The sequence below is a fragment of the Haliotis rubra genome, unplaced genomic scaffold (assembly GCF_003918875.1).
Source record: "Haliotis rubra isolate DU_JTF1 unplaced genomic scaffold, ASM391887v1 Scf635, whole genome shotgun sequence".
NCBI classification, from domain to species: Eukaryota; Metazoa; Mollusca; class Gastropoda; order Lepetellida; family Haliotidae; genus Haliotis; species Haliotis rubra.
Window position 1 is genome coordinate 1,096 of NW_025767341.1, and position 72,089 is coordinate 73,184.

Consider the following 72,089-nt stretch of genomic DNA (forward strand, 5'->3'; position numbering starts at 1 on the left):
GTAGATTAATAATTTACCAGGAGTTGTTCGATCGTCCTTCGAATGTGCGCTTCTACCTTTATAACAAATGCAGGCATATGTACTGCCAGTAAGGTGGGAAGTTCGTGCTTTAATGTTCAGACGCAGAGAATTTAGAGACAAATACATACTATCATGTTTCTGTGTCATGCAAGCTATCTGATGTATTAGGCTTTTCTTCTGTTGTCACAAACCTATTAATGGATCTCCGATAGGATAAAGGATACAGATATTTCCCTCAATTTCTCATTTATGAAACACGTAAAACAAGTATGTTTATGTATGACTCTAACACCTTACTGGTTCATATCCATCTAAAGCGTCGGTGTATAATGTTGTAGAGATACATGTATAACACCGTATATTAACACGAATATTAAAGCGAACTAATGTTCAGTGTTTACAAGCTGCTACCTTCACAGAGCTCATAAGATCCAAAAACTTGTATTACAGAAAAAGACCCATGCAGCGGACGCCTCTGTACACATGGCAAGTGTGATAACAGCACGGGTTTCTGCCAGTGTCATGATGGATACTTCGTGGACAACACGAAACTAAGCTGTATAGGTAACGTCATAACACTACACATAAATATTACATTTAAAGGGGCTCCACAGTCCAGTACCTATTCATTATGCAGATCTAATAATATATTGTTTTTTCCATCGTCGAATTCCATGTCGGGTGCCGTTTGCTCAATGTCGGTGTGCTCATAGAGGTGCAACATTATAACTGAACAATGCGTTCTTATATGTCATTCTCAACTCCCTGGGGAGTAACCCATGGGGTTAACAGTCACATTATGAGCTCATCCGAAACCCATTGCTTGCCGCGTGAACTGAGGTATATTTCAACAGGGTTTTGCCGAAGTAACCTCTTATAGCATAAACCCCTGACGATATCTTCTAAAAGTGTGTATATTAATCACTATTACTGCATTTAAAGCCTATCGTGCAGACCCGTGAAGATCCGGGTTAGAATCGGTCTTAAGTAACCAGTGCTTGTCGTAAGAAGCAACTAACGCGATTGGGTGGTCAGGCTCGATGACTTGGTTGACATATGTTATCGTATTCCAATTGCGTAGATCGATGCTCATGATGTTCATCACTGGATTGTGTGGTCCAGACTCGATTTTTTACCCACCGCCGCCATATAGCTGGAATATTGCTAAGTGCGGCGTAAATCGAAAGTCACTCACTCACTCCTGTTTCAAACAGCCTGTCATGACGGAACCTGGGGCCCTAACTGTACGCATAGATGTACCTGTGGTCCCAAAGCTACTACAACTGTCTGTAACCACATCAGCGGAAACTGCACCTGTAGCCCCTACTGGACAGGACCAAACTGCACGACACACGAGAACGAGTGCGATAGGGGCGTTTGTGGTAACGGAACTTGCACTAACACTCCTGAGTCGTACAACTGTTCTTGCAGTGAAGGGTACAGCTTCAACCCTGACAAAGGGCAATGTGAAGGTATGCTTAAGAGTTTCGAGCATATAACGTACATCACAGGACTGCCTATATTATTTGTTCAGCCGTTATCATTTGCCGTTCATTGTCATCACAAACAAAATTTCAAAGGACTGTTTTTCCTTTTTTTAAAGTTGGTACGTAACAGTAAATGGAAGATATGTTAACATTAATAACTTCTTTGTTGTATTGACAACTCTATATTGCTTTAACCGTTACTTTTATTGTTGCATTATGTTCACTTTCCATTTAACTGAATATTTACTCAACAAAACAGTTAAGGACCACCCCAATATTCAATATGAAGTATCATATGGATCGTAATATGAACTATCAAATACTTTAATATTGAAAAATAGGGTGGTGTGTAACTACTTTTGTTGAGCATATGTAGGGCTAGCTGTCCGTATGCGAAAACGGTTGTATCATGGTCTAACGGGATACGTGTGCATATTTAGTACTAACAGTCTAACACCATGGAAAATTCAAAGTTCATGGCGTCAAAACGGCATCACTGTTTTATACAGTATCTAGATTTACTTAACAATACGTGTTTTTCTTTCTTAATGCCAAACATTGCCTCTTCTTTTAAAGCCTCGATAAATGATGCCAGCGGGAAAATGTCAGGTTCGATATGGTTAGATTTGCAAGTTTGTAAAACGTGCATGCATGTTGTACTTCTACATGTTGTTGTATTCACACGTGGGTTGTTCACGACAGTGCATGGGATGTTGTACTCCGATATGTATTATTCACAGAAGTGCTTCGACTGTTGTATTCTGCTGTACCTTCTTCAGTGCAGTACATATACTGAGAGAAACAAATAAAGGAACACATGAAAATTCAAGTGCTCCCGACCTTAAATATATTCCAGTTTTTATCACCAGCTTCGAATACCGCTATGGGGAGGAAATATGAAAATAAATAAAGGAACACTGCCATGAAGTGGTGTTCCCTTATTTGTTTCCCTCAGTATATATTTGCTTCTCAGACAGAGTCGTACAACTGTAATACTGCTGAATGCATCGTCAAACAAACACATACTCATGATGCAGTGTTAATTGTACAATCGACTTTGCTTTTAGTAGAGATTGCTTACAAAAGTGGAAAGGGTTTTGTCGTCTCTATTCGTGTATCTGTTGCACTTCAGACATAGATGAGTGTACAAGGATGCGTGACAAGATCTGCCTACAGAACAGTTCCTGTGACAACACCGACGGTGGCTACGTCTGTAAATGCCACAACGGCTTCCAATTACAGTCTGATAACGTCACCTGCGTCCCGAGTCAGTTTTTAAGTAGTTTAATTTATACTAAATGTTACATTGGAAAAATGATATCATGCATTTAACTTTTACAATATCATGCATTTAACTTTACAATATCATGCATTTAACTTTTACAATATCATGCATTTAACTTTTACAATATCATGCATTGAACTTTTACAATATCATGCACTTAACTTTTACAATGGCTGAGTCAATAACTATTTAACGACAGAGCTTCCTAAATCTATTCGACGATGGTGCCATGGGCGTATGGGATGCAGTGTTCATGGTGAAATGATGGATGCAGAGTTCATGACGTCCTGACATTATAGATGAATGTCTCTTAAGGATAAAAAGGGCGGTTGGGGTAGCCTAGTGGTTAAAGCGTTCGCTCGTCACCACAAAGACCCGGGTTCGATTCCCCATATGGGTACAATATGTGAAGCCGGTGTCCCCAGCGGTGTTATTGCGGGAATATTGTATAAAGCGGTGTAAAACCATATTCACTCACTCACTCACTAAATGGTAAATCAAGTCCTGAAGAGCTTTAAGGATGATCTGTACTAAACGCCCGACACGCATGATTCAATGTTGTTCTGTTTCTCTGTGACAACAGTCCCACTGAAGACCGATCCCACGACCACATCCATTAAGACAACCTCCACTGAACACCAAAGAAGTGCCACCAGCGCCAGCACCAGCACCAGCACCGGCACCAGCACCAGCACCAGCACCGGCACCAGCACCAGCACCAGCACCAGCACCAGCACCAGCACCAGCACCAGCACCAGCACCAGCACCAGCAACAGCTCCAGTTCCAGCAACAGCACCACGAAGAGCCAAGGTAGTAGGACTAACCAGGCATTTGGAATGAAATGGTTGATTTAGAATAATACTATCTAGTCGAAACATTTCTACTTCAACCCGCATAACGATGGAAAAAAATTACACTGTCAACACATCTGCAAGTATATACGCATACATACACACTTGCAGAAATCACATGCGCGTGTACGCGTGTACGCGCGCGTTCGCGGGTGTGTGTGTGTTATGCTATGTGTTGTGCTGTATTATTCTAAGCGCTGTGTCTGGAGCAACGGGTTTTTTTCATTTTTCCCACTACCCCGTTTTGGTGAAGTATGATTTGTTTTTACTACTGTTTGCATGTTCTTTGTCCACACCTTCATACTAGTAACACATATCCTAAATTGTGAACACCAATAATCATTTGGAAAGGTGTTTATTCTTCAATTGCCTTATGATCCTATTGCTGCTTTGGTATCAGGTAACTAATCTTTAAGCACTTTTCATAGAACACTCTATCGCCCTGGCTGTTGGGCTCGGCGTCGGTATCCCCTTGCTCATCATCTTCGTCGTTGTGGTGGGCGTCTGTCTCTACAGGAGACGTGGTTTCAAAGGAGACGCATTGGTCAACGAAAATGATCCGTAAGTTGTAACTGTATGTGCGCTAACGTCGTAGGTTGGTTGGTTTGGGCTCAGGGAACATAAACAAACGTCGAGGGTGCATCAACCCATGAGCCCCGAGGGACCAGTGAACAACGTATTTATCTTACCGAACACCTCAATGTTAATTTTGAACTGTTTCAAGCACACTGAGGGGGCAAAGAAACGTCCCCAAAGTAAAATTGTAAAAACATTTCTTCTGTTTTCGTTATGACGGAAATTTATTTAGGAACACATCTCCCGAACGCATCCCACGTCTCACAGAAAGGAAATCCACGTGGAGTTTTGTAAGCATGAAAATTGCTTTTATTCACGTTTTTTGCATGCTTCTGTGGAAACATACCCGTATGAAGTACAGTATAAAATTATGCTCGACTGTTCGAATTCATCACTTCAATACGTTGGACACAAAGAACATGCCTCGACTCACGGCAGAACAGAGAGAACGAGCTATTGGGATGTTGCAGCTGGGTGCTTCTCACAGTCACGTTGCAAGAATCATGGGTTGCAGCAAGAAAACCATCACCAGACTGATGACACGCTTCAGAACAACAGGTCGGACTGCAGACAGGCCTAGGACAGGGGAGACCACCCGTAACCACCCCTCAGGAAGACCGCCATTTACGGGTGCTTCACTTGCGCAACAGATTCCTGACTGTGACGTCATCAGCAACAACCAGCCTTACCCATCCAGTCAGTAGAAGGACCATATCAGACGACTCCGCCGATTCGGTATCAGAGCCTACAGACCATTCCGGGGCGTGACGTTAACGCGTGAACATCGACGTCGTCGATTGGCTTGGGCACGTAGAGTTCGGCAGTGGCAGCCGCGGAACTGGCGCCGGGTACTCTTCAGTGACGAGAGCCGCTTCCAGTTGAACAAAGCTGATGGTCGGGTACGAGTCTACAGACGTCGGAACGAACGCACAGCACGTTGTTGCGTTCAGGAAGTTGAGACGTTTGGCGGCGGTAGTGTGATGGTGTGGGGGAAATTTGTGGCGAGAGGAAGACTGACTTGTTGGTGATAGAGGGAAACCTGAATGCCCGTCGATACATTGATGTTGTTTTACGACCTGTCGTGTTACCCTTCCTCCAGCAGAATCGAGGCGTGTTGTTTCAGCAGGATAACGCTACTCCCCACACTGCTGTTGTTACCCGGAACTTCCTGAACAACAACAACGTAAACGTCATTCCTTGGCCAGCAAGATCCCCGATTTATCACCTATTGAGCACCTATGGGATCATCTCGGCCGTCAGGTTAAGCAACGTCAACATCCCCACAGACAAGAAACGCTTTGGCTCAAGCTCTACAGGAAGAATGGCGTCGCATCCCACATCACGTGATCAGACGTCTTGTGCACTCTGCACGACGTCGTGTGGCAGCATGTATCGCTGCAAGAGGTGGACACACTCGCTACTGAGGAGTTGGACACTCAAAGACACTCTGTCAGTACTGATGTGCATGTGTTGTCATGATCGAAAACCGGACATTTGAACCTCCTGTGAAAAACGTCACAAAAACTCTACTTACAGCAAATTGTTTCAATTGTTCTGTAATGACAGTCTGCATAATATGTTCAAAAATTATATCAAACATTTCAACATTGAATTGCACGTGTTTGTATCATTTTATGATACAAAATGATCGGGGACGTTTCTTTTGCCCCTCAGTTTATGGATTGTCTGGTCTTTACTCGATTATTTACAGACCGCCGCCATATAACTGCAATATTGCTGAATACGGCGTAAAACTAAACTCACTCACTCACTCATTCATTCATTATTGTCCACGTTGTATGGGAATCGAACTCTCGTGGTTGGCGTGATGGGTCTTGAACCACGATTTAACTCCATGACCCTGGACCCATACATTTAATCACACAAGACTTCAGGTAGCCCACTGAGATGAGTTGTTTATTATACTCGAATTCGAAAGTGTTGGAAGCTGTATAAAATGATGCTCGCAGAGGCCTCTTCTTCAAGATAAACATAATGCATTGACGCAGGACAAAAGACATTTCTGGGAAACGTACTTTTTGGTCTTTTACGACAAGCATGGGTTGCTGAAGGTCAATTCTAACCCGGATTTTCACGGGTAAACTTCATTTGGAACACAATGCGATTTTGAGACACTTTCGAACTGTCAGTTATTAGAAATTGTTCTGATGTTTGTGAGATATTTCCGGATATTTCTGAAGTGATATTTAATTGATTTTATCTCATTTTAGACCGCGGTCATATTTTAGATAGATAGATCGTCTTTAGTTCCTCCAAAAATTTAAATACATATGCATGATTTAGCAGATATTACATTATACAAAGTACAAGTGTGTGAAAGTTATACAATACAAAAACATTTGAAGATATGTATATATAGGGGGATGTGAATCTAGTAATATGTGTTGAAAAACCGTTTCCATTCATGAACAGTTTTACTTGTGATTTTCATACATGGAATCCACAGGTCAGTATCAAGAGCTCTAATATTATCATTTAGCACACCTCCAATTAGAAGACTAATCAATACATCATCATCATAATCATCATTCCACACGCTTACAAATGTGGTAACATCCAAAAGATCAGTAAGAGAGCTAAATAGTCACTCTCTGTTACATTCGGTTTGTGGACAAAACAGAAGTACATGTTTTAATATTATATCATATGTGCCACATAAGCATTCTTTAGATTGTATAGCGAAAGTGCTGACACGTATAAGGTAGGTATCAAAAGTGTTGGAAGCGGCGTAAAATGATGCTCAGTGATACCTTTTCTTCAAGATACACATATAAGAACGACCAAAAATGCCAAAGGTTAAGGAGGCTTACTATGTGTTTTCCGTTATTGCATTATGAGAGAAGTCTTTAATCCAAACTGTTTCTGTCGAGAAATAATCAAGAGCCCTGAGCTCCTAAAGTTCCTCCTGAAGTTTCAAAACGGACCCTTTTTAAATCAGGCATTGTTTATGATTGACAATGCTATAAGTTCACACTATTTGTGGAGGAGATGTGAAAAACGGTTGGTTCTAAGATACAGGCGACATTTCCGACAATTTTTTATAAATAATTCCGTATAATTGTCATTTCAACACCTTGAATTTTCAATCGTAAGAAAACCTGTTCGGGAAATTATCGAAATATTTAGACATAAGTGCAATCCAGTGGCAGGACGGTTTTTTATTTTATGCTGACGGATTTACATCGTTTTCCACTAGAAGATGTATGATATCTTTGAGAAAATACTCAATATACTGTAAAAGAAAAAAACAACAGTTGTAAATAGTTTAACAGCACGATTTGTAAGGTTTATCTTATGTATTTTTTGACAAATTGAAGAGGGTTAAACTCTGTGGGGTTTTTAATGCTATTTTGTTATTATAATTTTACAATTTTCTTTCTTCTTCTATTTAATTTAAATATTATTTATTTAAATGTTTCAATTTTATTGGGGATAGGGTGGGTGGGGTGGTGGGGGTTGGAGGTTGAGTTGTTTGGTGTGTACATATATTACAGAGATCGATTCAAGAACCTAATGCCCTAATGTGACGAATGCCTCTCAATTGCAGATACAATGTTAGACCAGCCTTCGGAAGTTTGACATCTGCGCTTGGAAGTCACGGTCGTCGACGCAACGATGACGTCATGCGCGGGATGTATAATAAATACTACAGTAACTGGGGCACCCCGGGCAACACATTTAAGGGGACAAAGCTAGGGGGCGCTTCCAGCCCTGAGTTCTACAGGCCCCCCAAGAAGAACAACCCCCTGGAGTTTATACCACACACACACCGAGCCGACGGCCGTATGTATTCAGTGACCCTCTGCTATTGTTAATGTTCATTGCTGAAAGTGAGTGAGTGAGTTGAACGCCGCTTTGAACAGTATTTCAGCTTCATCACAATATCCATTTTTACACTACAGCAAACTTTATTTCTTAGATATAGGACCGCCTGCGTGGCGTGGTGGATAGAGCGTCCGCCCGCAGAGCGGAAGGTCGCAGGTTCGATACCTGGCCGCGTCATACCAAAATACGTTAAAACATGGTACTTGTTGTTCACTGCCTGGCGCTCGGCATTTATGGGTAAAACAAGGACTGGTCGGCTCGGAGTCAGTATAATGTGTCTGAGTGGGGTATGGTATCTCAGTGAGCTTGCACAATGAAACCAGCTAGTGCAAGCAGCCACACACATACACACGCATGCACATCGTCATATGAGCGAAATATTCTCAAGTAGGACGTTAAATCTGAAATGTAGGTTAGTTAAGGCGATATAGTTTCCATACTGGTGGATGAGGAGCTATCACAGTTTGGTGTATGGGTGGAATGTTTGTGAATGCGACTTCAGCTTCGACTCAGTCTGTGTCTCCTCCATTTCATAGCGACGTCATCTTCGTCTGCGCAAGGGGACGACGACCACAACCCTGCTCGCGACTCCAACTTCTCCTGGGACTTCCTGTACAAGGCTCTGAAACCTGAGGAGGATGTGAGTCGAATATAACTGTACATTACTCCCAAGAAGTGTCTCCCTACAACATATCCGTGTCACCCTACAACATGTCATTGCCTCCATAACAATGTATATGTACACCAAGGCACTGGTTCATATGCTGTAGCTGCGTCTTCATACCCAGAGACTGCACATAGACATGTGTCCTCGCAGTGTCTCCGTACGCTTTATTAAGTTAGCCATGTCAATGTAATATTATCTCACACATATATACTACCCATCAAATGTTCAGACTCGCTAGTGTAAATGTAACCACTTACTTTAGTCAACTGTTCTAACCTAGATTTTGCAAAATATCCCATTCGGTTTAAAGGTACTGTTTACACATGAACTGATGTATTGTGAAACAAATTCGTAACGTTGAAAAGATTATTATCATTAGTTCAATAAATGATAAAAATCAGTGAAAATTGGCGAATTCTTAACAAAACATTACACCAAAACGAAGCTGTTCACATGAACGATATTTGCACATGCTTTTTAGCAAATTGATGCATAATCCTCGTACAATTCATCTCCATAAAGTTTGCAGTTGGTTCCCCTAAGCTAGTGGAGGAATTCATCTTCGATGTAACCATATATACTCATGCCAATAATGGTTGTCACCACCTTCAATTTTTAATTGGAGAGGGGTGGGAGTGTGAAGTGTGTGGGGGTTGGGGTGAGGGGGGGACAACCATTATTGGCATGAGTATATATATACATAACATATAATGAGTGCTTTAGGTGAGTCTAAACTTTTGATGGGAAGTATAATTTACATTACAAGCTGTATTTCGGTATCCGTGAACAAATTATTTATCGGTAGCCACTTGTTTACGCTATCAGATGAGTGTACACAGAGACAAGTACCTGTCTGTTTGTATGTTTCAGTTCCGACTACAGAGGCCCGTCGTGTCACCTGCTCAGCCCTCTGAGGTACTTCAACACTATTCCCTTCGAATATTTTATCTGTGCATGGCAGAAGCTTATGATCATATGTTCGAAAACCGGTTTGCCCCGGTTATGTTTCTTGGTTTGTCAACACCATGCCGTGGGTTTGACCAATCTTCCAAGATCACTTCCTTCATTCCTCCGCCATGAAGCTGACACACCGTGATGTAACTGGAAGATTGTTTAAAACTGCGTTAAACCAAACCTATTTACTATAGCCAGCACTGTTACAGACCTGTGAAAATCTGGGTTAGGATTGGTTTTCAGTAACCCATGCTTGTCGTAAGAGGCAACAAACCCATCGGGTGGTCAAACGCGCGGACTTGGTTGGCACATGTCATCGTGTCCCAGTAATGTACATCGATGCTCACGATGTTGATCATTTGATTGTCTGGTCCAAACTCGATTGTTTACATTAGGCCGTCATATAGCTGAAATATTGCTTATGTGGCGTTAAAGAACAACAATAAGCATACCGATCTTAAATCATTAGTCCCACTGAGTTCGTTATAAACGTACTTTACTAAGTACCGAAATGATTTGTTGTTACGTCGGTTTACAAGAACTCTGGTATACCGGGAAACCACTTTATCATCCAAAACTGTGTTCCACAGTAGATATCGCTTGTGTGAGATCAGACGATATCTCCTAGAGATATCGTTTTGACAGTAGATTTCGTACAATGCCCTGACAATACTATGACGTCATGAACTTGTTGACGTCACAATGTTATGAAATCGCTGCACTGAAAATCTAATGGCAGTACTGTGTTCAGAGATGTACATTTTTCATTGAAAACTAATGAAGAGTGATTTTTGATGATAAATAGAATCTCACCCTCGTGTCTTCTGATATCAAATATATCAAAACTCGTTGATAAAAGTAAAAATATCCTTGGCAAGCCTCGGATATTTGTTACTTTATCAACTCGTGGTGATATCAAAAGACACTCGGGTGAGATTCTCTATGTCTGACCCGTGTAGATGTCACCTAAACTAGCTCACCCAGGGCAAACATGTCGGAAACCTGCTTTGGATTATATGAGAGCAAATATTTGCAAAACAAATTGTTCATTGTATGGAACTGTTAGTTTATTGCACGGGCAATACAAAATTTCTCACTCGGTTCGTGTAAGTCGTATGACACACTTGCTCGTGTAATCATCTCGTAATAATATAGATAATTCAGTGATCAACAGCATGAGCATCCATCTACTCTATTGGGATACGATGACATGTGTCAACCAAGTCAGCGAGCCCGACCACCCGATCCCGTTAGTCGCCTTTTACGACAAGCATGGGTTACTGCAGATCAATTCTAACCTGAATATTCTTTTTTCCCGAAATCTTAATGTTTATTTTCATGAATTACAATCCTAATGGCACTTATGATTTTGTTTCACGTGAGGTGGTTTAAGGCGCCGTTCAGCATTTATTCGACAACCTGTTGTGATTCTCGCGTGACGCACCACTCATTTCCTTGTCGATAACAGTATGTAATCTGTGCCAAAGTGTACAAAGTGCGAAGCCCATTTCTAGCATTCGCAGCGGTAATATTGCTTAACTATTGTTCACAGCGATGTAAAAGCCTTATTCATTCACTTACTAGTCCTGGGCGGTAGCCTAGTGGTTAAGGCGTTCGCTCGTCACGCCGAAGACCCGGGTTCGATTCCCCACATGGGCACAATGTGTGAAGTCCATTTCTGGTGTCCCCCAACGTGATATTGCTGGAATATTGCTAAAAACGGTGTAAAACTGAATTCTCTCACTCGCTAGTCTACTCTTATTCATAATGTGTCACACTCGTATACTGGTTCTTGACGTTTAAGTACATGGAAAATTAAACATTATCAATAGATACTTAGTATGCATACACAATGTCATTTAGAAAGCGTTGAAATGAAACATACATGTATGTTATATTTGAGACTACACGTTCTCAGTAAAGTAAAAAGTCTAGGACTTACGCTGTTAGACAGGCATGTCCAAATAAATGTAATTAAAATTGTAAGTACGATGTTGGTTCCCGCGAAACGAACGGCCCTGTATGGTGTCTAATAGATGCTGAGAGGCCTTTGATCTATCTCAATACGTACATGTGATAATATGAGCCTTTTATTAGACGCTCATTCATGGGCCATAAACACATGTGTCCCTGTGACTGGATTTTCACCCAGCCGGCGGCGTGAAGACGAATGATTTAACCACTAGGCAACTCACCACTCCGGCTGAAATGAAAGATACGATAGCTTAAGCAATGATTATAGACCCCATGTGAATATTTACACCGAATCTGTTATCTAACACCACTTGCCTTTAGGCATATGAGTGTGTATATTAATGTTGAATTGATCGAATGAGAAGGTAGTGTACTGAAGTTATATAATGGAAAACAGAACGAAGTGCGTTAACCAAAATCATGACTTTTTTGTTGGATTTGAAGGGACATACCTAAATACTTCGAGTTATCCGACTTTCTCCGGGGCGGTGGGGTAGCCTAGTGGTTAAGGCTTCACTCGTCACGCCGAAGACCCGGGTTCGATTCCCCACATGGGTACCAGTTGTGAAGTCCTATTGCTCGCATTCCCAGCTGTGATATTGTTTGAATGTAGCGCCTTATTCATTCACTCGCTAGTCTGGGGGCGGTGGGGTAACCTAGTGGTTAAAGCGTCCGCTCACCACGCTGAAGACCCGGGTTCGATTCCCCACATGGGTACAATATGTGAAGCCCTATTGCTCGCATTCCCAGCTGTGATATTGCTTGAATGTAACGCCTTATTCATTCACTCGCTAGTCTGGGAGCGGTGGGGTAGCCTAGTGGTTAAGGCGTTCGCTCGTCACGCTGGAGGCCCGGGTTCGAATCCCCACATGGGTACAATTTGTGAAGCCCTATTGCTAGTGTGCCCCATGATATTGTTGGGATGTTGCTTAAAGCGGCGTTATACTAAACTTACTCTCTAGAAGTTGGACGAGCATGAATACATGACACCAAGGAATATCTCAGCCCCGATCACTAGAACCGGGGAGATTACTGTTTCGATATGCTATTAATGTGTAATTAGTAGATTCAATCCTCTTGCTTTGCATGTAACATTATACGTAAATGCCAAGGGTCAGAACTATGAAATTTTGTTCACCGTTTCTAAAAAAATAACGCCAGTTATTTACACTCGCATTTCAATGTAATCATAAAACAGCTGTTTTTGCATTAAGGCTATTCACATTACACATTGTGTTATTTTGGTCACGCTGAACTCGTATTTAGGAACTTAATTTTCCTTTGTTATACTTCGGGTCATGCAGTGTCTTGTTTCTGGGTCAGGATTTTATTATATCCTGAGTTAGGATTATATTCTAGAATTACGCACGGTGCTGCAGTCGACTAAGGTGGTGCGTGGTCCTGTGTGCATAGAGCTCAGGTCACAAATCAGTTGAGGTTAAGCAACGTTGGGCGCGGACAATCCTTGGATGGGTGACCGTGTTTGGCAGCTTGACTCCTGAGAGTGTCTAGGACTTTAGTCCTGCCTCAAAAAACGAAGCACATGTGGTCTCACCTTAGGCAAGAATGTTTTTTCAAACTTGCCTCTGTTCACCCAGCAGAAAATGGGTACCCGGTGGGATAAGTCTTGTGACAATAACCTTCTAGCGCCTCACGGGCAGCTTAGATTATACGGGGTAATAATATTCAGCTTGTAGCGCTTTGGGCGTGCCCGTCCGTGGTGTGGTATTCAACGCATTACAAATGCTCTTTTTATTACTATTATTCTGAATTCACTGTGCAATATTGCACCCATTGGACATGCCAGAAACTGTTGATCATGTGTTCGAATCCAGGTTACCACCGATGATGTTGTTACGGTTTGTCAACACCATCATCATGACAAGCATCAACTCAGGCCTTCCTTCCACACAATTCTGACACACCCGTGATCTAACTGGAACATTGTTGAGTGAGTGAGTTAATATTCGACGTCACATCGGCATTATCTCAGCCATATCGAGAAGAGGGAATATTGTTGAAAGCAGCATTAAACCCAATTCACTCGCTCACCCACACTTTAGCTTGACAAGATAATCCATCAACAATTTCTGAAACATGTAAAGCAGGTTGAACCAAATAGCACCACAAGCAGCTTAACCTACCAACCTTGACACCAGTGAACGATGCACCGAGAAAGGTATTTCATTTAAAGTATCGTACAAACGTCACTACGTGACTCGCCCAAGGTACCACCCTAGTATTATAATCTTAAGGATTCAGTTTAACCTGTCCCAAATTGATTTTATTTATTTTATCCTGGTGTCAAATTCTTCAGAATCAAGTTCAAACCTGTCCAGCAATGCACAAATTGTTTTTCAGGTTTGATCCTATTGTCAAACTCTTTTGCTTTAGGGCTCGTGAAGATCCGGGTTAGAACTGATCTTCAGTAACCCATGTTTGTAAGAGGCGACTAACGGGATCGGGTGGACAGGCTCGCTGACTTGGTTGACACATGTCATCATATCCCAATAGAGTAGATCGATGCTCATGCTGTTGATCACTGGATTATCTGGCGCATATTTTATTACGAGATGATTACACGAGCAAGTGAGAGAGAGAGAGAGGGAGAGAGAGAGAGAGAGGGGGAAGAGAGGGAGAGAGAGAGAGAGAGAATCATTTTGAAAGGTGTTTATTCTTCAATTGTCTTATACAATATGATCTTTCTGCTGCTTTGGTATCTGATAGCTGATCTATAAGGGCTTTTCATAGAAATCTCTATCCCCCTGGCTGTTGGGCTCGGCGTCGGTATCCCCTTACTCATCATCTTCGTTGTCATCATCGTTGTGATGGGCGTCTGTCTCTACAGCAGACGTGGCTTGTATATTTGTCAAACATTATCTGCAATCCATTCACAATATTGCAGTATTACGTCACATATTTAGATTTTAGCACTGTTTACTTTAAAGGTACTACGCCCCACCACACCACCCACCGACCCGTGAAGATCCGGGTTAAAACCCATGCTTGTCGTAAGAGGCAACTAACGAGATCGGATGGTCAGGCTCGCTGACTTGGTTGACATATCATCGTGTCACAATTGCGTAGATCTATGCTCATGATGTTGGATACTGGATTGCCTGGTCCAGGTTCGATCATTTCCTTCGATATAGACCGCCGACACATAGATGGAATATTGCTGTGGCGTTAAAGATCAGCCAACCAACCACCGCCCCACCATGTCCCACCACACCAAGTCCCACCACGCTCACCAGGATTAGAACCGTAAAACAATACATTGCTTTTGCAGAACATTCGCGGAATTACTGAAGAACCCGACAACAGCCTTGTATACTGCCTTGAAGTATACACAAGCAGTTAGCCATCAAGTGATTTTCTGTTACAGGTAGCAAGAGGGTTGTATTTAGCCTATATATCGTTCTACATTAGTCAGTAATCTATCTTTAAGACCTCTCCATTGTAGATACCGTCTGGAGAGATGCCGGCATCTAATGTGTGAGAGGAAGCAAGCCGAACCATCATACGTCATCAACTCGGATGCAGCAGGATCCGTGTCTCAGACAATCTAAACTCAGCGATACTTCATCAAGTCTTGAAGCTGTAGTTCTCCTTCAGTTTCGTTCATTTCCTTCAACTGAAGGAGGTGACATTTTCGACGTATCAAGCCAGAACTACAGGGAGACATTAAGACATGAAAGGAAACATATATTATACCTAATCCTGAAGCACATTTAACAGATACCCGTGGTGAATGTCACAAAGACATTTAGATATAAAGCACATATTTATACTTAACCTTGAACCACATGTAACATTTACTGAGTCAGGTCGGGTTATATTACGTAATAAGTCTTTCATATTTATTTTGTTAACCGGTTTACCGATTTCAGATTAATGTGAAATCTAATCTAATATCTACTAGGGTGCAATATTCATGTTATTACTCCGTCTACGTTCATTATGTCTTGCATGTATATCTCTGTGTGAAAAAGATGTTAGATCAGATCTTTGTTGGCAGTATTGCTTTTCGCATTCCTGTTAACACATAAGAAAAAAGTCAACACTAATATTTACCTGTCTCTTATAACTGATTAGTGAAAGTTGTCTGGGGGTGTCGTGATCACTTACATGAGAACTTTGGTATATGAACTTATAAAACTCACTGTTAGTGGCATTTGATTGGCTGCTCTGACAATTACTTTTGAGTTAAAGTTTTCAAACACCGAAAACAAACTATCCAATGCCCACTAATGCTCTCTGATTGGCTAATCTGACAATGGGCATTGTTGCAATGTTACGCAGATGTTGTGTTGTCTAAAATTGTTTGTCTGTTAATGTTTAAATAATCTGGGACGTTATTATTGTTAACAAAATAATTTATTTTACTTCGATGTCTTGTACGTTTATGGAATTTCGTACCTAGACTGTATGTACTCCTGTTTCCATGTTACACGTAACAAATGAAGTGAATGCATGTATATGCAATGTGTGCTATATATATATTTATGCTGAAAGGCTTTTCCATTTCCTTGTGATAACAGGAGTGATAATGTTTGCATATGCTAATTTACTTTCGTTTTGACCCGTTATACTATTATGTAATTTTATACTGACAGTATTAAACATGTTATCTATATCTATGTGAATCCATTTTTTTCCCTTCCTTGTGCCAATATCAATAGCTCAATATATTATAAATCATATTTGTGAATAACATTTGAAATGTTTTGAAATAAATTATTTTCTTACGTGTTCGTTGCTTTCATTATCAAGTGTTACCTAGCATCTAGAATTTGCATGCAAGATCACCGTTCTCTGGGAATCTGCTGTCACCTCTCGACAAGCCTGAGTTCGACAAGGACTTTTATGAGGAAACGAAATCAAAAGTGAGTGATATAGCAAAAAGTGGCATACTTGAGAACGATCCAATCCTAAAAACAGATATTACATCCAATGAAGTGAAAGCAATTATTAAGAAGCTGAAAAAGAATAAGTCTCCCGGACCTGACTGTATTACTGCTGAGCATCTCCATTATGCCGGCACTCTTCTGTTTAAACACCTGGCGCACCTCTATAATATGATCGTCAGCTCCTGTCACACGCCTGTCATGATGAGAACTGGAACTATTATTCCAATACATAAAGGAAATAACAAAGATAAACGCAGCCCAGCTAATTATCGCGATATCACTCTCACATCAGTGATTGGGATGGTGTTTGAGACTGTTGCTTGACAGACTGGAATCCTACATCAAAATTGTAAATCCTGATTTCCCACATCGCCTCCAGTGTGGATTCCGGAAAGAGCATGGAGCCAGTGTAGCCACATATGTATTAAAGGAGGCTGTTTCATATTATCGAGATAGACACTCAAATGCCCGTGTTGCCTTTCTCGACAACGAAAAGGCCTTCGATAGGATATGGCATGAGGGGCTGTTGCTGAAACTATTCAATCTTGGTGTAAAGGGCCGTGCATGGCATATCATCCGTCAGTCGTATCAAGAAGCAAGTGCGTGTGTTGAATACAATGGTAAAATGAGTGATTTGTTCAATGTCCAACAAGGAGTAGGACAAGGTCGTGCTCTCAGCATGGATGTTCCTAGTCTATATCAATGACCTGATATCCCAACTTGATGATTTACAATACGGGCTAATCGTTGGTAAGGAGCACATCCCCTCAGTATTATTGGCTGATGATACTACTGTTGCCAGTACTACTGCACATGGACTGAACATGTCCCTTGCTGGAGACTGACATAAAACGCCAGTAAGAGCTGTTCTTGTCTCTCATCAACGACAGAAGACAATGTAATAGATCTGTCTTCAAAATTGGAGCCGTGACATTGCCGATCCATACTAGCACGATTTATGCTGGCTCTCTGATACACACAGAGAAAGCAAGTGGACGAACTACTCGAGCTTGTACTAAAGCAAGACAGACAATCAACTCCCTAAAAGAGGTTGGCCTCAGAGCTGGAGGATTTAGCCCAATATCTTCTTCGAATATCTGGCAAAGAGTAATCTTCCCATCTGCTTTCTATGCATGTGAACTCTGGCCAAATATCAGCAATTGTGAAATCAACGAAATGGAAACTTTGCAACGGTCCAGAATCTCCACAAGAGGTCGCCTACAGGTGCTACAATCCAGGTCCTTGGATTATGGACAATGCTGGGCAGAATAGATAAGATGAAGCTTCTCTTCCTAGGACGACTCTGTAGAGCAGCCGGCACAACCATTTTGAAGCCGATCTTCTATCTGAGACTGTGCCAGTATGCCACCACTACCACACATAGTACCAGATCCATAACACATGATCTATTAAACGTAGCCAAGAAGTATAGATTATCAGGCGTACTAGACAAATTTATCAAAACCGGAGAATTCCCATGTAAAAGTATATGGGAAAGCACAGTGCAACGAACCTTGTGTAGATTTGAAAATATTAAATGGAGAAACACTTTGCAACAACGTCCTGATATGCATAGGTTTAGTGATATTCACACTCCAGCTTGCTCCACATCGTCTCTGGATCTGTGTGTATGGTATGGTATCGCATCTCCTCCTGTGCCCTGGTTAAGCTCGGCATATTACCTGTAACATCGGGACAATGTCTGCTCTGTGACTGCGAAAGTGAGGACATTGTTAAGCATCAATTGCTTTATTGTGAAAACCTCGTTGAACAAAGAAATGTGCTAAGCGAGACGTTGTTTGATAACCTCAACCTTGACATCTATCTCAGACTCGAGGACACTGCTAGTGATGAAGCTAAGGTCCTGACATACCTCGGTGCCATTACGGATGTGGTCCATGATATGACACTTGACAGCTGGGCAACATTCATGAGCATCGTGGCTAAAACTGTCAGCTCATGGAACTTAAGGTGTATATTATATCTGTGAAATTATGTCACACACCATGTAATTACGGATCTTCATATTTCTCTTCGTTGTGAAAACCCTGTAGAATTGCCATATGTATTGTCTCTATTGTCAGTGCGACTGACAAGTAATATAATCTAATGTACTCTCCAAATCATTGGAGGAAATAAAGAGTATTCATTCATTTATCTATGTGAATCCATTTTTTTCAGTTCCTAGTGCCAATATCAATAGCTCAATTAATTATAAATCATGTTTGTGAATAACATTTGAAATGTTTTGAAATAAATTATTTTCTTACGTGGTCGTTGCTTTCATTATCAAGAGTTACCTAGCATCTAGAATTTGCATGCAAGATCACCGTTCTCTGTTGATGAAAACAGACAAAATGGTCAATTTCCTGAAGAACCTTTGTCTAAGAGGGGAAAGTCAGTTAGCCATCCACGCTGACATCGCATCAACTTAAGGGGTGGTATTTCTTTCTTTGCCACTGTTCAGAGGTGGACAACGGGTAATAGCGAATCTGGAAGATGATCAAAGATTGGGGCAACCTGTGACCAGACCTTCGAGAGAGAGTTGAGACCATTCTCTGGAATACACTGGGCATGACACAGTTGCAGCAGGCTAGGCATGTTCTGAGGCTTCTTACACCCGATGAGAAACTTTCCATACTGATTATAATTATTATTGTCTCTCTCTCTTATCATCTCTATTAATGTACGTCAACTTAAAGTAGACACCTGGTTTTGTTAAAGGGATTTGTAAACAAGGATGAATCTCAATTCATCACTATTATATGGAGAACAACATTTAAGGCAGCGAAAACTGCATCTCCGGAGAAGGAGAGAGGGAGATGGCCTCAGTATCAAGAAAATCCTACTTCAGGGAATCCTACCTCTTGAAAGGTACTCGTGTGAAGATCCGGGTTCGGATTTCCCATGATTTTCGTAAGAGGCGACTAACGGGATCGAGTGGTCCGGCTTGCTGACTTGGTTGAAACGTGTCATCGTATCCAAATTAGGTCGATGTTCATGATGTTGATCACTGGTTTGCGCGGTGCAGACTCGATTATTTAAAGATCACCGCCTGCGTGTTGTTCCACCAGGAGCAACATAACAACGTATGGTATGGATTTACAATACCTGACCACCCGATCCCGTTAGTTGCCATGACACCAGGGACAAGTCTGTTGTCGGTATGGCTTCAGTGCACAATTGTTGCTTTGTACTCGATAAACATCCTCCGTGTTTATCATGTTGCCACCTCTCCTGAGACTTGAAGAATGATTTACCAGGTAGGTGTAGTGTGAATGATGTCTGCTTTGGTGGCCGTTTTAGTCCAACAGGAGTGAGTGAGTTTAGTTTTACGCTATTAACAATATTCCAGCAATATTACGGCGGGGGACACCAGAAATGGGCTTCACACATTGTGCCCATGTAGGGAATCGAACCCGGGTCTTCGGCGTGACGAGCGAACGCTTTAACCACTAGGCTACCGCCCCTAGTCCAACAGGAGGAAGCATAAACCAGTAGGATTCAAGCACTCGACATGTTGGCAGAAGAGTGTGTGGGATTTTCCTGTGAAAGGTATATATACTCCCTCCAAACCGTTCCTCGAAGTTTAGCTGAGAACTTTAGAACTGTGCCTCGTACCTTGTGGTTTTAAAGTACAACTGTCTGGACACCTTTGCAGGTGCTTCTGATCGTCATAACCTCATAAATATCTGGGGACACATGTGTGTAGAGTTGCGTCCCTTAGGCGACACATGATCCAAAGATGCTAGTTCGATTCCCAGATTAAAGCTAATAATGATAATCAGTTTAAGCACCATGCTCTTCCATAGACAAGGTGGTAACGTCTTGGACCTGCATTGTGCCATAACAATTCCTCTCTTATAAAGTAACCAGGGTTATCCAACAATGATGTCGATATATTCAACCGTGTGGGAACTCGAATACGTAAACTATTCATGTTGTAAGAAGCGATTTAATAGCCCCTAAGTTAAGGGTCAAGGGCACGTTTCACAAGTTACTGAATAATAGAATGGAATCCTTTTTAAAGAAACAAGTTGCGGTTAAGAGAATTGATATGCTTCAGAAGCTGTAACGCAATTTATTCTCTATAATAGAGACTTGGCTATCTCTTTTTCTTCCTCGTTCGTGAGCAATATAAATTTTACCTAACGTACAAGATAATTGGCCCGATATTACACCAGCTCTATTCACCGCCTTGTGAAAATGCAATTGACATTTATATCTCTCGGAGAATTCACAATCGACAGACCATGACCAAGTTTGGTACTTGAACCTGCATCTTTTCTTAACGTCTACAAATGTTCTTACCGTGAATCAAGAACCTGTGTTCCCTGTGCTGTGTGCGTGAATGGACATTTGTTTATGCCACGGTCAGCATAACCAGGCTGTAAACAACAGTTTTCAGTTAACTGTTTGTGAAAACCAGGAAAACCAATAATCGCTGTTGTTCATAACCAGTGTTGTTCATAGCCAATGTTGTTCATAGCCAGTGTTGTTCATAGCCAGTGTTGTTCACAGGCAGTGTTGTTCATAACCAGTGTTGTTCGTAACCAGTGTTGATCATAACCAGTGTTGTTCATAGCCAGTGTTTTTCATAGCCAGTGTTGTTCATAGCCAGTGTTGTTCATAACCAGTGTTGTTCATAACCAGTGTTGTTCATAACCAGTGTTGTTCATAGCCAGTGTTGTTCATAACCTGTGTTGTTCATAACCAGTGTTGTTCATAACCAGTGTTGTTCATAACCAGTGTTGTTCATAACCAGTGTTGTTCATAGCCAGTGTTGTTCATAACCAGTATTCATAACCATACTTTTACATAGACTTACGACTGTCGTAGCGCTACGATCGCTTTGAGGAACGAGGCCCTGGTAATGATAACGCACTACGGTAGCAGTTCGTTTATACGTGGTTAAACAGTATTTACGTGCATTGAGGGCTTCTGTGTCCCGATCCACGAAGCGTTCGTAGAGCTGCGACATTCGTAAGCCTATTATACACTATTGTGTTACGACATGTTACGAACTCCTTGAGGAACCCTGACATACAATCTTGGTGCATGTTATTAGATTATTGTATGTATTGTGAGAAGAATGATTACTTGTTGTCAGCATGTCATAAACGATCCTAAAAGTACATCTGTCGTAAATGTATATTTCTGTACAATTGGATTGTTGAAAAAGGCGTTATGGGATTGCTGTGATTCCATGCTATTAAGGGGAGCACCACTGAAGACTGAAATGTGGCATCTAGGTACTAAGCCATCCATGCATATTTAGACGCCAAAGTGATCAAAACACAGAACACGAAAAAATAATTCGTAAATATGTCATGACACATCAGAAATGGGCGTCATATCATAACCCGGGTCTTCGGCGTGGAGCGGGACGCTTTAACCACTAGGGTGCCCGGTACCGGGTGCCCCACCGCCCAGCTGCTGATAAGGTGCTAACAGTCAGCACCATCGTCCGTCATGCCCAATCTCAGAGTTGGAGAATTCATGTAGGCTTTTTTTAATAAAGCAAAACAGATAATAAATAAAACCAATTGTCTTTCTTATCTTTATGTACGCTTTAACCACTGGGCTACCCCAACCACCCCTTTAAATTAAATTTTGCAGTTCATTAATTCATGAAACGAAGTCTTCAGCAACCAACCAATGTCTGTCGTCAGAACCGACTAACTTGGTTCACACATGTCATCGTATTCCAACTGCGCAGATCGATGCTCATGCTGTTGATCACTGGATTGTCTGGTCCAGACTCGAATATTTACAGACCGCCGCCATATAGCTGGAATATTGCTGAGTGTGGCGTAAAACGAAACTCGCTCACTCACCTTGACGCCAATGGAATCTGTGCTGCTTGATTATTGACGTAGGTAATTCTCTTGACCTTGTCGATCGATATTTACAATAATGTTATTTGCAGTTTATTACGGAAGCGAAGTAGGGCCACGGTGAATTTTTTTTGTGTGTCACTATCTCCTATGTATTATTAAGTCCTACGTAGAAGATAGTATGTCCTACGAATGAGATACTTATTCCTACGTAGGAGATACCCACTTAGGAGATACTAAGTCCTACGTAGGAGATACTAAGTCCTACGTAGGAGATACTAAGTCCTACGTAGGAGATACTAAGTCCTACGTAGGAGATAGTATGTCCTACGTAGGAGATACTAAGCCCTACGTAGGAGATATTAAATACTACGTAGGACATAGTAAGACCAACAAATCTTTTCATTGTGGCCCTACTACGCTTCCGTAGTTTATTCAATGAAAAGGATGAAAAGGCGTTAAACAACAACCAAACCAAACCAAACCAAACCACACCAATCATGAAACAAAGTGATTCTGCACAAACTTCAGTAATACCAAGTGTCAAAGTTAGAGAAGAGACGAGATATGTATATTTTTTCTTAATTGTTAATATTTATCGAGTGCGGGTTTCTAACCAGCTAAATCAAACAGTAATAATTATTGACGTGTGAGACGTATAGAATTAAGAAATACAGTTTCCTCTAGCACCATGTGACCGCCTCCGTGGTGTAGTGGTTAGAGCGTCCGCCCGGAGAGTGGAAGGTCGCGGGTTCGATCTCCGGCCGCGTCATACCAAAAGACGTTAAAATATGGTACTTGTTGGTCCCTGCCTGGCGCTCGGCATTAATGGGTACAACAAGGACTGGTTGGCTCGGAGTCAGTATAATGTGTCTGAGTGGGGTATTCATGTTTCACTGCGGCGTGGTATCTCAGTCAGCTAGCACTATAAAACCAGCTAAAGTCTGGGCTAGTACAAGCAGCCGCACACATACACACGCATGCACGTCGTCATATGAGCGAAATATTCTCAAGAACGACGTTAAACCCAATTTCACCTTACCTCACCTAGCACCATGTATAGTGTAATATAGCACACTTTTGCCCTGAACTATTATAGTTACATTTCGAAGACAATTGTTAGCATTGTACAGAAGGTCACTGTTCAACATTCAGTAATGCTAATACGGAAATGAATTCTCAGTGTATATCAGGTTACTATTGTGTGTTTGACTCGCGATCGCTTCTATCTTTTTCCAAGTTCGTGTTACAACCTTGTCCAACTATAATATATATGTGCGCCAGTTGAACGGGTTCACTAACAGCACACCAATGTGTCCTTGTGTGGACAGAAGAACTTGCGAAATACGTCCACAAACCTTTCGCGAAGGCTTTTCACAGCCGTGAGGGGTTAAACATTTTGGTTTAACCTTGCATTCAGTTCACAACGGATTAGCCTAGTGTCACTCTCAAAAACACCGGGATTGAGCCACAAACAAACAACCCCTAAAGGTTAAAATTATTTTACCAATGGTCACAGAGATGTCTGGTTTACCGGGAGGTTCAGCGAAATCTGCCAAGGTTGCAGTTTTATTTTTGTATCATTGTCGACAGCCTCAGTGGCAGCTAATATCTGCTTGTCTTTTCTCCTCTAATTACCATCCCCACGTCAACAGTTACAGAGACAGTATGACTATATGGATCGAGGATATCTCTGGATGTAAATATGTAATTCGCCTCTCATGCTGTTGATCGCTAGATTGTCTGGTCAAGACTCGATTATTTACAGACCGCCGCCATATAGTTGGAATAATGCTGAGTGCGGCGTTAAACAACAATCAATCAATCAATCAATTCGCCTGAATTACACGTTTACCTTGTAGAGTATCTCACCCACCTCTAGTTATCCTTGACGCCAAGACCCGCGAAGGTCCGGGTTAGAATATTGATCTTCAGTAACCCATGCTTGTCGTAAGAGGCGACTAACGGGATCGGGTGGTCAGGCTCGCTGACTTGATTGACACAAGTCATCGTATCCCATTTGTGTAGATTTTATGCTCATGCTGTTGATCACTGGATTATCTGGTCCAGACTCGATTATTTACAGACCGCCGCCATATAGCTGGAATATTGCTGAGTGCGGCGTAAAACGAAACTCGCTCACTCACCTTGACGCCAATGGAATCTGTGCTGCTTGATTATTGACGTAGGTAATTCTCTTGACGTTGTCGATCGATATTAACAATAATTTTATTTGCAGTTTATTACGGAAGCGAAGTAGGGCATCGGTGAATTTTTTGTGTGTGTCACTATCTCCTACGTATTATTAAGTCCTACGTAGGAGATAGTATGTCCTACGTAGGAGATACCCACTTAGGAGATACTAACTCCTACGTAGGAGATACTAAGTCCTACGTAGGAGATACTAAGTCCTACGTAGGAGATAGTATGTCCTACGTAGGAGATACTAAGCCCTACGTAGGATATATTAAGTACTACGTAGGAGATAGTAAGACCAAAAAATCTTTTCATCGTGACCCTACTACGCTTCCGTAGTTTATTCAATGAAAAGGATACGCAGGATATAAAATATTCATGAACACAATCAATAGAATTACACGAAACTTCCAAAAATCAATTGAACACATACTGAATCTTTAAATGGGTAGAAAGTAGACCCATGTCTACTAACTCCTAACTTTTCCTCCCACAGCTCGACATAGACAGACCCGTTTCGCGTACGAGAGACGCCTTGCAGAAGCAAGTGCACGACTGTTTGGGAGAGGGTCACTCGTAGGCGTTGACTACCTGTCGATGGACCACATCTTTCATCGAGTAGCACACAAACGTCTCTAAGTACAATTGATAAAAAACCAAAAATCAAACCCAAACATACGTTGACATCGAGAAGTACATACTTCATTGAGCTTTGAAATATATATTTAATATCCCAGACATTTTTTAAGGAAATTAAGCTAAGTATAAGCAGAAGTAGTCAGTTTTTGACGACGATTTTGACCTATGTGCCAATTTCACAGAAACATGATTTTAATTTTTTTCTGAAAGCTCATTCAATGGAGATTTGCCTCGTGTAAATACTTTTTCATGTACACGAACGCACATGGGTGTGCCATCGTGTTGTAACATATCCATTTGAACTGACAGATCTTCGCGTACAAGAGAGCAAGCGTGTGCAAATAGATCATGTGACACCGGCTGACCCGGTGCGCAATATGCTGGCTCAATCAAGTGATACAACAAGTGGTAAGTAAAAATTCAGTGGACTACATTATCTATTTCCTAATGTTTTATATCATTGTCATCATAACCACATTTAGTATAGAAATACATATAACACAACAACAAAAAAGCGACATTTAACAGATGTACGTATATGTGCAATGCATCTACCTAAATAAAAGAGAATATACGACATTGTAATTGCTATATTGATTACACCCTGCCAACAACACTCAAATGATTATTTTATGATGTCACCAAAATTATATTTTCTTCTCTCTGTGTTGTCCGGGATAGGTGTTTGCATAAGCCCGTGGCTTGTTCACCGATCCTCATTTCTTGTGTTCCGAAATAGAATATGTTTAAACTAAAAGAGAGAAAAGGACGCACAGCATCTTCAAATACTCTTCGAAGATTAGTCTTCGAAGTACAAGAATAGCTCCTCCTTACCAAAATATAACACTATATATGCAAAACACAATAACAATATCCATAATATATCGGTTTATAAGTCGTCTATCAGTTGTTTTACAGACAATATTTTGAGTATGTAATCATATCAAACAATTTTACTCTCTTTTTTTCGCTCATAAATATGTATTCTCTTCAATATTTGAGTGATCATGAGGGTACCGATCATGGCGATATATCTGACGATGAAGAGATCGTCATCACGTGATCGGTTCAATTGGCAAAAGATGCCATTTCCATGAGCAGATTTTGCCCACCTCCATGTCAACTGAATATTTGTCACAACTGAATCAACATTTCTGTGTCCTTTCACAGCTTATCCAAACACAAACACGAAATGGAATAATTAGCATTTAATTATGTGTTTTTAAGCGATAATAAAATATTACACCACGGACCATAAAAGCACCGTATGCAGGAAATTGCACAATCGCCGTGTCAACCAGACTGTCAGCCGGCTAAGCTGTCTGCAAGCCCATTATATGTATATACCCCGAAATAACGTGCTGTATTGCATCACACCTGTTGCAGGTCTCCAGTCTCCCACCTGTATATTCAGCGATATCCAACTGCAGTCATAAACTATGCCTGACCGCGTTCGGCCTTGTCTTTATTCCGGCTTAATCATCGCAGGAAAACAGTGTCACGTGTGTGATGGAACGAATTGCGTAATCTAACTGAAATTTAATTGTGTTGCATTCTGTCAAAATATGTGCGAAGACTAATACAAGTCGCCGTACTGAAGAATTTTAAATATGCATTTTCAGAATTATACCAAATACATACAAAACATTCAGTGAAGGGTTTATACATTTTCGTTTTTATAACAAATAATGCAATGCTCCCTGGAATAAATATATTTCTTCATTCTGCAGATGACTCCAGGCTGTCCAACCCAACAGGTTGGTTGTCTTCCACTGTCCATGCTGGCGTCCTGGAACGAAAACGAAAACCTTTTCTGTTTCAAATACATAGAATATATGTAAATAAAAAAGTATCAATTTTTACCTTAAGTTCATCTGATAATGTGTGTCATTAGTTTGGTTGTAGAAAACGTATTTATGCATGTGTATATATTTCCGCGTCTGGCCGAAGTTACCTGTATAGGTACAGGGTAAGTGAAACAACATTTTCTTACCTTTAATATACTGTGCACACTGTAGGGGCTGGAGGAATGGGATAGTATCTTCCAGGATGATGCTTGTTAATCAAATCGCCGACGTCATGATACACATTTCTTTCAAAGATGATGATGATGATAATTTGTAGATTTGATTTAAACAGTATTTTATTTCGACAAAGACATGTCATATATATTAAACATTAATAAATTACAAAAGGAAAAAGGATCAGCAAACAGGTTGCATCAGCCTACATATGTAAATGCTTCTCCTAAAATTTGTAGATTTAACGTGAGCTTACTGACATAATGCGTAATGGGCACGTCCGGCCATTTAGTGTTTGATCGAAAGAGTGGCCGAAAGATATTACAACCTCATTATGGTTGCATAATTAAATTTGTATTGATTTTTTGTATTGATTGATAATCAGATAAGACGGCTTCCCGTCGACAGGTCGAAATATTTAATAGACACTTTAAACTGACCAATGGTTTTGTCACGTGACATACGTAACATCAGGAACGGCAACCTGAGGCCAGGCACTTATGTTAATACATTTCTCTTAGACTAGCAGTCAGAACTGTATTCATGAAAATCTCGAGCATCAAACATACTTTGAATAAAAGGTACATAATTGAATAATTTTCACCCTTAGTGACACAAAAAATAATAGTTTCTTTTTTCTTGATATTGTAACAAATAATTTTCATCCAAATGCTAATGAACTATTTTTTTTAGGTATAAGAGTAAATCTGTTATATGTTATCCATACACTCTTCACAAAAGAAACGCACGGGCTTTTCAGCAGTTCATTTCGAATATTTTGACAGCAATCGTCATTAAGACTATTCCTATGTCCACACATGTGCAGTGAGTGAACTGAATTCATGCCGACAATGACATCAATACATATGTTCATCCGTATGTCGAATTGCCTTCCTCTATGTACATGCTTAATTGAGTGAGTGAGTGAGTTTAGTTTTACATCGCACTCAGCAATATTCCAGCTACATGGCGGCGGTCTGTAAATAATCGAGTCTGGACCAGACAATCCAGTGATCAACAGCATGAGCATCGATCTGTGCAATTGGAAACCAATGACATGTGTCAACCAAGCCAGCGAGCCTGACTACCCGATCCCGTTAGTCGCCTCTTACGACAAACATGGGTTACTGATGGTTCATTGTAACCCGGACCTTCTCGGGTCACAAGCTTAATTGACTTATGCACACTTAAATCAGATTAATACGTTCCCTTATTTTTTACCTGCGCGTCTCTTTCTTCTTTTTTTGCAGAATTTATTTACATATTCTCAGATATTTAAGGCAGAGTTCGTAAATTGTACTGCGTAGGAAGACTTTTTTTTCAAATATTAGGTTTTACATGACGCCGTCGATATCTCACAGGAGACTCAACTAATATACTACCCTTTCCCTGGTGTGCAGTGTGACTGGAGAAAGTTGCTGGCTGTATTTATAGGGTCTAAGATTAGCGTTGGTCGTTATCAGGTTCATGTCAGCCCCATGGCTTACAAAGAGCTTTCCACGAAACAGTAAAGAGGACTTTATTGATTCTTGAATACCCACCGATCCCATTCGCTGCAGGAGGTCTCTCGTCACCGATTAATCATCTGTTTCGAAATATCAGGTAATTAAACTACCATTATCTGCTATTTTCCATTTGCAACCGAGAAACCGAACGCTTTGTAAAAATATGATAAAGTTTGTATGACTGGAATTAGTTGTGGCTCTATATGTGTATGTAATATTTTATTGTCTATGAATGAACATGTTTCTAGGAAAGTAGTATCTATTTGTAATTTTTTGTGTTCATTGTAGTTATTTAAAATGTGTTAATAAACTGACGAGCAAAAGAAAGTAAACATGTGTAATTGTTGTTGCAATCCCAAATATGCGTTCTAACTAATAAAATTACTGAAAAACATTGATTGTATAGAACGCAACCATCATGTTTCATTTGCCAAAATGCAACCAAAAACATTTGTACGTGTTTTGCACGAATTGTTGCAAAATCGTGATTATTGTCCCATGCACCAGCACTTTTCTGACAGAGAGTATAAAACCTGTTTGTCGTGAAGACTGAACAATCACTTGAGAGAAATCTCGAGAGGAAATGCCAAGACTGACGTCGGAGCAACGAGAACGGGCCAAAGGAATGACACAAATGGGTGCTGTCAACAGCGATATTGCAAGGACATTGGGTTGCACAAGACAAACCATAATTCGGCTGTTTAACCGTTTCAGTACGACAGGCCAGACATGTGATCGACCCAGAAGTGGACGTTCCAGAGTCACAACACCCCAAGAGGATCGCTATCTGCGGGTTATTCACCTACGCAACTGGATGTTGACGGTGACGTCATCAGCAGCCACATCATTGGGTCATCGCGTAAGCCGATTCACAGTGACAAGACGACTTCGTCCTGCTGGCATGTATGGGCCTTCCGGCCGCTGCGTGGAATGGCCTTGACCTTCCAGCATCGTAGGAACCGTCTGCAGTGGTCATCACTACATCGCTGTTTATTGTTACAATGTCATTTTGCTGATAAAACACGTGTATTGCAGTGTGCTTCAACATACATTTTCCATTTCATCAAAAGGTTTTGTTATTTTTATCTTATTGGAAGAAACACAACCTGTGTACTTTCTTTTGCACATCAGTTTATGTCCAACAGGTCAGTGTTCAAACTGTACATGTATTTAGAAAACCCGGGGTCACTTATTATTGAGAATAGGCAAATATGACTCGTATGTTGTTTTCTTTGACATTGCACAAATATCACGACGCAGCATAATAGAGATGAGATATTTACATTATACTTCGACTGATAGGCACTCTCAGCAACATTCCAGCTATAACACGTCTGTCCGACTGAAGGGCACTCTCAGCAACATTCTAGCTGTATCACGTCTGGCCGACTGATGGGCACACTCAGCAACATTCTAGCTAAAACACGTCTGTCCGACTGATGGGCACTCTCAGCAACATTCTAGCTGTATCACGTCTGTCCGACTGATAGGCACTCTCAGCAACATTCTAGCTATAACACGTCTGGCCGACTGATGGGCACTCTCAGCAACATTCTAGCTATAACACGTCTGGCCGACTGATGGGCACACTCAGCAACATTCTAGCTATAACACGTCTGGCCGACTGATGGGCACACTCAGCAACATTCTAGCTGTATCACGTCTGGCCGACTGATGGGCACACTCAGCAACATTCTAGCTAAAACACGTCTGACCGACTGATGGGCACTCTCAGCAACATTCTAGCTGTATCACGTCTGACCGACTGATGGGCACTCTCAGCAACATTCTAGCTGTATCACGTCTGGCCGACTGATGGGCACACTCAGCAACATTCTAGCTATAACACGTCTGGCCGACTGATGGGCACACTCAGCAACATTCTAGCTATAACACGTCTGGTCCGACTGATGGGCACACTCAGCAACATTCTAGCTAACACGTCTATAACACGTCTGTCCGACTGATGGGCACTCTCAGCAACATTCTAGCTATAACACGTCTGTCCGACTGATGGGCACTCTCAGCAACATTCTAGCTGTATCACGTCTGTCCGACTGATGGGCACTCTCAGCAACATTCTAGCTATAACACGTCTGGCCGACTGATGGGCACACTCAGCAACATTCTAGCTATAACACGTCTGGCCGACTGATGGGCACACTCAGCAACATTCTAGCTATAACACGTCTGTCCGACTGATGGGCACACTCAGCAACATTCTAGCTATAACACGTCTGTCCGACTGATGGGCACACTCAGCAACATTCTAGCTATAACACGTCTGGCCGACTGATGGGCACTCTCAGCAACATTCTAGCTATAACACGTCTGGCCGACTGATGGGCACACTCAGCAACATTCTAGCTATAACACGTCTGTCCGACTGATGGGCACACTCAGCAACATTCTAGCTATAACACGTCTGGCCGACTGATGGGCACTCTCAGCAACAGCAACACGTCTGGCCGACTGATGGGTACACTCAGCAACATTCTAGCGTCACGTCCGACTGATGGGCACTCTCAGCAACATTCTAGCTATAACACGTCTGTCCGACTGATGGGCACACTCAGCAACATTCTAGCTATAACACGTCTGTCCGACTGATGGGCACACTCAGCAACATTCTAGCTATAACACGTCTGGCCGACTGATGGGCACACTCAGCAACATTCTAGCTGTAACACGTCTGGCCGACTGATGGGCACACTCAGCAACATTCTAGCTATAACACGTCTGTCCGACTGATGGGCACTCTCAGCAACATTCTAGCTATAACACGTCTGGCCGACTGATGGGCACTCTCAGCAACATTCTAGCTATAACACGTCTGGCCGACTGATGGGCACACTCAGCAACATTCTAGCTATAACACGTCTGTCCGACTGATGGGCACTCTCAGCAACATTCTAGCTGTATCACGTCTGGCCGACTGATGGGCACACTCAGCAACATTCTAGCTATAACACGTCTGTCCGACTGATGGGCACACTCAGCAACATTCTAGCTATAACACGTCTGATGGGCACGCTCAGCAGCAACCGACTGATGGGCACTGATGGGCACTCTCAGCAACATTCTAGCTGTATCACGTCTGGCCGACTGATGGGCACACTCAGCAACATTCTAGCTATAACACGTCTGGCCGACTGATGGCACACTCAGCAACATTCTAGCTATAACACGTCTGTCCGACTGATGGGCACACTCAGCAACATTCTAGCTATAACACGTCTGTCCGACTGATGGGCACTCTCAGCAACATTCTAGCTATAACACGTCTGTCCGACTGATGGGCACACTCAGCAACATTCTAGCTATATCACGTCTGGCCGACTGATGGGCACTCTCAGCAACATTCTAGCTATAACACGTCTGGCCGACTGATGGGCTAGCAACATTCTACTCGTCTGGCCGAGCAACACTCTCAGCAACATTCTAGCTATAACACGTCTGTCCGACTGATGGGCACACTCAGCAACATTCTAGCTATAACACGTCTGTCCGACTGAAAACCACAGTCTGCAACATTCTAGCTACAACACGACAATTCACCTGAAGGCCAAAGTCAGCAACATTCTAGCTACAACACGACAATTCATCTGAAGGCCAAAGTCAGCAACATTCTAGCTACAACACGACAATTCATCTTAAGGCCAAAGTCAGCAACATTCTAGCTACAACACGACAATTCATCTTAAGGCCAAAGTCAGCAACATTCTAGCTACAACACGACAATTCATCTTAAGGCCAAAGTCAGCAACATTCTAGCTACAACACGACAATTCATCTTAAGGCCAAAGTCAGCAACATTCTAGCTACAACACGACAATTCATCTTAAGGCCAAAGTCAGCAACATTCTAGCCATTAAGGCCAAAGTCAGCAACATTCTAGCCATTAAACGACTTTCCGACTGAAGAGCATAGTCAGCAACGTTTCCACGGCGGTTTCGCTGTCAGCAGCATTGTGGGGTTGCAGATAGATCCCAGCGGATGGATCATCAGACTCGGCAAGATGGAGGTGCAATAGGTGGGAAAAGATCTACATCTGGGTTATTCCCGCGTGCAGCTCACAACGCTTAGTTATTCCTAGAGGCTTCAGTGTTTCCATATCAACCAATTACGCGTAAATAAAATATCCCCCGCAATGGCGAAATACTCTTCACGAACTATGTCAACCAGTTGTGGCAAATATTGGCATCATGTACACATAAATCAAGATCTGTAAGACAACATTAACACTGTTCTTCACATTGATCTAACGAAAACATACAGATGTAAACTATTCACATACTAGCATGCTTGTATCAACAACAGGGAGCTTTCACGGTTTGGGGTACCTCAGTAATGTTGATACTGGAAAAAGAGTGAACGTGTACCAACAAAGTGGAAGGGGCTTACTGAAAGGTTTTTAAGTTCTGCTCCGGAATGGATCACTACCACCATTTTCAGTCGAAAATGCAAAAATATTTTATTCAGAAACCCCAAGCTATAAAAAACCCAGATCATCACCAGATCTATCTATGTGCCAAGTTTGGGGAAGAAATATTGAACGGTTTATGTTCTTTCTCACAAAAGACGAAGGCCCCGCCAATGTGTTAACAATGTACTGCTTTGCTACATCCTGAGATCAAAATGTAACACTATTGTAGAAGGGAACATGATAAAATATACAAGTTCGGACAACAGATGCCTTTGTTAGATAATACTAATGTTCTGTTGCTGTACAGCATTAAGAGACAACCAGGGTTTAAATCGTTGAATCATGTACTTGGGGTAATATGTTGAGATAAATCAGCATTTGTCTTATCTGTACTATTGTCAAATATCCCCTTCCCATAACGCAGGTGAGTAGCAACCTCGGCATTTTGAAATACTACACATAAATTATTGTTTTTCTCGTATTGTTTTGCATAGTCACTCGTGATACCCCAGAGTGTTTTTTGCCAACGGTCAAATATTGGGCTTGTTTGTTTTAGCTTCTTGGTTACTTGTCTTAAATGTAACACTATTGCAGCTGTATCACAGCCGGTCTGGTCACTGTAGGGAGGGGATGGGGAAGGGGTGGAGTGGGGTGGAGAATGGGAGTTCCATGCGCAGCAGGTCACATCGTGGTCTGTCTCACAGGCCTTGAACTAGTCTGTCATACACACCCAGAAACAAATATATCCAAGAATGCCCATGCAAGTTTAGAATATGTGACAAGTCTAGATTTCCACAGTTTCAGATGTTTTTCACTTCAGTTCCACAGTATTGGTATTGATTAATGATCTTTCAAGGCACAAAGTCTTGTCCACACGAGTGACCTCACCTTAACATTTATGTATAGAACATTCCCAGTGGACAATTTTCTCGATCAGATTACATGGCTCTGTCTCACTACTTCCAATATAAAAAAAGGGTTTTTTTCCTGTTCGATGCGAAATTAGTTAAACTGCCATATGTTGTGCAGACAGAAACTTTTTGAGAATATAAGTGACTTTAGAATTTTTGTGAGATCCAGTTGTCCAGCCATAGGAATCTCAGGAGATGGTACCATAAGCTGGTATTCCTGCTTGCTCTCAAAATAGATTTTGAGACCCTTGGTACTCCTTACCCCTAAAACTGCCTACACCGCTGACAGTAGCACGGGGAGGTGTTGCGGGCAGTCGCTGACAGTAGCACGGGGAGGTGTTGGGGGCAGTAACTATTCCTGTCACACACAATTACAGCAGTTATTGGTGATAAGAATCTTTGTAGATGTTATGAAATTTCAAGAAATTATCCCTCTGCATATGTGTTTAGTCTCTGAAAATGAAGAAACTCAGGGCTCCTTTTCATTATATTTGATTGTTGGTATTATCAACTATTTTTTTTCTCTGTAAAATATGTACATTTCAGAGACTAGTTGTTAGTCTATCCTTGAACCAAATTATTTTCCTTTTTGCCCAGCCCTTTCTGCAGTGCTAAAGCCCTAAATGAAGCAAGTCTAGATTATCTCTGGTTCAGGTTCTGAATCTCCCATTACCCTGGGGCTCCTTTTCAATTTAAATGCAATTATTTGTTTCGGTCAAAATTCAATATATTCAGAGACTTAACGTTAGTCTAGTCACAGACGTTCACCACTTCGGTGAAACCTACAGACACGTAGATGGCGTTGTCAGTGTCAACACGTGTGTCAAAATGTGTAAAAAATTATCAGTATCAACGTTTGTAGAATAGTTTTCGGAGTAAATATTAATGACAAAATTTGCAGTATGGTTATTAATATCAACATCAATGTCGTGTACATGTTTGGTGACAGTGGTAAGTTTCTTACTATAAGTATTTTGTATATTTAATACATCAGCAACATTCTCCTTGTTATATTTATGTCATTTCGTGGGGACTGTCAGACTGGTTATACTCTTGTAACACATTTTATGTTTGGGATTACACTTTCTAAATTGCATTGCGTAATCATGGTTATACTCTTACTGAGATGTCTTAGTCCCTGAACAGACCCGTGAAGATCCGGGTTAGAATTGATATTCAGTAACCCATGATCGTCGTAAAAGGCGACTAACGGGATCGGGTGGTCAGGCTCGCTGACTTGGCTGACACATGTCATCGTATCCCAATTGCATAGATCGATGCTCATGCTGTTGATCACTGGATTGTCTGGTCTAGCCTCGATTATTAACAGACTGCCGCCATATAGCCATCCTCGATATAACCACGGTATACGTTCGGATAGATCTCCACTTGTGGATATATCGAGGATGCCATATATAGCTGGAATATTGCTAAACTCATTACATAGCATCATTCTAGGATTAAGAATATACACAGAAAGCAGATCTATAAACGATATTCTTATTGCCATATAGTGTTTTGCTGGAAAATGTTCTTTTCCTTTGGACCTAACTCGTTATAGAAACGGCACAAAACCTTATCCTTCCTTGGTTGTTTGTTGTGTACAATGTTAGGTGATTATGCATATGTAAATCCATATTGTTAAAATCATTATAACGATAATTACATTTTAACAATACATACTTTATGACAACAGTAGCCTTTGCTTTTGAGTATATTTATTCATATACGGGCGACTAAATACTAGTTCCTTTGAAAGGTATCATCTTCCCATTTACACATTCGTGTAATCATTTTGAAATAATCTTTAAAAGTAGTTTATTCATATCTACATTTTACTTCCCTTAAGCACTGACAAAAATATATTTAATCTCTCACTGGACTTGCCCAGTTAAACTGTTAACCTTACACTATAAATTCGCTGAAAACAGAAGCTCGAAAATGGAAACAATATTGATGTTGTTCATTTCACTATTTTACAACGAAAGGGATACTGTGTATGTATTTCATGTAACATGATATCAAGGTAACGGATACTTGATATAAAATTATGACATAATGGCAGCGGATATTGGGTATATTTTCTTTGTTATTAAGATTGAGGATACTTTGTATAAAACTGTGACATAACGATAGCGGAGACTGAGAACATACAATGTTATAAAGAATGCGAATATCTTATATATCACATTTTATAAGGATATCGACTGTATTGTGGATCATCATGTTAATGTTATAGCGACAGTGGATATATACTCATGCCAATAATTGTTGGCACCCCAACCCCCTCCCACCTCTAACACCCCACCCTCTCCAATAAAACAAATTGAAGGGGGTGACAACCATTATTGGCATGAGTATATTTGTTTATCACATTGATATGATAAGAGCAGATAAGTTATATTTATATAACCATAATGATAGCCAATATCATCAAATATTACCATTAAATACAAGGACGAATACCATGTATACGCTGGGGGAAAAGAAACGCAAAAGTGGAAAAAATGCATATACCTGACGGGGTTTTGCTTATACTGATACCAAAATAATACCAAAATGAATTTCCCATCGGGGCGATTTGTGTGGGTAGGATAAACATCGGCCCAAGTAGGGGAAACTCAAAACTGAAATCACGTGGGAGCAGCCAAGCACATCAACATGAAATGAACGTGCAACATTGTTGGGCTATGAGAACAATGTAGTTGTTTTTATTTTTCTGTCAGCAGAATTGTACAGCAGGTGACATGAGTGAAAGCATGCTACGGGCTTTGTCTAAGCGCATGGAGATGAAAATAGTCTAGGACTATTTCCAAGGAAAGATAACTCTGAATTTCCAAACATGGCTACTCCTAGAAATTTACAGTACAGAAGTCACTTTCAGTAAGTTTCTTATGTTGTTAACAAATATTAGTAACAAGATAATTTTATAATCACGGAAATAATAATGAAAATCGATTGTCGTAAATAAAAACTATTTGGCTCATTTCACATTTTACTACGCGCGGTTTGATTGGTTTGCGACGATTCCTGGCAATAATGCCAAACTATACAGGTACGAGTCTTCTTGTAGGTCACGGAAAGAGGCGAGTAGTTACGAATGCCAGACGTAATGGTCAACACGTGACATACCCTGATCCAGTCGACCACGTGCCACAACCGCAGCTCAAGACACGTTCATACGGGTTTGACACTTTTTCGACATAGATTCATGGCCACCTCGACCGCTACAGTAATACCAGGATTGCAATGGATGCCATCCCGGATGGATGGCCACATCAGCGATGGAGACGTGTTTGTTTACATCACGGATCACGTGCTTTGCTTCTCCGTACAGACGAAAGATGAGTTTTCAGAAACTAACTTAGGGGAACCAACGGCAAACCTTCTGCAGATGAATTGCATGAGACTCATGCATCAAATTGTTGAAAAACATTGTGCAAATATCGTGCATTTGAACAGATGCGTTTGGGTGAAAGGTTTTGTTAAGAATTTGCCAATTTTCACTGATTTTTATTATTTATTGAACTCATGATAATAATCTTTTCAACGTTACGAATTTGTTTTACAATACATCAGTTCATGTGTAAACAGTACCTTTTAACAGTATGGAATATTTTGCAAAATTTAGTTTAGAACAGTTGCCTGAAGTAAGTGGCTATATTAACACTAGTGAGTCTAAACTTTTGATGGGAAGTATATATCTCATAACCACTTTTGAGGGTTTTAAAAAAAAAAAATCAAAACAAATCTATCCATTGTATAACCATAGCATGTATTTCGTATGTAATCCCGTTCAAACGATATTCCTATTACCTGGATATAACCATGAAGACATACTGACATTACATTCTACGTATATTACTATCCACTATTGTGTTATTTACATCGGAGATGGGAGTGTCCAGGCTTTCCAACTATGGTAGGTTGGTTGGTTTGTTGTTTAACGCCGCACTCAGCAATATTCCAGCAATATGGTGGCGGTCTGTAAATAATCGAGGCTAGACCAGACGATCCAATGATCAAAGCCATGGGCATCGTTCTACTCGATTGGGATACTTTGACATGTGTCAACAAAGTCAGCACGCCTGACCACCCGATCCCGTTAGTCGCCTCTTACGACAATCATGGGTTAGTGAAGACAAATTCTAACCCAGACCTTCACGGGTCCTTTTCAACTATGTCAATAGTAAAGAGATAGTAATGTTGGGTTCATTTACCGTTGAACAATGCGGACCTGTTGGTTTCATTCGATCTTGTATTAAACCTGTACATCCGCCGTAACCTGGAATCAGTAAGTATCTTGCTGGAGAGTGCAGTCGTGGGTATGGGTGGTGCAAGGCGCCAAAATTCCCCGTGTCGAGTTGTGCCCCTCGTGTGTTCCCGGATCCTTTGATTGTGTATCTTGTCCGAGATCATGCCGGTTTTATTGAGCTAATCCTCTGGATCAGCCTATGGATCCTACGGATCATGCAGAAATATCACTGACTTGAATTTTATGAGTATGTATGGATTAATGTGTTTTTAAAACTACTTTACTCAATCAAATTAAAAACTTAATAATTATTTAATTGAATCCCACAGTGGAGGTAGTGTGGTCTTCATTATGAGTACAGATATGTGTCATATTACAATCATCCAGGTAAGAATACTAACGATTATTGGACAAATAATGCATGATGTTTCGTGACGCTACAACGCGAGTTTCACACTGATGCAATTGCTGGAACAGAAGTCGATACCGTGTGTGACCTCCTTGGGCGACCGCGACGGCAACACAACGTCTCCTCTTCATAGGCAAGAGAACCTGTCGGAACACTAGTACTCTAACCGAAAGTCGTAGGTATTGGTAAACGAGTGCTTGCCCAAGTTCTTGCAAATCTGGTGTTCACTCATCTGTTGTCTTAACAGGAACATTATAACCGAAAGTCGTAGCCATTGATCGACGAGTGCTTGCCAAAGCTCTTGCAAAGTCTGGTGTTCTTTCATCTGAGCCAGTCATAGGGACACTCTAACCGGAAGTCGAAGCCACTGGTCAACGAGTGCTTGCACTATTTCCTGCAAAGTCCGGTGTTCGTTCATCTGCTGCCTTCACAGCTCGCCCCAAATGTCTCATTGGGGTTCAAGTCAGTGGAAAGAGGAGGTGAGCCCATGACATCAACACCGGCGTTACATAAGAACAGCGACCCTATATCGGGATTTTGAAATGTCAGTTCCCGGACCATGAAGCTCTATGAATGGCAGAATGACAGGAGCCAAAAAGAAGTCCCGAAACGGCTGGTACAGGGTTAAGCCGACTCACGGCACGCTCACATTGATTTGTGTTGTATACTAGCTTATCTATTAAACGTCCAGTTTTGATGCATTTCCTCTTTAGCACTGTCTGCGTGCTTGTATTCGAATGAAGGTGCGATCGCTAAGGTGATTGTTTACATGTTTCATGTCAGTCGCCAAGACCATGTTCAAACACCTATCAGTAAATACAATTCCCTCACTCACCCTTGTGCAGCCACATATGCATAAATTACACAAAACGCAAGCACACACCCACGCACGCACACGTACATACAAACCCACACACGCACTTGCACTGCGAAATAACGTTATAGATACCCCAGTATCACCTCTCTCCATCGTGCGTCTTGCGTAACTTGTTCCGATTTACCACCATTTATTACATTAGACATGTCTATTACATTCAACGTTCACAGAAAATAAATGACTTGCGACCTGATTGGGGGAACAATCTTTATCAGCTGACAGCAGCGAAGCAAGGAGAAACGGCTCAATTATTCATACCCTCTTCAAGGCCGATGCATGAAGGTAAGGTTGTCAGAATTATTTCCTTTGTAATAATCAACGATCTCTATGTTTCTGTGTCAAAATGTTATCATCCACACCTTAAACACACGATACTATATATATCTGTCCACACATGTGCACAAATCACTTAGTCACACCTGTGCATACCTGTGCATATCTGTGCACACCTGCGCACTGGCGGTCATGTCCCCTCATGGCGGACAGAAAGTCAGGATCAGATTGTACTTATGGTTGCGATTTAATTAAATTTAAATCTTTTTCGAAATGTTTTTGTTCTTACTAAAATCACTTTTAAATTGAATATTTTGATTGTACACCTGCTTCCATAATATGCTTCACTGACACATTTATTCCTGTGTTCTCGCGTTCAGCATGTTTAGGTCGTCGGTGGACGGACTGCTTCTCATCAAGTTATGAATAATAGGTTTGCACATTTGTCACTTAAAATACCTTCGAAATTTCACTAATGATTTCATGAATTTACATTTAATCTTATTTCCCCTGTGTTAGTCTAGACAGATTACATAATCATGATAGGAATCTGAAACAAACACACCAAAATGTATGTCCTGTTTGAACAACAGAAACACGACTCGATATCTCAATCGGTTTTGCTTTCTCTAACATGTAACTCTGCAATTGATTTCTAGATAACTTTCAGCTTGTCAGGAAACCAGGCTGATCAACCTTGAAGGCTAGTGCACTGTGACAAGTCTTTCTATAAAGTGTGATTAATTCTCATGTGTGTAACCGTAGTTGAGAAATTTACTTAAATCGTAATATGCGCCTAATCTCTTGTAATTATAATATACATCATGTAAGCTAACAATCTAAACTACTCACCCCCGACTCCACTCACTCACCCACCAACCCTCTCACCCACCCAACCGACAACACACTCACTCACGTACTTACTCACACACCCAAACACCAACCCACTCATGTACACACCCACCCAGCCACCAACTCACTCACCCACCCACCCACGTATCAATCCTCTCATTCAATCACTCGTTTATCTACCCAGCCACCTACCCACTCACTCACTTACCCACCCACCCAACAACCCTCTCATTCACTCACTTTACCTAATGAACCACCAACCCACTCATTTACTCACTCACTTATCCCACCCACCTATCAACCCTCTCATTCACTCACCAGCTCATCTACCCAGCCACCAACTCACTCACTCACCAACCCACCCAGAACACAATCTCGATTAATCAACAGCCGCTACTGCTGTGTAAATTACAGGGACAGGGGATTGCATGTATCCAAGTAAACACGGCGGAACTTCCTCACATCTCCCGCACGTTCGTGATCCCACCTCTTTCCCTTCATACATAATTAACACTGGAATCTAGGAAATCTTCTGGTTCGTCACGGTCAAGGAGCCACAATTACCACGGTCAACATGACACCGGCATCAGCCATCACGGGCATCTACAACCGCCCTTGGACGGGACTGTTGTCGAAGAGACACTCCTTACACTGCTCTTATCAGCTATACTCAGAATTTACCTTAATGAATATGATCACCTTTATCGGTGACGGACTTAGTTCCATGATGTGTCCACCAACTGCATAGCGGCCAATACAACTCCGCTACACTCGTAGATGTGTCATGTGAACTGTCAATAATGACTGATCGGAGTAACAGATGAACCGTTACCACAAGCAACCGATGACGACAGTTGCAATGTCGAACTAAGAAAAACCTAAACGCCAGATTTTAGGTACTACAGTTAGCGCACTGAACTCGCTGGGCTACCCAACCGCCCCGGGTGATACTCATTATTATGGGTACTGGCATAGATACAAGAACAATAATTATTTGCGACATGTGATGTCACTTCAGTGTCTGAACGAAGTACCCTCAACTAAATAAGTCAAACGTAGTGTAGAAAATACTTGATTCTGGTTGGTCAACCAATTTTTTTGTTTAAGAGCGATAGGTTGCAAAGCTTTACATTTAGATTGTATTGAGGGCTTGTCGAAACTTTTTAGCAACAATCATGTGCAAGCCCGGTTTTTTTTCTATAACGGTAGCTACGCCCCTGCCAGAGGTTTAGGTATGACCTTACATCACTATGACCAGTCATTACACACAACTAAAAGTTAAATTGTGAATTTATTCAAACGTGAAATTTGTTAAAATATTGCCACAGTCACAACACAGCAACCACTGATTTCAACAGTAGACGTATTTTCATGTACAATTTGCTCAGTCACGGTCAGTAAATATTTATGATATTTAAAAACGTACGTTGTGAATCCTGTAAAAAGTACAGGCATATCAGGTAATATATTTTAGGAAGGTAGGCCATACTCATCGCTGAACGGAATGTTAAACTTTAGAACAACGTAGAAATTAGACTATTATAGACTACTCACACTTTGCTAAGGATTCACAAAAATTCGCAACTTTACTTAAACGTAGATTTATAATTTTAAATTGTATCCATTTAAAACTGGATAAATATGATATGGTAACACATCTTTAGGAAAACAGCCACTTTTAGCTAACCGTATGCACTTGATACATGAGTAACCATAAAAACGGTTTTCATGGCACCAATTATTCATTTTACAAATCATGGAACGAGTCATTGATAAGTACACAACACCTGTCAATAGCAGGTATGGGATCCACAAGATGAAATGACGTACTGAAAACTTGGATCCATGCTTACAATAGGCTTAGATATTTAAACCAAATTTGACCCCACATCATAGTTCTCTATTCAATCAATTATTTGATCCTTAGCAAAGTGTGAATAGTATATCTAATGCGCACACTGACCGGTGAGACACCACAGTATTGACCTTGAACGACGTTCTTCATTTCTACGACCTACCTAATCCCGGTAACTGATGGCCAACGCCTTCACCTACCAACTCATCCAATCGCGCAAGACCGTTACATCCAGGTTAGACCCACATCCGGGCAATATTGTTAAAAGCGGCCTACAGCTCACTCACTCATAATTCCGTCAGACCTCTCTTCCTGGATGAACCCCAGCCCAGTATTTACAGCAAAAAACATAACGCGTGTTTCTATTCTTGTGATACCCTGCTGTCTCTGTCATAAGACAGGGCGCCAATTAACAAGTCTGCGACGACTTTGGGCAACGTCTTCAGGCTGCAAGACAGTTACGTATATTTCAGGAACTGTCCAGAAACCCGTTTGGAGCAGGATTTGAGCGGGATTCCTTCTGTCTTCTTCCAAAGATTTGCCGACTCATTGAGACGGCGATGTGCGGCCTCAGTCGCTCCTACACTGGGCCAGATACGCTATTGATGGTCACGACAACACTTGCCACTTGTGGTGACCTAGTGTTTTTGGCTATTTTGCAATAAATGTTTTCTTTCATCAAACAATCAAACCCATTTGTAATGAGATGTGTTCTCTGTTATCAAGGTCTTTACATTAGAAGCATAACATCGCTAAATATATATGGGCAGTCACTGCAATAGGAGACTAATCATTTGTACAACAAGCACTACTTTGGCTTTCGCAAATGAGGTTAGTGATAACAGAATTCACTTTATGCAGTTAATGCTACTGAAAATTGATCTGCCACACAGGGACTGGCTTTATATACCAGTAAACATGACCTGTATAAACTGTCTACTTTCCTTTTTGTAAACCCTATTAAAATACTAATGAGTCTAAGAGGACAAAACACGTTTAAACTGAGCTGTCTACTTCTTTATGGTGATAAAAACATATATAATATCAGTGCAAAAAAATGAAACGTCTTGGCTATCCTCAACAATAGATCCCATTTGGTGTAACGGGACAATATCTCAGATAAGATACATCACTGAAAAAAGCGCATCCTCTCCTATATCTTCATGCATGGATGGGACCCGTGAAGTTCCTAGTTAGAATTGATCTCGGGGTCTTCCCACTTGTTCGGCACCTATTCTTTAAAGGTTCTCCCTGAGAACAAAAGGTGAACTTCTTATTTTGCTCCCCTGTCGGTCTGTGAGCGATTGGTCACCCAAGCCGGTTAGAGAGTATTTGGTTACCCAATATTTAATGATGACTTTAGGTACAAAAAGGAAAAAAATATCACACAGTTACACAATTATTTTGATCTCTTGATCTCTAGTAACCCATGCTTGTCGTAAGAGGCGACCAACGGGATCGGGTGGCTCGCTGACTGTTCACCATACTGACTTATCACAACGAAGCTTTGCGAAAAAACATAGATTTGTACAGGTGTACGCCTCTGAGATGATAAAATGTCAAAAAGACAAATTATTACAAAAAACATTCTATGTGAAGCTGCCAACTTATCAATCACTCTTCGTAATATGAACACTCTCTGTTCATCTCAGTTTGATAGCAGTTCAAGATCCTACCAATACCTGCCCAACAAGTAATACAGGAACAGCGCATATAACGCGCTCTACCATATAGAAATAAATATAGGCTATGTATAACGTTTTTCAAAGTGTATATTTCTATGAACTGAGAATGTGAGCCTCCACATCTTACCTCTGGATCAAAGTCTCACATAATATGCTTGTTACACTATGCTTGGCAACAAAACTGTGTCCTTCACCTTCTGTTCGTACAAAACGAACTGAATATACCGGCACTTCATATTAAATAGGATAAAAAAGACTGTTTATCTCTCATCGCCTTCTATGGACATCGCCCGGAACTTTGTAATCTAGACAATCATACTGTCCAATCATATTCTCCGTGGTTCGCAGACCAGCACAACACTCCCAGTTTTGTTTACCAGTCGTATTCAGAGAGACCCTGATGACACATCTAAGTGATAGCCCACAAGACAGCCTATGGACATGACAGTGCTGAGTGTAAAGAAAAGAAATACTTTACCGTAAAGAAGTGTAACACTATTCGCGGTAAGTGTTATTTTAAATGTACGACCAAAATTTCACATATTACTTTTCATTTTTCTTGACTGGTTTTAACTAGATTTAGTGAAACGTATCGTATCATTTAGTGAAAATTAATTAAATGAAAATATATTTTATCATGTTTTTAGTCTTTTTACCAACAGCACCATGAACAAATTCCACTTATACATAATACCTTATTTGTGAAATTAATATACCATGATTACTATAATACAAAATATACTGAATGGATATTTTCCATCATTTTCAAAAATTATTGTCCCTCTGACAGTGTCACGTGAGTCCAACTTAATCAAAGTATATAACATCGATTAATATTTTAATTGCTCGATTACAGTGATTGCTTCGCATTAGATACAACCACTGTTGGCCAAAGTGAGGACGTAGATACTCCTGGGAAACATGTAGGAAGCAGAAGTACCGTAAGTCCCCTTGATTCCCAGGAACGTGGTTTAACTTTGGGCGCTAGTGGTCTATAGTCTTGTGTTAATTAATACAAACATGGCAGTCTGAGAAAATAATAATTTTTAATGAAAATTGATTAGTTTTATAATTAAATGTGATATTGAACATTCTATTTTCTGGCCTTTGTAGACAGACCTTTAATATTATTCAAATTAATTGTTCTCATCGCTTTATGGCTGTAATATTGGCGATGCGATGTAAAGTTTTAACTCACTCACTCACGCTATTATTTTCGAATGCCTCTGTGCACACTATTCAGGTTGCTTGAGGTGGATGGTTTGAGTCATACTGAATGATATCACTACTGTGCCGAATGGTGGTCGTAAATGTACCCGCTGGTAACTGCCTTGTAAATAACGCATTTTTTTATGTCCATTGACATCACCTGCAATGACTACGTACTATGGCCTTCTAAGCTGTTAATTTTTTTGTTAGTTTTTTGGTAATCTTTGACAAGACCAAAGGTCTTTTAAGCTTCATGCGACACAACGAAATACTGTTCATTAGGTGAGATGATACAGTCATGACGAGCTCCTATTGCGCCCTAAATTCTTGGACATGTTTGCGATAGATTAGGGTGTATTGAACTTGATCATGATGTCCCGTCTGTTGAAGATACAGGGATCTGTTGAGGGTCCAGAGATCTGTTGAGGTACAGGGATCTGTTGGGAGTACAGGGATCTGTTGAGGGTACAGTGATCTGTTGGGAGTACAGGGATCTGTTGGGAGTACAGGGATCTGTTGAGGTACAGGGATCTGTTGGGAGTACAGGGATCTGTTGAGGGTACAGTGATCTGTTGAGAGTACACGGATCTGTTGAGGGTACAGGGATCTGTTGAGGGTCCAGGGATCTGTTGAGAGTACAGGAATCTGTTGGGAGTACAGGGATCTGTTGGGAGTACAGGGATCTGTTGAGGTACAGGAATCTGTTGGGAGTACAGGGATCTGTTGAGGGTACAGTGATCTATTGAGAGTACAGGGATCTGATGAGAGTACAGGGATCTGTTGACAGCAGGGATCTGTTGAGAGTACAGGGATCTGTTGAGAGTACAGGGATCTTTTGAGGCACAGGGATCTGTTGACAGAACAGTGGTCCGTTGAGAGTACAAGGATCTGTTGACAGAACAGTGATCTGTTGAGAGTACAGGGATCTGTTGAGAGAACAGGGATCTGTTGAGAGTACAGGGATTTGCTGAGAGTACAGGGATCTGTTGAGAGTACAGGGATCTGTTGACAGAAGAGGGATCTGTTGAGTGTACAGGGCTATGTTGAGGGTGCAAGGATTCATCCTCAAACAATCGGCAGTTACACAATTACTGTTCAATCACACCACCATTAGTTTAACACCCACAATTACTGTTCAATCACACCACCATTAGTTTAACACCCACAATTACTGTTCAGTCACACCACCATTAGTTTAACACCCACAATTACTGTTCAGTCACACCACCATTAGTTTAACACCCACAATTACCACCATTAGTTTCAATCACACCACCATTAGTTTAACACCCACAATTACTGTTCAATCACACCACCATTAGTTTAACACCCACAATTACTGTTCAGTCACACCACCATTAGTTTAACACCCATAATTACTGTTCAATCACACCACCATTAGTTTAACACCCACAATTACTGTTCAGTCACACCACCATTAGTTTAACACCCACAATTACTGTTCAGTCACACCACCATTAGTTTAACACCCATAATTACTGTTCAATCACACCACCATTAGTTTAACACCCACAATTACCACCATTAGTTCAATCACACCACCACCATTAGTTTAACACCCACAATTACTGTTCAATCACACCACCATTAGTTTAACACCCACAATTACTGTTCAATCACACCACCATTAGTTTAACACCCACAATTACTGTTCAATCACACCACCATTATTTTTAACATTACTCTTCCCACAATTACTCTTCAATCACACCACCATTAGTTTAACACCCACAATTACTCTTCAATCACACCACCATTAGTTTAACACCCACAATTACTTTCAATCACACCACCATTAGTTTAACAATCAACACTTCACCACACCACCATTAGTTTAACACCCACAATTACTGTTCAATCACACCACCATTAGTTTAACACCCACAATTACTGTTCAATCACACCACCATTAGTTTAACACCCACAATTACTCTTCAATCACACCACCATTAGTTTAACACCCACAATTACTGTTCAATCACACCACCATTAGTTTAACACCCACAATTACTGTTCAGTCACATCACCATTAGTTTAACACCCAAAATTACTGTTCAGTCACACCACCATTAGTTTAACACCCACAATTACTCTTCAATCACACCACCATTAGTTTAACACCCACAATTACTGTTCAATCACACCACCATTAGTTTAACACCCACAATTACTGTTCAATCACATCACCATTAGTTTAACACCCACAATTACTGCTGCTTTTATTTCATAGAAAAACAACATTTGATGAGCGTGTCATTTACCAACGTCTAGTATTACGAAAGCGCTTTTCAAGGAAAGTCAAGATAGTACATGTTACTGCAGTTTGTTCATATTATCTTATCGCTGGTATGGGATGAGCGGCGCTGCCTTATATGGTATAATAAGATACTGTACTAAAGACGTAATACAATAAGTTTTATTGAGTCTTCCTGGAAAACTGATAACACGAGAAAACGGTATCGCGTGTGTTATTTTTCTTATTGTTTCTGAATAAACTATATGTATATAAACTATAAAAGGTTTACTGAAATTAATATGTTGAGATATGATTCTCTTTCAGTCTAAGTGTCTTTACAGTACTTTGTGAGACCTCCTTGTCCTGCAATACACGACTGAATGCACGACTGAATACACTAACGATCAAAGTGTGACAGGAAAACGTGTGAACATTTTGGACAAACTGGAGTAAAACACACACACACACACACACACACACACACACACACACACACACACACACACACACACACACACACACTATTGATTTTAAATTGTAATTACAATTTGGTGAGTTTGTAAGTGAGTTAACTTTACGTCGCTTTTAGCAATATTCCCTCAATATCCCGGCGGGGGACGCAAGATCCCGGGTCTTCGGGGTAACGATTAACTCTGTAAACACTAGGCTTCCCCACTGCCCCAAATACAATCAAGAAAAGTAGTCTGACCATTTTCTGACCTCAGGTCATCACCAAGAAATCGTACCGGATCTGGAATTTGATATCACTCATGTTTGATATCATTTATCTGAATTGGTCCTTTCAAAGTATAGGTGTGTAAGAATACTTACTTCCTTGTAGCTCTTTGATTATCATGATGATGTTTTTAGAGACATTATCAGAGACTGATAAAGACACGTTGTACTGAATGTTGGGAATAGCGGACTGGGCTCGAAAGGTGTTATCTGATTAGAAAGAAGTATTACCCGAAAGTTAATGCTGAAGTAGAAAGCACCTGGCTGAAGGCTACTAGCACAGAATGCCAATTGCCCCTTGTCAGTACACGAAGTAGATGATCCAGACTACCAGTTGTCAGCCTTGGTGGCTGAACGGGTTAGATCTCTGACTTTGTGTGCTGGCGATTGGGTGTGTGGTCTCGAATCCCGGATGGGACTATACCCTCAAAAGTACTAGGATATGTACTTAACTGGGAAAGTATAATCCACATATTAAGTAGTCTACATGTGACCACTTTCTAAATGGCATTGTGTATTCATACCGAAGGGTGTTGTCTGGGTAAATCAGAAACAGATATAGATGTAGACTGTTGAGTAGGTATGACTGAGAGAGATTTACCATAAGGGAGTTATTGGTGTAGAAGGGATGTAGATGTATCCAAATGGGCTTGTATTGATATGATTAAAGAGTCCGCTCGTCACGCCGAAGGCCCGGGTTCAATTCCCCACATGGGTACAATGTGTGAAGCCTATTCTGGTGTTCCCCGCCGTGATATTGCTTGAATATTGCTAAAAGCGGCGCAAAACCACACTCACGTACTCACTCATTGTATTGATATGAAAGAAGGAGCTTTTTCTAGATGTGACAGTGATGAATGTGCCCAAACGATGTTGTCTGGGTGCCAATGAGGAAGAGGTACCTGAAGGTTGTTGTGGGGGTATGAATGAGAGAGATTTACCAGAAGGGTGTTATTAGTGTTGGAAGGATGTAGACGCATCCAAAGGGTGATGTATTGAAAGAGGTATATGTATCTGAATAGGGTTTCTATGGTATTAAGGGTGGAAATATACCAGAGACTTATGTTGAAGTAGGAAGGACGTAGATGTATCCGAAAGATGTTGTCGTGGTCTGAAGGAAGTAGATGTACCCGAAGGATGTTGTCTTGGTATGAAGGGAGTAGATGTACCCGAAGGATGTTGTCTGGGTATGAGAGAAGAAGATGATCCCGAAGGATGTTGTCTTGGTATGAAGGAAGTAGATGTACCTGAAGGATGTTGTTTTGGTATGAAAGAAGTAGATGTACCCGAAGGATGTTGTCTAGGTATGGAAGAGGTAGATGTACCCGAAGGATGTTGTCTTGGTACGAAGGAAGTAGATGTACCCGAAGGATGTTGTTTAGGTATGAAAGAAGTAGATGTACCCGAAGGATGTTGTTTTGGTATGAAGGAAGTAGATGTACCCGAAGGATGTTGTTTTGGTATGAAGGAAGTAGATGTACCTGAAGGATGTTGTTTTGGTAATAGGAAGTAAATGTACCCAAAGGATGTTGTCTTGGTATGGAGAAAGTAGATGTACCCGATGGATGTTGTCTTGGTATGAAGGAAGTAGATGTACCCGAAGGATGTTGTCTAGGTATGGAAGAGGTAGATGTACCCGAATGATGTTGTCCAGGTATGTAAGAAGCAGATGTACCCGAAGTATGTTGTCTAGGTATGGAAGAGGTAGATATACCCGAACGAAGTTGTCTGGGTATGAAAGAAATGTATGTACCTGAAGGATGTTGCCTCAAAAGATATTTGTTATAAAGATATTTAAATCTGTAATATATGTATAGGTTAATCACCGAGCAGAGTTTATTAACTACCATAGTGAGGGTGATTAAACGGCTTACACCACGAGGGCATACTTATTTAATATGCGTGTAATGTATTAGACATGATGAAGATTATCAAAATAAGTACAATTTTATTGTTTTTAAATAGAATTTATTGCCCTATGGCAGTTAATCAGTTATGCTAGTAAAACACTTCCGAGAACAATAGACATAACTTTCCCTAGTGGTTTAACTAGTGTTAGAATGCTTACACAACCCGACTGTCAGGCCCGTGATATAAAGTCGGTACTTGTCTAATCACAAAACTCTAAGATAACAAACTTCCCTTTTACCTTATCTATCTGTGTCATAGAATCAAGCAATGAAACGTCAGACGTTCTTGCTAGCATGTTAATTTTACGATGCAGTGTCATATGGAAGGTCACAAGGTAGCTGCACCTTAACCGTGCATGTTTGATTAGAGCACGCCATGCTGGCTTTAGATAACCTTCTTTACCATTCTTATCAGTTATTGTTTAACTTTTAGGAAATACCACACTATCGCTCAGTCTTTCAAGGAAAGGTTTCAAATCAAACTTTCAACGACACGTTTCAACGTACGTCTGTTGTACGCTCTGTGCTAATGATTTGTGTTTATCACTTGTTATTGTTTTTATAATTAAACATTCACACTGCAATTCTTCTTAAATAGATCAAGTAAACATTTAAATAAAACCGCACTTCACAGCTGAATTTAATACCCACAACATAGGTTCTAGTGATGTGTCTATACATTTTAAATACGTACCAAACCAAGTCATGTAACTGCAGCAAGGTATACTAAACTCACTCACTCACTATAACACTTGCTGACTCATAACACATATAGGCTTATAACACATACTGACGCATGACACATATAGGCTTATAACATACATTCTCATAACACCTATTGACTTATAACACATTCTGACTCATAACACATACCGACATATGAGTCATGGCACATGCTGGCTTATAACATATGCGGACTCATAACACATATTGGCTTATAACACATACTGACTCATAACATACCGACATATGAGCCATAATGCGCACCAACTTGTAATATAGAAAACATCGCCTCACCAACGGGATCACCAGCGGCATCATCAACACCATCACCATCACCACCACTACTACTACTTTTTCCTAGATGTGACAGTGATGGAACTGCCCAAAACGATGTTGTCTGGGTGCCAATGAGGAAGAGGTACCTGAAGAGGACCCCTGAAGACCCGGTTTAGAAAATATCTTCAGCAACCCATTCTTGTAATGAGAGACCACCAACGGGATAAAATAGTCAGAGACGTTGACGCATGTCATCGTATCCCAATTGCGTAGATGCGTCTTCACGATGTCAATCACTGGAGTGTCTGGTCCAGAGTTTTACAGACCGCCGCCATATTGCTCCACTAATGTTGAGAGTAGCCTTTTACAACAAACAAATATTAATTCCTGTGGTCAATAATACAGCGCCACACGATGAGACCAGGTGACGTTGCAATCAAATGTTTGTTTGTCCTACACTCAGCAGTATTCAATCTATTTGACGAATCCAGGTAACTCAATAACTGCTTCTACCAATAACTGCATCTACCAACACCACATCGAACCGTCGCCTTTCCGGCTGCTACTACAATTACTACTGCTGCTCCATCTATTGTTACTAGTACTGCTACTGCTGCTGCTATTACCATTACTTCTAATACCATTAATACTTCCCCAACTTTTTGTTTTGTTTTTGTTTGTTTTTCGGGTTTTTTATTGGTTCCCAAGATTATAATATGATCACAGACAAACAAAGTATAACCTTAAGGTAATACAGCTACATGATGCACAGGTATGTTATCAATATATTAATATATTCATAAACATGCATAAATCATTAAACGTATAGATGGTACAAATTGATACAGTTAGGAGCCATTTAAGTACTGGGGAGAGTAGGCTCCATTTGTGACTGAAATTATTTATTTTATTATATTTTGTTGATATATGATTATTCACAAAGAACATTTCTTTCAGAGTTTGTATATATAAAGTGAGATTTGGAAGCATATTTTTAATACTGATGTGAATATGTCTCTTTGCAGCAATGATGATGTGATTTAGTTTTTATTTTCATGTGGAGTACCAAACCAAACCATGTCTTTTGATAATATCAATGGGTGAGGATAAAAATAGTTCAGCCAAATTTGTAGGTTTTTAAAAAAAATGTGTCTCCTGACATTTCAAGGACACATGACACACATTCTCAATTGCATAATTGTATAAACAACACAAACTGTTATCGACTTTTTCCATTTTGACCAATTCCTTTTTGTATAAATAATACCTTGTAGAAAGTCTATAAGCTTTGCATCTTGTAATCCCTTCCTATATACTGTAAATATATTTTTCCAATCAAAGTCGGTTTCAGGAAATAAAAGCTGCCATTTATTAAAAATCTTAGGATATTTATCATTGCAAATACGTTTATCATAAAAACTCCTGCAGCCTTTTAATGCTTTTACTGAATTTATCTGGCATTGGTTAACATTCGAATTGTTCAAACATTCAATATGTTCAGTAAATATCTATAATCTAAAAAAGTACCTAAATGCAATATTTTTCTTTTACAGATTCTATTGATAGTAATCCATTTTCATCACATATATCCCTGATATTTATAATCCCTTTCTCTGCCCAATTTCTTTATGAAATGTGTAGAGTTTTGAAATTATGATTGAACTCTCAACAGCAAGCACGGAGCAGGTCACGTCCTCATCATCCACTGGAATGTCTACAAGCCCAGTTCATACGTCCTCACTGACGAGCGAGATTTCGTCCAGCATTCCGACCTCTTCCTCCAGTACAGAGATGACATCAGAATCCACACAGGAATCGACTACAAGTTCTACACTTGGGAGTTCGCCAACATCAGAAACAACTTCAACATCTCGCTCTCAAGCTCAAACAGACCTCTCCTCACCGTCATCTAGTAGCTCGAAACCAGGATCGTATGCAGAACCCCAAAGCTCTGCACCTACATCTACAGAGGAAGTGACATCGCCCACTGAGACATCAACAGAGAGTGCTACAACTGAATTCTCAACAGCAAGCACGGAGCAGGTCACATCATCCACTGGAATGTCTACAAGCACAGTTCATACGTCCTCACTGACGAGCGAGATTTCGTCCAGCATTCCGACCTCTTCCTCCAGTACAGAGATGACATCAGAATCCACACAGGAATCGACTACAAGTTCTACAGCTTGGGAGTTCGCCAACATCAGAAACAACTTCAACATCTTGTCCTCTCAAGCTCAAACAGACCTCTCCTCACCGTCATCTGGTATCTCGAAACCAGGATCGATTGCAGAACCCAAAAGCTCTGCACCTACATCTACAGAGGAAGTGACATCACCCCACTGAGACATCAACAGAGAGTGCTACAACTGAATTCTCAACAGCAAGCATTCGGAGCATGTCACATCATCCACTGGAATGTCTACAAGCAGTTCATACGTCCTCACTGACGAGCGAGATTTCGTCCAGCATTCCGACCTCTTCCTCCAGTACAGAGATGACATCAGAATCCACACAGGAATCGACTACAAGTTCTACACTTGGGAGTTCGCCAACATCAGAAACAACTTCAACATCTCGCTCTCAAGCTCAAACAGACCTCTCCTCACCGTCATCTAGTATCTCGAAACCAGGATCGATTGCAGAACCCAAAAGCTCTGCACCTACATCTACAGAGGAAGTGACATCGCCCACTGAGACATCAACAGAGAGTGCTACAACTGAATTCTCAACAGCAAGCACGGAGCATGTCACATCATCCACTGGAATGTCTACAAGCCCAGTTCATACGTCCTCACTGACGAGCGAGATTTCGTCCAGCATTCCGACCTCTTCCTCCAGTACAGAGATGACATCAGAATCCACACAGGAATCGACTACAAGTTCTACACTTGGGAGTTCGCCAACATCAGAAACAACTTCAACATCTCGCTCTCAAGCTCAAACAGACCTCTCCTCACCGTCATCTGGTATCTCGAAACCAGGATCGATTGCAGAACCCAAAAGCTCTGCACCTACATCTACAGAGGAAGTGACATCGCCCACTGAGACATCAACAGAGAGTGCTACAACTGAATTCTCAACAGCAAGCACGGAGCAGGTCACATCATCCACTGGAATGTCTACAAGCCCAGTTCATACGTCCTCACTGACGAGCGAGATTTCGTCCAGCATTCCGACCTCTTCCTCCAGTACAGAGATGACATCAGAATCCACACAGGAATCGACTACAAGTTCTACACTTGGGAGTTCGCCAACATCAGAAACAACTTCAACATCTCGCTCTCAAGCTCAAACAGACCTCTCCTCACCGTCATCTAGTATCTCGAAACCAGGATCGATTGCAGAACCCAAAAGCTCTGCACCTACATCTACAGAGGAAGTGACATCGCCCACTGAGACATCAACAGAGAGTGCTACAACTGAATTCTCAACAGCAAGCACGGAGCAGGTCACATCATCCACTGGAATGTCTACAAGCACAGTTCATACGTCCTCACTGACGAGCGAGATTTCGTCCAGCATTCCGACCTCTTCCTCCAGTACAGAGATGACATCAGAATCCACACGGGGATCAACTACAAGTGCTACTGTGGAATCTTCAACAGCAAGCACGGAGCAGGCCACATTCTTTATTGGCAAATCTACAAGTTACCCTTGTCCTCGCTGAAAAGTGAAACTTCTTCCAGCACACCGACCTCTTCTCCTCCAGTACAGAGATTACATCGAAATCCACACAAGGATCGACTGAAAGTTCTACACTTGGGAGCTCGCCAACGACAGAAACAACTTCAACATCTCCTTCTCAAGCTCCAACAGGCCTCTCCTCACAGTCATTTAGTAGCATGAAACCAAGAACGAATGCTGCATCCCACAGTTCTGCAACTATATCTACAGAGGAAGTGACATCGCCCACTGAGACATCAACAAAGAGTGTTGCAACTGAATTCGCAACAGCAAGCACGGAGCAGGTCACGTCATCCACTGGAATGTCTACAAGCACAGTTCCTACGTCCTCACTGACGAGCGAGACTTCTTCCAGCATTCCGACCTCTTCCTCCAGTACAGAGATAACATCAGATTCCACACGGGGATCAACTACAAGTGCTACTGTGGAATCTTCAACAGCAAGCACGGAGCAGGCCACTTCATACACAGTTCTACTCACTGACTTGAGCGAGACTTCTTCCAGCATTCCGACCTCTTCCTCCAGTACAGAGATGACATCAGAATCCACACAGGAATCGACTACAAGTTCTACACTTGGGAGCTCGCCAACATCAGAAACAACTTCAACATCTCCTTCTCAAGCTCCAACAGACCTCTCCTCACAGTCATCTAGTAGCTTGAAAGCAGGAACGGATGTTGCACCCTACAGTTCTGCAACTATATCTACAGAGGAAGTGACATCCCCCACTGACGCATCAACAAAGAGTGTTACAACTGAATTCGCAACAGCAAGCACGGAGCAGGTCACATCATCCACTGGAATGTCTACAAGCACAGTTCATACGTCCTCACTGACGAGCGAGATTTCGTCCAGCATTCCGACCTCTTCCTCCAGTACAGAGATGACATCAGAATCCACACAGGAATCGACTACAAGTTCTACACTTGGGAGAAAGCTCGCCAACATCAGAAACAACTTCAACATCTCCTTCTCAAGCTCAAACAGACCTCTCCTCACCGTCATCTAGTATCTCAGAGGAAACCAGGATCGTATGTTGCACCCCAAAGCTCTGCACCTACATCTACAGAGGAAGTGACATCGCCCACTGAGAGTGCTACAACTGAATACTCAACAGCAAGCACGGAGCAGGTCACATCATCCACTGGAATGTCTACAAGCACAGTTCATACGTCCTCACTGACGAGCGAGATTTCGTCCAGCATTCCGACCTCTTCCTCCAGTACAGAGATGACATCAGAATCCACACGGGGATCAACTACAAGTGCTACTGTGGAATCTTCAACAGCAAGCACGGAGCAGGTCACGTCATCCACTGGAATGTCTAGAATATCACAGTCACCGTATAAGTCACATCCAGACTTACATTCTACACCGTCAGGACACATGTTTACAACGAAAGTTCCAGAACGGCCAAGAATACGTAAGTATTACTACACCTTTCGCTATTACAACTTTTTTACTTCTGTATTTATTTATCATTAATGAACAATAAATGTGATTCAAATCGTGTCCATTTTTTCTGTAAATTGAATTAATTCCTTTGAACATGTTCAGGTTCTGATTCTTCCAGGTATGTTTCCATATGGAGAAGAAGAAGGTGATACCCATTTAAACCATGGAGATGATGTGTACAGTTCTGCAATCAACGTCCCAACCGGGTTTACCTGTGGATGTCATCGTGCCCACGACGTCTACGTACGTTCTTTGAGAATTACCTCCTTGATGCTTTAACAATATTTCGGAGTGAGTGAGTATATCAGTTTTACGACCCACTAGCAATGTTCCAGCTATGTTGCGGCGGTCTGGGCATAATCGAGTCCGGACCAGACAACCCAGCGATCAACAGCATGAACATCGATCTACGCAACTGGGAACCGATGACATGTGTGAATCAAGTCATCGAGCCTGACCACTCGATCCCGTTAGTCGCCTCTTACGACAAGCTAGGTTACTGAAGATCAATTCCAACTCGGGTGTTCACGGGTCCAATACTTCAAACATGTTAGATGGTATCTGTTGAAGTGCATGAAATGCATTTATATTTATCGATGTAACGTTAGGCTTTCATGTACATGTAGATATCTTAAGAACACATTTTTCGATAAGTAACCTTTTTACATGTCTGTACCGACACACTATCACATGTCCACCATGTCTCTATTTCCACAGGTATATACAGACGGGTATATCACAATGGACAAAATTCGGGTAAATTCTAACCCTGAGAAACTGCCGTATGGAGAATACAATATGGTTGCGCCATTCTGGTCCGACATTGATCTGAAAGGGACGAACTTCGCTGACATTTCCTACCACCTGTATGACAAATACTCCGTCTCGAACACCTCTGCAAATGAGGCGGAAATCTTCCTGAAGTCAGCAGTGTCAACTTTGAAGTCACATAACTCGGAGTTTGAGAACTTCACCGCTACGACAGCACTTCTAGTCACGTGGGATCATGTGAATCCGTACCCTGCGATTACAACTGCTCCTAGCCAGGTAGACGTTTGCCTTTGTATAAACCCTTTTGAAGGATTTGAGTTTTAATGGAAACATACGGTGTTGAAGACTTACCATTTTCCTTTTTGGTCGTTGAATGTTGAAGATATAGTTTAAAAAGAAAGCTGAATTCAGATATTAGGTATTAAAACTGTTTGAATGTCATACAACCCATCCATATTGAATCTGATAAGATGATGAACAATAATTATTTAATGATACAGAGATTTAAATTCTGCCACCTATGTTTTCAATCTCTTCTTGATATAGAACCCTGGGGCAAGCAAGAATATACCGAGTATGTTTCTATTGATTTGACAATGGTGGGGTATACTTTCATTTGCTCCTCGGTCCAAACAAAAAAGGCGGTTACATAGTACAAGACTATATAGTCCACGTCAGTTCATACCATCTAAAATCAAAAGTGAAACTATAGATACATCATAATACATTCACACACACTGCCTCCACTGTTCACCACACAATGTAAATACTTTAACAAATATGCCTCGTTTCGATTTATCCCTCCACATATTAATGATTCCCTCATGTCAGAAACATATCAAAAAGAGATGATTCTAAAAATAACATTTAATGCGAGATGCATGCGAGAACGGGTTCTTTGTATCCTTCTTGTGTCCTAATGATAAAAAACTGGAAAAAAATCAGAAAAAAATCCAATAATATCAATCAATCAATCAGTTTATTGCATGAAGGCCAGAGGCCCATATACAAAATAAATATGCATATGTACAACATATACAACATGCGACACACACGTTACATTGAATCTCTTCTCAATACAAGCGCGTGATAAATACAAAGAGCTACCTTATATTGTAATAAGGATGTTTTACAGGAAAGTATTGAAATTGAATACAGTTTTGTAGCATTAATATTTGAATGTAACCATTGTGGAACATACATTTGCCTTAAACCATTATATAAAGGACAAAGAAATATGAAGTGTAATTCATTCTTCACAGTATTACAAAATGGACAGAAACTTTGTGATTTTAAATAGATGAATATCTTATATAATGAATAATTCGTGTTTGATTTCCTCGTATCAATCCACGAGAGTTTCATTGGTGACTTTGTTCTCCTACAGAATACGACGTTCCAGCTACTGCTTGTAACCGACGGGGACGACACATACGCCATGTACATCTATGGAGACATGGGGTGGACAGTGGACGCTGGCCGGAGCGCTGTGGTCGGCTGGCAGTGTGGGTCACAGGCGTACAGGAACAACCCCTTCAGCGAAACCACGTCTGTCTTCAGGATCAACGAGAAGATAGGTGAGGCTGGTGCACTAGGGATGTATTCCCGACCTGTGAAGATCCGGTCTTCAGTCGACCCATGCGACTTAAGGGGACGGGTGGTTAGGCTCGCTGACTTAGTTGACTGCGTACATAGTTGCTCATGCTGCTGATCACCGGATTGTTTTGTCAAGACTATATCATTTATAGACCACCGCCATATAGCTGGGAGAAAGAAAGAAACCTAAATTCCCGTATAATGTTGTATTATCAATATGTTATATTACCTTAATTGTAATGATAACAAAGCAAACATTTAAGAACACGCGTACGTTTTGAAAAGAAGTAATTAAGTTAGAGTTTCAAGGAATATTTAGTCCATTTGGAACACAACCAGTGCAGAAAGTTAAGGACAACCCGATTCTTCCATACCACTATAATAAATCGGTCCTTCATATGACCATAGTTAATAGATCATGTCATGTAAGATTTGAGCTACAGTAATACGAAAAATTCGGGTGAATCTGAAATGTGTTTCTAATTCAAATAATGGCACACTGAACTGTAAACAACTATACAAAACCATGCAAATCAGATTCAGGGTATTCATTTACTTGGTTTAATTATCTGGGTCTTAGGTTTCTCTGGCGATAATTGAATACATCAATGTCTTGAAAATGATTTAGTTTCACAGTTTCTGAAAATGAAGAAAGCCTCTAGCATCCGTTTTATCATTTTTATGAATACTTCAGAGCCTAGATATCTGTTTTCATTGAGGTATTTTTACTCAAAATTACCCAGCAATAGATAAAATATTATACTTGTGGAATAGACATAATTAAATTTAACGAAATGTTTTCGATTTCAACTACGAACAAAATAAGGTTGATTTACTTTGTTTTACCTCATAGTTGATAAAGGATATATCATTACGTGATATCAAAACAGTTTTGATCCTGCAACGTTACATTTTAACCATGAATGTTTAAACCATGAATGAGAAAATGTGATTGACACACACACACACACACACACACACACACACACACTCTCACTCGCTCACACACACACTCACTCTCACTCGCTCACACTCACTGACACGTATGTGTGTGGTATGTGTGTGTGTGTTTTATAACAGGGACATTATTCTGTTGTGAGTCAAATAATTCACGCACTTACGACTGTTGTAGGAAACATGGGGAACACCATCGGAGCATGGTACTACAAGCTGGGGCACTGCCAGCGGAAGGCGAGGAACCCCGCCCTGGAGTGCGTGAGATGGTACCAAGAGGAGGCGGCGAATCTGGGGGGCTATACAACAGGAACTTGACCAAGCCTACAGCTGCCCATGCAGCTACTCACAGCTGCAGCTGGACCGAAGGTTCTCTGTGTACAGGGATGGTTGTTTCTATGCCACCCTCCCGAGGCCAGGCTTCAACACTACGGCTACAAGGGTAAGGATCTCCGTTCCTTCTTGTCTTTAAACGGTGGATAAGGGACGTAGTAACAATGTGATATTTAGCGTGTGTTTCTGACCCAAGGGATTACCAAGATTCGTTCTTATTCATATCCACATCCTTCTTCAAGTGGCAAACAGTAATAGAATCTGTAATCTACTGAGAAAGTGTAATCCCAATTATGGTATATAACCTTCAAGTTGCATGGAGCGAAAGATGAGTTTAGGTTTACGCCACCCTCAGAAATATTCAAGCTTTATGGCGGCGGTCTGTAAATAATCGAGTCTGGACCAGACAATCCAGTGATCAACAACATGAGCATCGATGTACACAACTGGGATACGACGACATGTGTCACCCAAGTCAGTGAGCCCGACCACCCGATCCTATTAGTCGCCTTTTACGACAAGCATGGGTTGCTGAAGATCAATTCTAACCCGGATCTGCGTTCAGCTGCATGGAAAGAACGCAAGGAATATTATCATTATCGTTATTATCATCAAAATTCAGAAATGTAGATACATGGATAGTTTAACGTCTCACATAATGAGACGTTTTCTCGGCAGGATACAGATGTAAACGGATGCGGATAGCTATGTAAATATGAAAGGTCAAGTGTATACTACGTTTAGTGTTTACATACATGGCGTCACAAACCGAAACATGAGTCTCATTGACCAATTCAGACAATGACCTACTTTTCAGCCGATCCGAATTTTCTCGTATGAAAGTGAAAAGAGACACTATAATCAACTATGGTTACACTAAATTCCACTTCCTTGTTTCATAAGAAAATGGTAGTTACAAATTGATTTTAATTCTAAAGTTTTAAACAATCGTATTTCTATATTTAATGTACATGTTTAAGCAGCTTGTCGTTAACTAAGACGTCACAGACTGCCCCTGAAGAGGTCGTACAATGATTCACAATTCATCTGGCTCATTGGTTACCCCTGTTATGTGTCCTTTGCGCTTATTAAGTCAAATGTGACTGATATAATATCAAGTCCGTACCAGACCGCCAAACGTTTCTAGCGGCAGAACCTCGTTTTGCGATTTCCACGATTTCCAGATTTTCGTTTGTCAGCACGCTGCACGACGTGTTTGCGAGGATTAGATGGAGCGTAGTTTTGCAATATACAAGTGCTTAGCTGTATCAAATAATACTGATTCATATTTATATATCCAGTTAAATGAGTTGGGCTCAAAATTCTGGACTGGTTATTGTACTAAGATGCACAATAGGACGGAACCCAGTCAGCAGGAAACGAGACTGTTGTGTAATCAATGTTTGACTTGATAGGCCAACGAATTAGAATTGACTGCAGGGACTGTGGATAAACAACTGTAATGATTGTTAGTATCTTTGTTTCTGAAATACTCAAAATCAGTGTCTCACTAGGCTGTAACTAAGACGTTTGGGTAACTCTGGAAATTCAAATATCAATGAATTTAGCGAGTGGAATCTGTTTCCATTGGGGACGTGGTAGAGCTATGCGGAGTCTTTTCCCAAATTGAATGCATTTGAATTTGACTGAATTGTTACCTGTGCATATGACTGTATATTTCAAACACTTGTCTTATAGACTTGGGTTAGAGTAGTTTCCCTTCCATAAGGGGCAGTAACTCTTACGGACGGACCGATTGAATGCCGCGAAAGGCACATGAAATCAGCTTGCGTTGGTAATTGTCACTTTGCGTACATGTAGGTAAGCCACTGTTTTCTGAAACCGGTTTCAGTTGGATCTGTATATTGACTTGTCTCAGTCCAGTGGACACATTACTGAATTTTTTAATATTATAAGTTGTCCACTGGTCTCGAGGGGTACATCAACCCATGTGCCCCGAGGGACCAGTGAACAACGTATTTATCTTACCGAACACCTCAATGGTAATTTTGAACTGTTCGAAGCATGGGTATCCGATCATAGTATGAAGTACCAGACGACAAGACGACAAGAAAAACAAATTTAGAGTTATCCCCCTTCCATCGATTTGCATTCACAAAACATCGGTAATTTCCGTACATCATACGTGAATCAATAGTATTCGAGATAAAGAATTACTACTACGAATTATTACTACTACGCTTGTAAGCGGGGTACATTGAAAGTAATAGAAGAGCGTTAGCCAATCAGAAAACGACATTTATGTGTGAGGCAAGATAAATATTAATGTAACAGTTAATGTTTTGAGGGATAAGTACAGTCTTTTCGATGACAGCATTTAAGAATGACATCATGTGGTAGAGATCCGGTCTAGAACCGATCTTCAGCATCAGAGGCTTGTCGTAAGAGGCGACTAACGCAATCGGGATCGGGTGGTTAGGTTCGCTGACGTGGCTGACTTGTCATCATATCCCATAGATCGATGCTCATGATGCCAATCACTGGATTGTTTGGTAGACTCGATTGTTTACAGACCGCCGTCATATAGTGGTGTACAAACAACAAACGAAATACCTGATATCATTCTAAAACACATTCCAGTAATAACCTCCCGGGAACAAATGGCAGACTGGTCAAGAAGGTCACAACTCGTTAAGCTTGATTCCCTTTACCGTTTATAAATCTAATCTGGATTTGTCAGCAAAAGACACGTACATACGAAGCAACCTTAAATCCACGTCGTAATATTAGAGAAATGTTGATACAAGTTAAACCCACGCAACACATCCTACTAACCAGAGCAACTCGGTTTACTTAAGGCAGGACTTGCTCACCCATTTCTTGGAAACCCGGTGCCACCACTAAATGTATGTGGTCCATTCAAATAATTTTCACATCTATTTTTACCCTTTACACAATGCGGAATATGTGAGGATATTCAAGACTGGATGTTTCTTGCACTGATGTTTTACATATATGCCTCCTGTTCATATGTTGGGTTATTTAGCGATGTTGCTACAACTCTTATGGATCGCTGGAAGTTCAGTACCCGTCAGGGGGTCACTTCGTGCGGCACTCCCCCTTCCTGCAGCCCGCAGCATTCCTGCGGGAGGACGTGGAGCCACGCACCGTGTGCTGTGACTTGTCTGACCTCTGTGGCCTGTACCTCACAGAACTCCGACCTCCAGATGACTGCCATCTTTATCAAACTCCTACACTAGGTATGACTTTCCTTTGACTTTTCATGGACCCACACCTAGACAGTATTACTCACGCGTATATTCTCTGTTTGACAACCGCAATCTCATTCCCTTGTCAATTTCAGCCACTTATTCACCTTCCCCGTCGTCCGATGTGGGCAAGCTACCACATTCTAAGATGGTTGATACGTTCTGATCGTCAATTGATGAAACTGCATAATGATAAAGATTTTAGTGTTTTGTTGTGGAGATTACATGATGTCAACAAGGCTCAAGACTCAAAATGTGATAATCTACCTCTGTTTGAAGATGATCTAGAAATGTTCTTGCAGCGAACTATGGCTGTGAATGAAACGCCATCACTCTACCAGTTACCCCTTTGTCCACCCACTATATCAATGTTTCTCGTCAGCACACAACCCTCTCAACTCACTCTACCGCCAGCTCGCACTGTCATCTTTCTTTCACTCAATCACTCATTTCAAAAACACTCGACCATCAACGGTACCCATTCTCGTCTATCCACGTACTCACTTCAAAAACACTCGACCGCCAACCGTACCCATTCTCGTCTATCCACGTACTCACTTCAAAAACACTCGACCACCAACCGTACCCATTCTCGTCTATCCACGTACTCACTTCAAAAACACTCGACCATCAACCGTACCCATTACCCAATTACTCGTCTCAAAAACACTCGACAACAAGCGTACTATCACTTCAAAACACTCGACCGCCAACCGTACCCATTCTCGTCTATCCACGTACTCACTTCAAAAACACTCGACCACCAACCGTACCCATTCTCGTCTATCCACGTACTCACCTTCAACCGTGCCCATTCTCTCGACCATCAACCGTACCCATTCTCGTCTATCCACGTACTCACTTCAAAAACACTCGACCACCAACCGTACCCATTCTCGTCTATCCACGTACTCACTTCAAAAACACTCGACCACCAACCGTACCCATTCTCGTCTATCCACGTACTCACTTCAAAAACACTCGACCGCCAACCGTACCCATTCTCGTCTATCCACGTACTCACTTCAAAAACACTCGACCGCCAACTGTACCCATTCTCGTCTATCCACGTACTCACTTCACACACACTCGACCACCTACTGTACCCAACCTCGTCTATCCACTACCACCGTGTTACAGCCACGTACTACGGCGACCCCCACCTGCAGACCATGGACGGATTGAACTACACATTCAATGGATTGGGCGAGTACGTTCTCTTCCAAGTAGAGGATCAGCACAAGCACCTCGTGTTCGAGATCCAGGCCCGGACTGCATCTGTGTCCACCTCCACCAACAACAACGCCACAATATTCACCGCAGTCGTCGTGCAGGACTACTTGGCGGGATCTTCTATTCAAGCCGAGCTTTCTCAGGACAAGAAAGGTAGCAGTACACTACAAATTCCACTCAAATATTTTCACCCAATTATTTATCACGTTTGACTCTCTACAGGCTTTTCATAAGGTTAAACAGTGACCTTATGTGCTTAATATCCTCAGTAGTCATTAGTTTATCCAAGGGCGGTGGGGTAGCCTAGTGGTTAAAGCATTCGCTCGTAACACCGACGACCCGGGGTCGATTCCTCACATGGGTACAATGTGTGAAGCATTTCTGGTATCTGATATTGCTGGAATATTGCTAAAGGCGGCGTAAAACCATACTCACTCAGTCACACATTTGTTTATTCTTCTGTATCACTTCACTTTCAGATCTGCTTTTTACAACAATGGTAATGATATCAGCGCTGACATTAAAGGAAATTTCATGAGTATAACAAACTCCTCATCCATTTGGACGGATGGTCTCGTCATCATCGCCACGTTACCTTCAGGTAATTATGAAGTAAACAACTCTTAAATGAGTCACTTACAAGTTTTCCTGTTTAGTAGCGTTTATGAATAGACCTCTATATTAGGTGAAACAGCGATATCATTCTTGATTCATTGACATTGTCTGAATGCGCTGGAATACAGACTCAGAAGTATCCAAGCCAACCAACTTGACTTTGTCCTTTTGATAAATTTAGTGAAACAATTCATATAATCGAATGTTTAGTCCCTTTTGACACCGATGTGACTGGCAAAATTTAGAAAAACGTGACAATGTGTGGACCTCGACTACAAAATGTCTAAAGTACGAAGTAATACTTCCCATTCCTCTCGGTGCCTCATGTTTGGTACCTCCCAGTAGCGAGACTGGTTCTTGGTGTGCTGCAGGAACACGACCCTTCTGACACTCTTGCTAATGCAGAAGGCTGCAGAGAAGTCACGTTCGTTGTCTGGGCTGCGTCGTTAGGGTTGTTTGCTTTGTTTGTTGTTTAACGCCGCACTCAGCAATATTCCAGTCTGTATATAATCGAGTCTGGACCAGACAATCCAGTGATCAACAGCATGAGCATCGATCTACGCAATGGGATGGGATGACATGTGTCAACCGAGTCAGCGAGCCTGACCACCCGATCCCATTAGTCGCCTCTTAGTACAAGCATGGGTTACTGAAGATCAATTCTAACCCTGATCTTCAAGGGTCGTGTTGTTTGGGAGGGGAAAAGACCCTGCGCTGATGATGAACTTAACCTGCCTTACTGTCCCAGGATCACTCTTGTTTAATATATGCTATTAAAGTGACAACAATCACATGATAAATATTTCTATAATTTCTTTTAATTTAGTAAATTCTCCTTCAACGCCAATGTAATGAGCATCAACTAATCAGAGTATATATATACTATCCAGTAGAGAATACTATCTAGTAGAGTATACTATCTAGTAGGGTAGAAGTTGGATAAGGTGTTCGTTAGTCATAGTTTTTATACTAGTATGTGGTGCGTTTACATGATTCATCATTCCAGAGCAGTGTAAGTAACTGGTATAAGGACTTAATAGGTATAGCATACGAACCGTTTATGTCCCGTTTACTTTGTAGCCAAGGTTTCTCTAACTGCACCGCTATGTGCCACTAATTTCTGGATTTAAAAACACATTTTCTCTAAATGATGAAACTATTCAATATCAGTTGTAAGAAATGGTAGATTCACTAGGTCAAGTGATGATCTCAAGAGAGATAATTGTATCGGGTATCTCCTGTTTGTCGACGTGCGAAGCTAGAGTGTGTTCTGCAGGAAGGTAATGCTATCACTGTGGCTGGTCAGATGTAGTCAATGGGTGAACCACTGGACTGGAAGACTGAAAGAAACACAATGGCTAACTGACATCTGCTTGTTCCAGGTGTAAGTGTCAACATCACTCACAACGTACAGATGCTAGACGTTGCCCTCACCGTGCCCTCTGATTGGCGGAATAACTCGGATTTTACGATCAGTGGACTGCTGGGAAATTTCAATGGCGACTTGACCGATGACTTTACTCTACCAAATGGCACTACTCTGAACCATACGATGCACGATGAAGCCATATTTCATAAGTTTGGAGAAAAATGTAAGTGAATATATTACTTACGGTGACAAATGTTTCTGATTGGTTTTTTTTCAGAAAGCCTTTAAATCTCACCCATAGTTAGCTGTATTGGATCTAGTACAAGAATTATCTACCCTTAATGTGCATGCTCTAAGCGATAGATTATGAGGCTAAATATTACTTTCGGTGTATACACATTCGAGTCGCTTACAACAAAGGCCAATTAGCAGTGTTCGAGCATTATTATCGTTCTACTGACTTTCTACATGCCATTATCTTTTCTTGAATGTTAAGGTTTGGTTAAGCAGCAACGAACGTATTGGCCCAAACAGGTTTTGAAGTTAATGCAAAGTGTATGTGCACTGTATGCACCTGTGTCACGCAGGAATATATCATCTGATAATTATTGAAGACACAATTACAATCACACTGTCATCCTGTACAGTCACAGTCACCACATACAACCACACAGTCACACTATACAATACACAGTCACACTACACAATCATATGAATTCAGACTTGATCTCGTCACTATACTCAACTCAACTCAACTCAATCAGGCAGTCACACTTTACAATCAGGCAGTCACACTGTACAATCACACAATAACCCTAAACAATCACAGTCTCACTCTACAATCACACAGACATACTCTACAACCACACAGAAAGATATATTTAAACTACGGGGTTTTACAAAAACGGTAAATGTTCACGACATTTAGAGCCTTTGTCATACGAACTAAATGGGGCCCGTAGGTAGGTCACGGCACTTCGCGACGCCTTACGTTGTTTAGTACTTCCGGTGACAAACAACGTTTCAGACCTTTTCGAATGGTCTCATGGTTGTCTCATGGAACAATATTTAACCGTGTCCCATATTAGCCAACTATTACGACTGTCAACAGCCAAGCATTGTTGTACACTTGGTCCGGTCTAGTAAAGTCATATTTGTCGGTGGCGCAATTTGGAACCAGAACTGGTTCTTGCATACAGCTTGTCACCAGAAAGCTGGTACCAGCTTAAGACCGGAAGAGGCGCCTTACAGGCCCTATACTACAAATTCAAGCTCTTCTTCAGGGCGCACAGTTCTGCCGAGTATCAACAGGACAAATGTGTTCAAGTACAACCCAGGGCGGGCCTCTTCCTTCTATCAGCATCCGGAATTTCTTCCCATGTTCCTTGACACAATGAATACAACACACGAGGCCGAGATTGCTTGTGGACGCGACGACTTGGAGTGTATCTATGACTACGTGGTCACTGGAGACGCCACCATATCCAACAACACCAAATACGTGAAAGAAACAGCAGCTGAGAAGAGGATATACACAGGTTTTGTAATATATCATTTACCCGTTGTGTTAACTCGCCATTGACTGGGAGCGGTGAGATAATCGGTTGCACGAAAATATTAGGGAACCAAAGAAAGTGGTTTGCCAAATTGTAACTATAACGCTATGGGTAAGAGTGGGTAGGGTGGAACTGACAGTTCTATTAATTTTCAAATACAAAAATTAATATTTGAACATAATTAAGGGCTGGTCAGTCATCGGGTCCAGGGGCGAGCAGAGTGTAACTTTCTGACGATTGACACGCCGAACTTCAAAACATTTGTTTGAAACGATGTCATCTGATCTGTTGTGATTCCCGTTTTCCTTAGGGCACTTTCATAATGTCTGCTCCAAGTGTATGTACGGTCGATATTTGAACATATTGAAGGACGCTCGCTAAGTCAAACACCAATGGGTCTCCAGAAAAAGCTTAGTTTTAGTTAAGCTTTATTTTGTTATCGAACCTCAGAGAGGTCGAAGTATTTTCAAAAGTCCCTTTAACTTCGACACAGCGGTACTTGACTGTCATTCAAACGGGCTGTTCTGTTTCCATAACAATAAGATGTTAACTCTACACAAAGAACCGAGGACATCAGGTTCCTTCAGAAAGACCCTTTGCGAACTTTGACCGGCATATGACATTTCTAACAACAACAAAAAATTCGCTGAGCACAAAATTTTCTCGATCTTTCAACACTTCAAAATGGAAACTCTCTTTCCAGACGTCATTTGAAAAAATATTACAAATTTGGAAATATAACTTGCTATGCCTAATATATAGATGGCTGAGATTGTGTTGAAATTACAGGGGCTAGGTAAAGGCTCTTCCATCTGGAAGCTGAGACTATAGTTGTGACAGAATCAGACGCACAGACTGTATTAGTCGTTCAGAATATCCGGTGCTTTCCTTTTCGAGGTGCGAGACTGGAAAGAGACATTCCGACTGTCCCTTTCCCGATTTTGTAAACGACGCCCTGATTGGTCGGATTAAATTTCAACATATCTTTGTTTAACGGCAGTGAGTCGTTAGTCTAAGATATTAGTATAGTGTGATTGCTGCCATTCACATAGTAACAGATCCTCAACTCTGAATATTTTTATATATCAAAGATATCGATGTTGCACATTTCGTTCCTCTATGTATTTCAGAAAACCATGTCCCTCGAGTGATCAGCGACGTGCAGGTGAACGCCACTGTTGGTAAAAGTGTCACTGTCACCGCCACAGCTCTCGACGACGACATTGACCAGAACGTCACCCTGATCATGTCCGGATCCTATGAACACCAGAACATGAGCAAAACTAACACCAGCCTTCAATATGTTTTCACTCCCGATGGTGTAACACCCTTCAACATCAGGTAGATTGATTATAACTGGTGTTATCTTACGTTTCTTCGTTAGTACATACCAATATTATCCAACCTAATTATGATTATGAGTAAGTGAGTGCGTGTGGTTTAACGCCACTTTTAGCAATATTCCAGCAATATCACGGCGGGGGACACCACAAATGGGCTTCACACATTATAATAATAATAATAGGCCATTTATATAGCGCCTTTCAACGTCACAGGGATATGCTCAAAGCGCTTCACACATTATACCCATGTGGGTAATTGAACCTGGGTCTTCAGCGGCACGAGCGGGCGCTTTAACAAGTCAAAACATTGATTACACAACAGTCTCGTTTCCTGCTGGCTGAGTTCCGTCCTATTGCGCAAGTTAATACAATAACCAGTCCAGAATTTTGAAACAAATTCATTCAACTGGATACCTAAATATTTATCAGTATTTTTTGATACATCTAAGCACTTGTATAGTGCAACACTACGCTCCATCTTATCCTTGCAAACACGTTTTGCAGCGTGCTATGTCGTGCAGCGTGCTCTGACAAACGAAAATCTGGAAAACGTGAAAATCTCAAAATGAGGCTCTGCCGCTAGAAAAATTTGGTAGTCTGGTACGGACTTGATATTATATCAATCACACTTTGCGTTACCAAATTCACTGAATAAGCGCAAAGAACACATAACAGGTGTAACCAGTGAGCCAGATGAATTGTGAATCATTGTACGACCTCATCAAACAGGGGCAGTCTGTGACGTTTAGTTAAGGTCATGCTGCCTACACCTCGCCATAAAATTTAGAAATACGATGGTATTAAAGTTTAAAATTAAAATTCAGTTGTAACTACCATTTGCTTATGAAATAAGGAATTGGAATTCAGTGTAACCATGGTTGTTTGTTGTGTCTCTTTTCACTTTCACACGGGAAAATTCGGATCGGCTGAAAAGTAGGTCATTGTCTGAATCGGTTAATGAGACTCATGTTTCGGTTTGCATTTGGTTACCTCACCGCCCCAAATATTATGAGTAAGCGGTGATCGGTTTGAAAACAACATACAATAAACTACGCTTGTAACGAACACTTTTATAACGAACTGACAAATATGACGAAATTATTGTTTCCATTTTTCCCGCTCACTTCATGTATATTACACTCTTATAACTTCGGTTATATGACTGACTGACTGACTGAGTTTGGTTTTACGCCACTTTTAGCAATATTCCAGCAACATCACGGCGGGGACTTCGGTTATAACGAACTGAAGCAAGTGGTCACTTGAGTTCGATATAACCGTAGTTACTGTACACATTCATACCGCGTATGAGTCATTAATAATTTGTCACCATATTTCAACATACCGAGAACAACAGTCGAGTAAGCGGTGACATTATCGTGTCCACCAGGATCCGCTATAACCAGATCAAGATCTGCTATAACCAGATCAAGATCTGCTATAACCAGATCAAGATCTGCTATAACCAGATCAGGCTTCTCTAGATCAACCATAACATGTATTCTACATTATTCCAGACGACATATGTTATATTTGGGATTACATTTTCTTAGTAAAGTACAAATTCTATTACTTTTTGGGGTTGAGTCCTATCCGGGATTCGAACCCACGCCCTCAGAATTCAGGCGCCAAATGGCGAGCACGCAAAGTCAGCCGCCTAACCCGCTCAGCCAGCGCCACTTTCACACAAAATGGAAGTCGGACAACTGGTAGTCTAGACTGCGGACTCTGTGTACCCCTCTGATAAGTGTAAATTCTAATAGTGTCTTCCTCCATGTTTAGTTTTCACGCCGTAGACAGTGCCGGTGGGTCGTCGCCAACTCTGCAAGTTCGGATTGTACTCTGCCCCAACTGCAGCAACAACGGCAATTGTTACTTCCTTACGTCGCCCAACCAGAATTTCCTTCCACTGAACTGCGAGTGCCCATCTGGATGGTTGGGTCTGTAGAATATATTTTATGAATGACATTGTATTTTTTTTTAAAATCATTGTTTTACAGTGATATGACGTTATTTCAAACTTAACCATGACTGTATACCGTCAGAACAAATATATCCATATAGATTAATACTTTAATATTCTACGTAACCGAACGATGTTGTAGACAAATGGTTACCCACTATTCATATAACAAGTATGCACGAAATGTTGGTTGGATGTTGTTTAACGCCGCACTAAGCAATAATCCAGCTAAATGGAGGCGGTCTGTAAATAATCGAGACTGGACCAGACAAACCAGTGACCTCCATCATGAGCATCGATCTGCGCAATTGGGACACGATGACATGTGTCAACCAAGTCAGCGAGCCTGACCACCCAATGCCGTCTTACGACAAACATGAGTTGAAGACCAATTCTAACCCGGATCTTCACGAGTCTGCACGAAAGGCTTTGAATGCAGTAATAATGATTCATAAACAAACATTCAGGGTCTACATGCGACATTGACTTCAATGGTTGCCAACCCAACCCATGCCCCACGGGTACCAACTGCACAGACCTCGCCCCAGCGGAGCAGCAGA

At 41.2% G+C, this 72,089-nt stretch overlaps 2 protein-coding genes across 2 annotated transcripts in view; both read left to right on the forward strand.

The window, feature by feature from the left end:
* Positions 1-477: 477 nt before the first annotated feature.
* On the forward strand, positions 478-15,359 carry LOC124256697 (serine-rich adhesin for platelets-like). Its single transcript, XM_046690668.1, has 9 exons — positions 478-585; positions 1,236-1,493; positions 2,641-2,775; positions 3,377-3,604; positions 4,074-4,206; positions 7,790-8,025; positions 8,604-8,707; positions 9,605-9,649; positions 15,126-15,359. The coding sequence occupies exons 3-9, from the start codon at positions 2,661-2,663 to the stop codon at positions 15,159-15,161; spliced, it is 897 nt and encodes a 298-aa protein (XP_046546624.1). The 5' UTR covers positions 478-585; positions 1,236-1,493; positions 2,641-2,660; the 3' UTR covers positions 15,162-15,359.
* Positions 15,360-56,340: 40,981 nt separating this feature from the next.
* Positions 56,341-72,089, forward strand: part of LOC124256690 (mucin-like protein) — a 37,086-nt gene continuing 21,337 nt past the window's right edge. The window contains 15 exon segments of the mRNA XM_046690663.1: positions 56,341-56,534; positions 56,685-56,809; positions 57,284-57,613; positions 58,725-58,914; positions 60,066-60,197; positions 60,199-60,329; positions 63,228-63,441; positions 64,591-64,836; positions 64,973-64,976; positions 65,163-65,284; positions 66,681-66,890; positions 67,951-68,205; positions 69,354-69,564; positions 71,349-71,506; positions 71,997-72,089. The exon segment at positions 71,997-72,089 is cut by the window's right edge and continues 66 nt beyond it. Coding sequence (XP_046546619.1) covers positions 56,342-56,534; positions 56,685-56,809; positions 57,284-57,613; positions 58,725-58,914; positions 60,066-60,197; positions 60,199-60,329; positions 63,228-63,441; positions 64,591-64,836; positions 64,973-64,976; positions 65,163-65,284; positions 66,681-66,890; positions 67,951-68,205; positions 69,354-69,564; positions 71,349-71,506; positions 71,997-72,089 — 2,614 coding nt within the window. The 5' untranslated portion in view covers position 56,341.

Bases quoted from the DNA above. Each gene is read 5' to 3' on its own strand.
- LOC124256697 (XM_046690668.1), top strand. From the start codon at position 2,661: ATGCGTGACAAGATCTGCCTACAGAACAGTTCCTGTGACAACACCGAC. The intron at 3,605-4,073 runs GTAGTAGGACTA...CACTTTTCATAG, and splicing joins CAGCACCACGAAGAGCCAAG to AACACTCTATCGCCCTGGCT. The intron at 9,650-15,125 runs GTACTTCAACAC...TCTCCATTGTAG, and splicing joins CACCTGCTCAGCCCTCTGAG to ATACCGTCTGGAGAGATGCC.